The sequence below is a fragment of the Rana temporaria genome, chromosome 5 (genome assembly GCF_905171775.1).
Source record: "Rana temporaria chromosome 5, aRanTem1.1, whole genome shotgun sequence".
NCBI classification, from domain to species: domain Eukaryota; kingdom Metazoa; phylum Chordata; class Amphibia; order Anura; family Ranidae; genus Rana; species Rana temporaria.
Window position 1 is genome coordinate 263,628,635 of NC_053493.1, and position 72,089 is coordinate 263,700,723.

Sequence of the window (72,089 nt, forward strand, 5' to 3'; positions counted from 1 at the left end):
GAGGAAGTGGTCAAGCTGGGTCATGCACTATCGGATATGTCTAGAACACAGGCGGAAACCGTAAGCGAGGTCACGGTGCAGGCTGGGTCGGTATTGGGCTGGCAGCAGAGTAGCAGAATCAGTAGGCGAAAGCAGGCTCCAAAACAAGCCGGGTCGGTGCAGGCGGAAAGCAGGGGTATCAAAGGCAAGCCGGGTCGGTTCAACGGTACAGGAAACAGGATACAGGTTACTAGGTAGGTTCGCCAAATGCTATAGAACGGACAGCACCTGAGTCCAAGAAGAGGCCAGCCTAAATAGCCTGTCTGGCGCCAAAAACACTCAGAGAGTGCACGCCGCGGCGCCCGCTCGTGCACGCGCGCGCACGGGAGCGCACACGCGCGCTAACGGCGCTCCCGTGGAAGCTGAAGACCCAGCTCGACCTCCATGGTCGCCATTTTGGGTGCTGGCATGCCCTTCCTGACAGCATAGCTTCATAATAGGGTCTAACATATTTACAATTTGAACACAAGTCCAGAGGGGATGACCTGTCATGAGCTCTGATAGGATGACCCTGCTACACACTCCCCCCACTTGAATTCTTTGGTCCCCAAAGAGAGCAAGAAGTATGGACCCTGATTAGGGATAAGCTTTGAGTTCGAGTCGAACTCATGTTCGAGTCGAACATTGCCTGTTCGCCTGTTCGGCGAACAACGAACAATTAGGGGTGTTCGCGGCAAATTCGAAAAGCCACGGAACACCCTGTTAAAGTCTATGGGAGAAATCTAAAGTGCTAATTTTAAAGGCTAATATTCAATTTATTGTCCTAAAAAGGGTTTGGGGACCTGGGTCCTGTCCCAGGGAACATGTATCAATGCAAAAAAAGTTTTTAAAAACAGCTGTTTTTTCGGGAGTAGTGAATTTAATCATGCTAAAAGTGAAACAATAAAAGTGAAATATTACTTTATATTTCGTACCTAGGGGGGTGTAAAGTTAGCATGTGAAAGTGTCATTTCTGAAAGGAAAAAAGTCTTTTAAAACCGGACTTGCGGCAATAATGAATTGTCGGTTTTGGCAATTTAGAGAGAATTCACTCATAAAAAAATATAGCGTGGGGGTCCCCCCAAATTCCATTACCAGGCCCTTCAGGTCTGGAATGGATATTAAGGGAAACCCTGCCGTCAATTTAAAAAAAATGACGTGGGGTTCCCCCCAAATATCCATTTTAGACCCTTCAGGTCTGGTGTGGATTTTAAGGGGAACTCCATCCCAAATAAAAAAAATGGCGTGGAGTTCCCCCAAAAATTCACACCAGACCCCTTATCCGAGCACGTTAACCAGGCCGGCCGCAGAAAAGAGGGGGGACAGAGTGTAGCCCCCTCTCCTGAACGTACCAGGCCACATGCCCTCAACATGGGGAGGATGTCCCCATGTTGATGGGGACAAGGGCCTCATCCCCACAACCCTTGCCTGGTGGGGACCCCCAGATCCTGGCCCCCCTATGTGAATTGGTAATCGGGTACATTGTACCCCTACCATTTCACGAAGGAAGTGTAAATCGTTGGAAAAAAACACACACACCGTAAAAAAAAATAAAAAAAATCCAGCAGTGGTAATCTACTCGGTCCCAGCTCCCTGCTCCAACGTTGTCTGTATCCAGCGACGGTTGAGCTCCGGTCCAGCGATGAGAAGATCCATCCATCCAGAGCGCAGCCACGCCAACCTCCTCTCTCCGCTGGACACAGCCCAGTGAATGACGCGGCTGAAGCTGTGACATTTCTTATATAGGGGAGGCGGGGCCACCCGTCACCTGACCCCGCCCCCTCTGACGCACCCTCTGCTACGTCACTGGGGAAGCCCAGTCTTCCCCCTTGCTGGGCTTCCCCAGTGACGTAGCCGAGGGTGCGCCAGAGGGGGCGGGGTCACGTGACGGGGCCCTGGTATAGACTCCCTCTACTTGAATAGGCACTTTTGTTTATTTGGGGGATATAACTTGGTTGGGCAAAGGGGATATGGGATGCCCATAGATCAGATCACTTCACTGCCATCATATTTGATGAATTGGTTTAAAGAATTGAGCTTTTGAAGAACTGATACACTCTGATAGATTCTAATAATCACAGTCATTTCTCCTGCAGACAGTTGCTCCTCCTCTACATTAACTCCTGCAGACTGTTGCTCCTCTCCTCCTGCACAAAACTTCACTGTGAACTATTTGTCTTTCTGCCTCATCATCTTCACTTTACATAAAGGATTACTCTAAATATGGTCGTATATGCTTGCTGACTAAGGATGAGCCGAACACCCCCCTGTTCGGATTGCATCAGAACTTGCGAACACACCAAATGTTCGTGTGAACTTTAGAACCCCGTTAAATTCTATGGGACTCGAACATTTGAAATCTAAAGTGTTAATTTTAAAGGCTAATATGCAAGTTATTGTCCTAAAAAGTGTTTGGGGACCTGGGTCCTGTCCCAGGAAACATGTATCAATGCAAAAAAAGTTTTAAAAACGTACATTTTTTCAGGAGCAGTGAATTTAATAATGCTAAAAGTGAAACAATAAAAGTGTAATATTACTTTAAATTTCGTACCAAGGGGGGGTGTAAAGTCAGCGTGTGAAAAAGCGCATGTTTCCCGTACATAGAACTGTCCCTGCACAAAGTGTCATTTCTGAAAGAAAAAAAGGCATTTAAAACCGGCTTTGCGGCTCTAATGAATTGTCGGCTCTGGCAATTCAGAGATGATTCATTTATATAAAAAAAAAGCGTGGGGTCCCCTCAAATTCCATTACCAGGCCCTTCAGGTCTGATATGGATATTAAGGGGAACCCCGCCGTCAATTTAAAAAAAAAAATGACGTGGGGTTCCCCCCAAATATCCATACCAGACCCTTCAGGTCTGGTGTGGATTTTAAGGGGAACTCCACCCCAAATTTAAAAAAAAATGGCGTGGAGTTCCCCCAAAAATCCACACCAGACCCTTATCCGAGCACGTTAACCTGGCCGGCCGCAGAAAAGAGGGGGGGACAGAGTGCGGCCCCCCCTCTCCTGAACCGCACCAGGCCACATGCCCTCAACATGGGGAGGATGTCCCCGTGTTGATGGGGACAAGGGCCTCATCCCCACAACCCTTGCCCGGTGGTTGTGGGGGTCTGCGGGTGGGGGGCTTATCAGAATCTGGAAGACCCCTTTAACAAAGGGGACCCCCAGATCCTGCCCCCCCCATGTGAATTGGTAATGGGGTACACTGTACCTCTACCATTTCACGAAGGAAGTGTAAATAGTTAAAAAAAAACACACAGACACCGTAGAAAAAATCCTTTATTAATAAAAAAAGAAAAAGAAAAAATCCAGCGGTGATAATTCACTCTCGATGCGGCTCCCTGCTCCAACGTTGTCTTCTATCCAGCGACGGATGATCTCTCCAGCGACGGGTGATCAGCGGTCCGGTCCACACAGCCCAGCGGAATGACGCGCTGGAGCTTTGACATTTCTTATATGGGGAAGCGGCCACCCGTCACGTGACCCCCTCCCCTCTGATGCACCCTCGTACGTCACTGGGAAAGACCAGGTAAGACCGGGCTTTCCCAGTGACGTACGAGGGTGCGTCAGAGGGGGCGGGGTCACAGTCTGTAACCCTAACCCTATCTGCAACCCTAACCCTATCTGTAACCCTAACCCTATCTGTAACCCTAACCCTACCCTAACCCTATCTGTAACCCTAACCCTAACCCTATCTGTAACCCTAACCCTATCTGTAACCCTAACCCTGTCTGTAATAGGGTTAGGGTTCACAGTGACAGACCAAACTCTGACAGATCAAACTCCCCGTTTAACGCACCGCAAACACCTGCAAACAGTCCATTTGCACAACCGCAAACTCCCCATTTACACAAGGTTGGATACCAAGCTAGCCATGTCCCGTTCCTTGTCCTCACTGACGTCAATGAAGGTTTTGGAGATTGCAGGTGATGGGGGTTTTTCAAAGCCTATGGTCGTACTGAGGTAGTTCAGTGACCGTTAAGTGACCCAGAAAACAATGATTCTGCAGTGTGGGCCCATTGTTGGCCTAGTAGGCTTTAATGATCACCTTAGATGATCACAAAGAAAATTAATGTTTTTTCTATGCAAAATTATCCAGCTGATCGCTTTTGGTCTGTTCACAATGAAGCAACGACCTTATCATCTGGGGTGTGCCAACATTGCCATTGCCAACACACTCATAGAGGTGGTCGCTTCATTGTGATACGCAAGCCCCTTCACCACAACAAGGTAACGATCATGAAGGGGAATTGACACATGCACGTGCCTTTTTTTTTGGTTTTGTTTTTGCAGCCACAGTGCAGCACCAGTGGCCAGAAAAATTAGGCATGTACACATGCCTGAAAAAGTAGGTATTGTTGCAGCTGCTGCTGTAGCAGCGGCCAGAAAAATGTATGTTTTCCAGGCAGAAAGTGCACTAAAACATTGAGGCTTGAACCCTAGTTGGTGGCGGATAAGTCATGCAAGTCATCCGGCATGCAGAGATAAAATACAGCAGCGTGTGGACCATTTGTAGCCCAAGGAAGCTCATCTCATCAGGCCTTTAGTCAAATGTATCACCCACTGTCAGTCCCTTCGGGATCCATGCCTCATTCATCTTAATAAAGGTAATCTAGACTTTTTTGACCTAGGCGACTTCTCTTCTCAGTGACAATACCTCCTACTGCACTGAAGGTCCTTTCTGAAAGGACACTTGAACCGGGGCAGGCCAGAAGTTCTATCGCAAATTGGGATAGCTCAGGCCACAGGTCAAGCCTGCACACCCAGTAGTCAAGGGGTTCATCGCTCCTCAGTGTCGATATCTGCAGTTAAGGCGAGGTAGTCTGCTACCTGTCGGTTGAGTCGTTCTCTGAGGGTGGACCCCAAAGGACTGTGGCGACGCTTAGGGCTGAAAAAGCTCTGCATGTCCTCCATCAACAACACGTCTGTAAAGCGTCCTGTCCTTGCCGGCATGGTCATGGTAGGAGGAGGATTACTTTCACCTCTTCCACTGTTAGATTCCCTTTGTGCTGTGACATCACCCTTATACGCTGTGTAAAGCATACTTTTTAATTTATTTTGGAACTGCTGCATCCTTTCCGACTTCCGGTAATTTGGTAACATTTCAGGCACTTTCTGCTTATACCGGGGGTCTAGTAGCGTGGCCACCCAGTACAGGTCATTCTCCTTCAGCCTTTTTATACGAGGGTCCCTCAACAGGCACGGCAGCATGAAAGACCCCATTTGCACAAGGTTGGATGCCGAGCTACTCATATCCCGTTCCTCGTCCTCATTGATCTCACTGAAGGTCTGTTCTTCCTCCCAGCCATGTACAACACCACGGGTACCAGATAGGTGACAATGAGCACCCTGGGATTCCTGCTGTGGTTGGTCTTCCTCCTCCTCAAAGCCACATTCCTCCTCTGACTCCTCTTCCTCACACTCCTCTTCCAGCGTTTCTGCAGGTCCAGCAAGTGATGCTGATAAGGCTGTTTCTGGTGATGGTGACCACAACTCTTCCTCTTCCTCTTCACGCTCATCTACGGCCTGATCCAGCAATCTTCGCAGGGCACGTTCCAGGAAGAAAACAAATAGGATGATGTCGCTGATGGTGCCTTCAGTGCGACTGACTAGGTTTGTCTCCTCCTCAAAAGGACGCATGAGCCTACAGGCATTGCGCATGAGCGTACAGTAACGTGGCAAACAAATTCCCAGCTGCGCAGAGGCTGTCCTAGCACCCCGGTCATACAAATACTCGTTGACGGCTTTTTCTTGTTGGAGCAGGCGGTCGAACATTATGAGTGTTGAATTCCAACGTTTCGGGCTGTCGCAAATCAGTCGCCTCACTGGCATGTTGTTTCGCCACTGGATATCTGAAAAGTGCGCCATGGCCGTGTAGGAATGCCTGAAATGGCCACACACCTTCCCGGCCTGCTTGAGGACGTCCTGTAAGTCTGGGTACTTATGCACAAAGCGTTGTACAATCAGATTCATCACATGTGCCATGCACAGGACATGTGTCAACTTGCCCAAATTCAATGCCGCCAACAAATTGCTTCCGTTGTCACACACCACTTTGCCGATCTCCAGTTGAATGAATGAATGAATGAAAAACTTATATAGCGCGGCACATGCGAACTGAATCGCCTCTGGGCGCTTGTTGTTTGTGTCTCATGCCTTTCAGAAAAGCAGGGTTTTGATCTGCCTTCTGAAAGACAGGTGGTCTTGCTCCAACCGAATGCTGGTTGGTAAAGCATTCCAAAGCCTGGGGCCCTGGAAAGCAAACCTTCTTTCTCCTTTGGACTTGCATTTGGTTTTAGGAACCTTGACCAGATTTTGGTCGGTGGATCGCAGCATGCGATTGCAATTGTGCGGTTTGATCTTGTCGCATAGATATCTAGGAGCCTTCCCTTGGATGCACTTATGTGTCAGGCAGAGTGCTTTGAATGCAATTCTGTCTTTCACTGGCAGCCAGTGAAGGGATCTCAGTGAAGGTGAGATTGATTCCCAAGATTTTTTCCCAGTCACCAGTCTAGCGGCCGTATTCTGTACGACTTGAAGACGAGCGATTTGGTACTTGGGTAGCCCGAGGTAAAGGGCATTTGCATAGTCCAGTCTGGAATTCACGATAGTTCCCACCACGACTGCTACGTCTTCTTTGGGGATAAATGGAATTAGTCTGCGTAGAAGGCGCATCAAATGGTGCGCCCCGCTGACTACTGACCCTATTTGTGCGTCCATTGTCATGAAGGTGTCAAACGTGACTCCCAGACTTTTGACTTTGGAGCTAGGGGCGATGATTTGTCCCAGGATGGGAGATGGTGTCCAGTTTGTTGTCGGTGGTTTCTTCCGACTGGCATCGAAGATAAAGAGTTTCTGTTTTAGCACTATTGAGTTTGAGATAACTCTTAGTCATCCAGTTTTCTATTGAAGAGAGACATTTCTCTAATCTGAGATGATGATCCTTTTTATGGCAGATGCGAAAATACAACTGCGTGTCGTCTGCATAAGAGTGATAAAGTAGTTCATGGCTACTGATAATATCAAAGAGAGGACGAAGATAGATATTAAACAGCACTGGTGATAGGGGGGATCCTTGGGGGACCCCACATGGCACCGTGCGTTTTTCTGACGTGAAGGATCCCAGTTTCACTGTTTGTGATCGGTTTCCAAGAAAAGAGGAGAACCATGGTAAGGTATCTTCTGAGACTCCGGCGACTTCTGTTAGTCGTCTCAGTAGCAATTTATGGTCTACTGTGTCAAAAGCTGCGCTTAGGTCCAGCAGAACCAGGAGACAGGATTCTCCTTCGTCTGCGGCCTCGAGTGCATCGTCCCATATTTTCAGTAAGGCCGTTTCTGTCCCGTGTCCGGGACGGAACCCGGATTGAAATGGATCGAGTAGGTTGTGGGTGTCCAGATGCTGTTGCAGCTGATTTACCACCACTTTCTCCATTATCTTGGACAGAGCATTTAGACCTGTTATGGGACGGCGGTGAGTTGGGTCCATAGGATCCAAATTAGGTTTTTTCAAGATCGGCAAGATTGTGCCCTCTTTCAACAGGGAAGGCACTATGCCTTCCTTAAATGACTGATTTATAAGCTGCGTGATCGGAGGCGCCAGGATGTCGGCACATTCCTTCGGTAGCTTAGTGGGAATGATGTCATTTGGTGCTGTGCTGTTGCGCAGCACACCAATGAATTTTTTTGTTGTATCAATGGAGATGGGTTCCAAAGTGAACTTAGTTGATTGTAGAGGCGTTCTGTCGTTGTTTTGATTGAAGACGGGGCTGAGTGGAGTATTGTTTTGCCGAATACTTACCCGAATTTTTTCAATTTTGTTGATGAAGAAATCCGATAGTTCGTTGCAGAACTCTTGGGTGTCTGAAGTGGGGACTTCTAGACATCCAGGGTTCATGGTCTGGGTGACCATCCTGAAGAGTTCGCGTGGGCGATTCATTGCGCTGTTAATCACCCTGGAGAAGTGAAGTTTTTTGGTTTTGAAAATTTCCTTGTGGTAACACGTTGTTACTGCTTTGTAGAAGTTGAGGTGCTCTTCTGACGGACTTCTTTTCCAGGCGGCTTCCACCCTCCTGCGCTCTTGCTTCAATAGCGACAGCTCGTTATTGAACCAGCTGGACTTTTTTTCCCGGCTGCGGAGTTTGCGCTTTGGTGCTGCTAAGTCGGCTGACTGTAGCAGAGCTGCATTAATGGCATCCAAAGTATCTGAGGCTGCTAGCTGGGGAGGAATAGCCCCAATTCGGTTTCCCAGGGTAGATCTGAAGAGTTCCGAGTGGAGCTTCTTGTGAGATCTAGCCCAGTGTATTGTCACCGGCTTGGGTACTTTCATGACTAAAGGAGTTCTGGGGATTATGAAGCTAATTGCATGGTGGTCTGTCCATGGCAAAGGTTCATTTCCCAAAATGTTTATTTTCAGATTTTGTCTGAAAATTAGGTCGAGTGTGTGACCTGAAGCATGAGTTGGTCCGCGTATAAGTTGTTGAAGTCCTAATCCTTCCAGGTGGTCGATGCAGGCATCCGCGATGGGATCCTGTGAGGAGTTAGCCCACAAATTGAAATCCCCGAGCAGCAAAAGATGATTGCTGCTAAGGGAGTAAGTGGAAATGAACTCCGTTAATGCTGAAATCAACTGCGATTTGGGCCCAGGGGGCCTATAGCAGAGGAGAATGTGAACGGTCTCCTGAGAATGAGCTTGAAGTTGAAGCGTAAGGGTTTCCATAAAAGGTAGAGGATTTTGAAGGACCGGTTTAGTGATTGCAATATGCGACTTATGAATCACCGCCAGGCCTCCTCCCCTTTGCCCTATTCTATTTTCCGTTAAGATACGATAGTTTGCTGGCACCAATTCTCCAGTTGGTGTGGAGTCAGCCACTGATCCACCTGTGCGTTCAGGGCGGACAGGAGTGCTGGTCCGGTGTGACTCTCTGCTTTCAGGCAAGTCAACCCCAAGACGGCGTGACACTGTCGTATCCGTGATGTGGAATAGCCCCTGGGGAGCTGGGGGGGTGCAGTTGATGTGGAGCAAGACGCAGCAGCAGAAGAGGACTCAGCCGAGGAGGTTATCGAAGAGGATGGAGTAGGAGGAGTAGAGGAGGTGGCAGCAGATCTGCCTGCAAGTCGTGGCGGTGTCACCAACTCCTCTGCAGAGCCACGCATTACATGCTTGGCAGCCGTCAGCAGGTTTACCCAATGCGCAGTGTAGGTGATATACCTGCCCTGACCGTGCTTTGCAGACCAGGTATCAGTGGTCAGATGGACCCTTGCCCCAACACTGTGTGCCAGGGATGCCATGACTTCCTTTTGCACAATAGAGTACAGGTTGGGGATTGCCTTTTGTGAAAAGAAATTTCGGACGGGTACCTTCCACTGCGGTGTCCCAATAGCTACAAATTTTTTGAAGGCCTCAGACTCCACCAGCTTGTATGGTAAAAGCTGGCGGGCTAAGAGTTCCAACAAGCCAGCTGTCAGACGCCGGGCAAGGGGGTGACTCTGTGACATTGGCTTCTTATGCTCAAACATGTCCTTGACAGACACCTGACTGTGGGCAGATGAGCAGGAACTGCTCAAGGTGAGAGACGAAGTGGCGGATGATTGAGAGGGGGCAAGGAGGACAGCAGTGGTTGACGTGACTGAAGATGCTGCACCAGGAGGAGGATGGTGGCTTTGAGCTTGTGTGCTGCTTGTACTCTTCATCATGTGTTGATCCCATAGGCGTTTGTGATGTGCGATCATGTGCCTTCGCAAAGCAGTTGTACCTAGGTGGGTGTTGGATTTCCCACGACTCAGTTTCTTTTGGCACAGGTTGCAAATGACATCACTGTTATCAGAGGCAGACACACAAAAAAAAATGCCACACTGCTGAGCTTTGCAATGCCGGCATTCTGGTGGTGGCAACAGCATGCGTTGATTGGCGTGCTGTCTGGCTGACCCGGGTGCCGATACATGCTGTCTGACTGTGCCACTAGCTCCTTGCGATGACCTCCCCCTGCTTCCAACTCGTCTCCTCCTCCTCTCTGTCTCCCCATCTGAACTTTCCCCCTCTTCTTCTTCTCTTCGAGCGGGCACCCACATGACATCCCCGGACACATCGTCATCATCAACCACTTCACTTGTATCTGACAACTCAGCAAAGGAAGAAGCAGCGGGTACATCATCATCACACCATACGTCCATGGCAGACTTGGACACCTTTCCCACCGAAAATCCTCTGGCTTACTGGGTCTTGAGGATGGATCACTGGACAGAGCTGGCACAGTACGCAATTGAGCTACTGGCTTGTCCTGCATCCAGCTTTCTTTCAGAACGCACATTCAGTGCTGCTGGAGGCTTTGTAACCGATCACAGGGTGCGCCTCTCCACCGACTCGGTCGATTGACTGACCTTCATAAAAAAAATCAGGCTTGGATCACCACCAGCTACCAAGCACCTGATGCTGATGTAACTGAATATTTTTTTTTTAAATGTCAGATCCCTTCAAGACTGCCTATGCTGATGCTGAGTGACTATCCTGTTATGCTGAGTGACTATCCTTTTCCTCCTCAATGATCATGCTGATAGCTTGTAAGAACATTTTTGGTTCTGGGCACCGCCACCAGTGGCTAAGGCCCAATTTTTCAAATTACAATTTTTGATGCAATACTTTGCAGCGGGCTCATTCCTGCGCTCCAACTAGAGTATCTGTGAGGGGTTGCAGTGTTGTGGCACCAGCACCAGTGCCTAAGGCCCAATTTTCCTGCCCCTGTTTAACAGGGGCATGTAATTACAATTTTTGATGCAATACTTTGCAGCAGGCTCATTCCTGCGCTCCAATTAGAGTATCTGTGAGGGGCTGCAGTGTTGTGGCACCAGCACCACCAACAACAAAGGCCCAATTTTTCTGCCCCTGATCAACAGGGGCATGTAATTACAATTCTTGATCTAATATTTCAAAGCAGGGCCCATTCCTGTGCCCACCAAGATTAACTGTGAGGGCTTACAGAGTTGTGGCACCAGCACCACCACCACCAACAAAGGCCCAATTTTTCTGCCCCTTTTCAACAGGGGCATGTTATTACAATTCTTGATATCATTTTTTACAGCAGGGCCCATTCCTGCACCTACCAAGAGTAACTGTGAGAACTTACAGTGTTGTGGCACCAGCGCCAGCACCAAAGGCCCAATTTTTCTACCACTGTTCAACAATGGCATGTAATTACAATTCTTGATACAATAGTTCACACAGCAGGGCGTTCCAGCGCCCACCAAAACTAACTGTGAGGGCTTACAGTGTTGTGGCAACACCAACACCTAGGGCCCAAATTTATGCAGAGTATATACGGCAGGCCCCTACTTTCAAACATCCAACTTACAAAAGACTCCTTCTTGCAAACGGAAGGAGACAACAGGAAGTGAGAGAAAATCTACCCCTAGGAAGAGAAATTCTCTTCTGTAAGAGGTGTCTCCTGTCCACTGATGCTTTATTACCAATCCTTGTCTCACTAAAAAAAACTAATTTAAAAAAAATCATTTGTCATTGGGACAGAAAGTGAATTGAAATCTTCTGAACAGATGCACACAGACAGCAAAACAAATGTTACAGAGGTAATAACCCTTCTCTATGTTTTCAGAAAAGCTTAAAAATAGATTTCATGGCTGGAGCTACACTTTAAAAAAGTTCAAAATTACAAACAGATTCTACTTAAAAACAAATCTACAGTCCATGTCTTGTTTGCACCACCTGTATACTGCTGTTCAAAGTATATAGGGCCAAAGGGGCTTGTAATGACCTGGGGGGAGGGGGGGAACCCATGCTATTTTTCTCAATGATTTTCATCCATATTGCAGGGACCAGACATTACATTAAAGCCGCAAGCAGTTTTAAATTACCTTTTTCTTATAGTAATCTCATTTTGTGCAGGGACAGTTCTAAACACGTGCCACTTCACAGGCATACTATAGACACCCAGCAGGTATGATATTTAAAGTAATTTTTCATTTTTTTTTTCACTTTAAGTATCATTAAAATCACTGCTCCAGAAAAAACGACCGTTTTTAAAACTTTTTTTTACATTGATACATGTTCCCTGGGGCAAGACCCGGGTTCTCAAACCCGTTTTACGACAATAACTTGCATAGTAGGCTTTAAAATGAGCACTTTTGAATTTGAACGTTCGAGTCCCATAGACTTCAATGGGGTTCTAAATGTTTGTGCGAACGTTCGGTCCGTTCGAAGGTTCTGGTGCGAACCGAACAGGGGGGGTGTTCGGCTCATCCCTATTGCTGACTTGCTGAACTGTTGATAGGCCAGTGGCCTGCAGTACCCCTTCTTGCGGTCTAGTAGTTTAGCAGCTTGTATTAGTTGGTGGACTACTGATCCCAGCTAGCACGACTTGCAAGACCACAAATCCTTGCAAGGCCAAATTGATTTGACACAAAACCCCGCAGTCTCTCCCCTGACATTCCAGATATCTACTGTGCCTCACTCACCGATCTTCTCCGGCCCTCCTCTCCTGAGTCTATGGTGAAGAACTTAAGGACATGCGTTTCAATTACTTCTCCAGCTCCTATGTTTCAGGACACCTGTTCCATGACCGTGTAAGGACAAGGCTCCCTCCCAGCTCCCGTGTTCCTCTGCTGAGGTGCGAACCCCCCAGATGGGGATAGGCCTCCTGCTGTGATCTAGCACTCCATTCTTCACGTCTCCCAGCTGACAACTCAGTGGGCTAAATCTGAGCTTAAGTAGGAGGCCTACCCCCTGCCAATTCCAGTTGGGGATTGGTCAGGGCTCCTTACATGAGCTCCCTGTCACTCCAGTCCTCAGCCCTGCCCCTCTTCCAGAAAATTCTCCCATGGAAGCAGGGGAGGCGCCCAAGAACTGAAGCACAGGTTGTCACAGCCAGTGCTACACTAACCACTCACCTACACTGCCCCCAGATCAAAACAAGCAGGCTTTGCATGCAGCATAGGCCTGCCTAAATTTACCTGCCTGGCAGCTACCACACCAAAATCCTCACCTCTAGCACCTACCTATGGTAGAGGGTGCTACACAGTATTTTCTGTAGGGACTGATGTGGCAGGATTGTGCCTGTAGGTACACAACCTTTCAAGCCCAGAGCAACACCCCTATACACAAGATCACCTCTTTTATATATAAATATTTAAACTGGTTTAACATATTATCATAACGCATAATTAATTCTTCTAGGGGATGACTGCTTTTCTCTTAATAGGATTATGATGGGAAAAATGTGTAGCCAAAATATTTGGCCTATATACAAGCGTATTAAGAAACTGGCAAATGGTTGCTCACTTTGTATGACACATTAACAATACGAAGAAATACATTTTTAGCGGCAATATAAAATGTGTTTCTGATTAAATAGTACATTCAAGATAACGATTTATAGAGGGAGGTAAATGGAGGGGTTACTTTTTCTGCATGTCATATCCCACATCTGAAAGTACTGTATTAAAAGAGAACAAAAATAACATTTTAGTGCTGCATAAAATGTTCAAAGCGGCCATAAATGTTTATCTTTACCTATACTGAGACATATATATGTAAACTGTCTTTCTTCAACATAATAAAACCTCAAAATGCTACCATAATTGATACAGCTATCCCATAATATTTGAAACAAACCTCCCCCGTTAACTTGCCTTGTAATAAGACCCAAATCATCTAAGGATACAGATGACAAATCTTATCCAACAGTATTTTACAGCTGTGGTGCATAAAACTCTGGCAAAGTTTCAGGTATTTGCCACAGTGGTCTGCAATTATAAATTCCCCTTTAGGCCTTTTCTATACTCAGGCTTTTGTGAACAAATGTTCAAAGTTATATTTTATAAAGAGTTCTGGCATGCATGTACCAACATTTTATATGGATATGATTCCTCAGATAATTTGAGAATGTGTCAAATTCAGAAAATTATTGATAGACAAATAAAAGGAAAATGTAGGAAGGCAGACCGTAAAACAACTGCAAAGAACTGTGTGGAAATGTGAATGCTGTGTTTACTTTATATATTTTCAGCCAGTGTAGGAAAGTATTCTAGCAAAGTGCATTCTTTTTTTATTTTTTTACTTACCTATGCCTAAAACTATACTGAAAGCTATTGCTTAAAATGCTGACCTTTTATCATGGACCGGATAAGCTGCTCAGGTTTGGTAATTGTGCTTTTTCATGCATTGAGATGGCACATCTTACATCTTATACCTTTTGACTTAGGTTTCCAGTAAATAAACACAGATGTGTGTATTTCCTCTATTGGGTCAGCTCCAAGTTGCCCCTTTTCTGTGTTGTGCAGTCCAAAACCTGCATGAAAGATAAAGGAAAAATGAAAATACTTTAAAGCTGACCTTCCATTAAATTGGAAGGTCTGTTTAGGTCATAGCGTTCAAATATAAAGCTTGTAATCAAAAAAACGTAAACATATTTATTTAGGCCCAGTTTCTGATGCCTTCTGGTAGGTTTAGGCGACATCACCGTGCCTTTATGGAAAAATTAACATTCAAAATGAAATAAAAACGGTGCTACTGAATAGAGTGAAGTGCATTCTTGTAGGATTTCAAGCACCCAGTGATTCCAAAAGACAGCAGTAAAGCATGGTGTCATCGCCTCACGCCCAGGAGATACATCCAGCCCATCTAGATGGAGGAAACAAATATTTTTCCAGCCTCCTAGCTATCAGTCACACAGGCTTGTCTTCTTACAGAGCCAGACGAAGCTTTGCCAACCCCAGCCAAACTGCTGGGTCAGATCCCTCATCTGTTTAAACAGGACACAGACAGGCCTGGACACACTCTCAGCGTGTCCCTCTCTTTTCCTTAACTCCCTAACAGTAGAAACATTTTATAGTTGCTATGAAAGAGTTAAGCCTTATACTCAATGAGAATATCGGATGCGTGATCATCAGTTTTTTATTAAAAAAAATTGCATGCTAGTCTCATATCAAAATTGAAGAGGTTACTAATGTTTTGAAAATTCTCGTACATCAACTTCCGAAGTGTTGTAATATGTTGTATTGTAATGTATTCTTTCGTTTTTGAGCACTTGTGGTCTTGGTTTTCTGATTTTTTTCCGGACAAATACGGTACTGATTCAACGAAAAATGTTTGTTCTGGTATCGTACAAGAATTTTTTTTGTGTTTGTCCCTTCAGATAATTTCGCATGAACTGTTATTATCAGCTCTTGAAAGATATGTACAAACGATCAGATTATCATACAAAGGCCTTGATTTTCTGATCGTGTGTACTAGGCATTAATAGACTCATATTTATATGTTTATTTTTACCTAGAAAACCATATAACCATATGCAAAAAATCTTGTTATATTATAACCGTTATAACTGCTTAAAACCTCTTCCCACCCAGTCCATTGTAAAATGATGACTGGGCGGGAGCACTGTTGTTCTGGGAGGACATCATATGATGTCCTCCCAGGATTGCACCTTGCCCCACAAGTCGCGCTCCAGTGCAATCTGTCACCCGTCTTGTCCACTGGACATGGTCGATGACAGATCAATGTATCGGCCCGCTGCCGGTATCATGTGAATGCTGTAATGCCCTGTACACACGATCGGTTCATCTGATGAAAACAGTCTGATGGATTTTTTCATCAGATATCCGATGAAGCTGACTTTCATCAGCTTTGCCTACACACCATCAGTTAAAAAAACGATCGTGTCAGAACGCGGTGACGTAAAATGCAACGACGTGCTGAGAAAAATGAAGTTCAATGCTTCCAAGCATGCGTTGACTTGATTCTGAGCATGCATGGATTTTTTACCGATGGACGTGCCCACAGACGATAGTTTTTTTCTATCGTTTTTTTAACCATCAGATCATTTTAAAACAAGTTCCTAGTTTTTTCACCGATGGATAAAAAAACGATGGGGCCCACACACGATCGGTTCGTCTGATGAAAACGGTCCATCAGACCTTTTTCATCAGACGAACCGATCGTGTGTATGCGGCATAACCAATCACAGCAGATCACATGACAGTTGTACATAATGGTACATGCCTTTCATTGTGTACTATTGTGATGAACTCTGCGATTGGTCACAGTGATCACATGATACAGATGGGCCAATCACATGCCAGCTTTACAATGTAATTAGACAGGGCCACTCACATATAATCAAAATAGTAAACACTGAATGAGTATTTTTTTTCCAGAAAACATGGTTGCTTATAACTGTAAAATGCATAGTTATAAGCATTCATAGTGTGTAAAAAAAAAAAATCCCGATCACCTCTCCAGAGTAGTACAGTGTTACTGTGGTAACACTGTATTGCTCTGGTCACTGTATGTAAAAAAAAAAAAAAAACAAGTTAAAATATGTAAGAAGTTGACAAAATATTATTATTATTATTTATTACATACCTTTACCAGTCAGTGTCCCTGATCACTGCCACACCAGTTGCATGATGACACTGTACTGCACTGGTGATAGTATTAAAATTTTTTGGAAAAAAAATAAAACAAAAATCCAAACATTGCGACAAAAAAATTACAACTTCAAAAAACTGACCATGCCTCTTACTAAATACCTTGTACTATCTACTTTCCAAAAAGGGGTCATTTGGAGGATATCTGTACTGTTCTGGCTTTTTTGGGCCTAAACAAATGAGAGGCTGTAGGTACATCAGGATTGATAGATTTTCAGATAAATTCCATAGTTTGTGGACTCTAAAAAAAAAAACAGAGGTGATTAAATACCACTGAATGAAAGCTTTATTTGTGTGAAAAAAAACATAAAAATGTCATATGGGTACAGTGTTGCATGACCGCGCAATTGTCATTCAAAATTGGCCTGGGCAGGAGGAGGGTAAAAGTGTCTGGTATTGAAGTGGTTAAGGATGAGGATGACAGCCCTTGAGCTTGCATCTCTAAAACCAAGTAAGCTGTTATTGCTCTTCTACTTTTATACTCACAGGTTCTCTTTAAAATAAATGATCAGACATATGTGTTGGAATGTGTTTGCGTATCTTCTTCTGCTTGGAAAGTGTCAGGTTCCAGTCATGTAAAATAGAGTCGCTCAATTTTTTTTTCTTATGAAATATGCACTTTTCTTCTTTCACAGGTTCTAATTATTCATGCCAGTCAACATCTTTTATCATCCTTCTCTAGTCCACGACAGCTGCACTGTGGATTGTCCATTTCTTTCTCAAAGGTCACATTCATCAATTACTATGTTTTTCAGTATTTCTCTTGGTGTCTGTACAATCACCAAAACTTGGCTCCTTATGTATCGCTAAAAAACTCCCGCTGCTCTTACTCACAGCAGTCTACATTTCTACTATACTACCTGCTGATCTTGTTTTATTTTCCATTTTCATCTTCTGCTATCTATTTGCAAACTAATGATATTTCATAACTATTAACTGTTTTCTTGCTCCTAATTACTGTTATTTTTTATCAGTTCATATCCAAGTTATAGAAAATCTTTCTGGAGGTAATGTATACATTACAGCAACTAAAGAGGAAACACAATATCTAGGTTTAGATTGTTTACTTAAAATAAGAATGTTAAATAGAGCAGAAATGAAGAGAAATATGTAATTTTCCAATAGCGACCATCAGGTTTTTTCTTTACTGTGTCAGCTTTATCTTTACTGAGATCATTGAATAAAGATTGCTATTTGGTTGCTTTGAATTATGTACTTTATATGAAATAGAGCTCCTAAAGTAGTAAAAAAAAAATCTCCCAGTATAACGAGGGTAATTAGAAAGACCTAAAAGTTGAGGTTTGTTCTCCCTGAGGCCACGTACACACGGTCGGACCGTTTTCATCGGTTCACCTCTGAAGTGGCCATACGGCCTGATGTGTGTACACACCATCAGTTCAAAATCCGATCGGGTCAGAACGCGGTGACGTAAAACACACAACGTGCTGAATAAAACAAAGTTCAATGCTTCCAAGCATGCATCGACTTGATTCTGAGCATGCGCGGGTTTTGAACCGATGCTTTTCTGTACTAACCATCGGTTTGGTCCGATGGGGCAGCGGTCCATCGGTTCGGTTTTGAAGCATGTTTTAAAATTTTGGACCGAAGGAAACCAGACCGATAGCCTATACACACGGTCGGTTTGGTCCGATGAAAACGAACTTCTGTTCATTCTCATCGGACCAAACCCACCGTGTGTACGGGGCCTGAGACACATTTCATAATCTGCATATTGCATTATCACAACTCCTTTGGCCCCGTACACACGGTTGGACAAAACCGATGAGAATGGTCCGACGGACCGTTTTCATCAGTTCACCTCTGAAGTGGCCGTACGGCCTGATGTGTGTACACACTGTCAGTCCAAAAATCCGATCGGGCCAGAACGCGGTGACATCAAACACACGACGTGCTGAATAAAACAAAGTTCAATGCTTCCAAGCATGCGTCGACTTGATTCTGAGCATGCGCGGGTTTTGAACCGATGCTTTTCTGTACTAACCATCAGTTTGGTCCGATGGGGCAGCGGTCCATCGGTTCGGTTTTGAACCATGTTTTAAAATTTTGGACCGAAGGAAAACAGACCGATAGCCTATACACACGGTCGGTTTGGTCCGATGAAAATGAACTTCGGTTCATTCTCATCAGACCAAACCGACCGTGTGTACGAGGCCTGAGTATCTCTCCTAAGAGGATAACTAATGCCCCGTACAAACGGTCGGAATTTCTGATGAAAAAAGTCAGATGAACTTTTTCCAGCGGAAATTCTGACCGTGTGTGAGCCCATCGGAATTTTTCCATCGGATATCCCGAGGAATTCCATCGGCGTTTACAAATAGAACATGTTCTCTTTTCCTCAGAATTTCCGATGTGAGTTTGGTCGGGCAAAAGCCTGATCGTGTGTACGAGGCATTAGAGCACTGTATGAAATCAAATTATTATTTAAATAAAATGTTATATATCTATCCAGAAATGTCTTATTGCATATAGATATTGACCAATGTCCATGGTACATGACACTATTACCAAGTCAATTTGTTTCTTAATCTTTGTCTGTCTGACTATATATCTATCTCTGCAAGTCTTTATTTATAGGATCCTCCAAGCTAGTTATCTCTGTATTCCACTCAGGGCCGGTGCTATTGCTAGGCAAACTAGGCACCCGCTTAGGGCGCACTGCTGCCTAGGGGTGCCCGGGCGCTGGTTTCCCTCTGCGTCTGTATGCTCTGCAGGCTGCAGCATGTAACTAACTCTCATGCCGCGTACAGACGGTCGTTTTAAGCAATGTAAAAAAACGTTGCCTACACACCATCGTTTTTTTCACAATGCTCTAGCAAAGCAAGGTTACGTTCACCACGTTTTTTCCATTGAAGCTCGCTTCATAACTAGCTTCTGGGCATGCGCGGGTTCAAAAACGTTGTTTTAAACGTCGTTTTTTGCTACACACGGTCAATTTCTGTGATACAAAAAACGACACATTTTTTTTTGTCCTTTTTTACAAGACATAAAGCAACGTTTTCCCCCACACACGGTCAATGAAATTGACGTTTTTAAAAACGTAGTTTTTTTACATCGCATAAAACAACCGTCTGTACGCGGCATCAGGCAGCTGCTCCATCCGAACGGTAGTGTAATTAGAGGCACATCGCAGCATTGGAGCCAGAGCTAGGAAATAGAGCCAATGCTTCCTGTATAGTGCCGCCTCCTGACGAATGGGCAGGGCAAAGGGGTGGAGTCAAGGATGGAGCCATTGGGGTGGCAAAATGAGATTTCCACCTAGGGTGTCAAGAATCCTTGCACCAGCCCTGATTCCACTCCATGTTTGTGTTCACGCAATTTTGATCTACAATTGTGCATTGCAACACTAACTCGCTGTGTACAACATTCTTTGTCACTGCCAGCAAGGATATAATGCTTGATGACATCACCTAATCAGAAAGCAGAATTATTTAAAAGAATTCCCTCCTTTGCAGATATAAAAAAAGGAATTATTGAATACCTGAAATTGCCTTGTTTTTTGCCTCCAGTAATCCCCTGTAAAGAAGCACGACAGCCAATCGGGCTGTGCTGTATGAGTGTAAACTGACAAGGAACATTCTGACAGATAGGAAAGCAGAGAGAGATTGCATAATGAGTCTTTTGATGCTGCTTCACTATTTAAAATGTGGTTTACTGCTGTGATCCAACTTTCTGACTATTATCATTCTCCATTGCCCCATTGCACGTAAGAACATAGGGCCAGATTCACAGAAGAGATACGACGGCATTTCTCTGAAACGCCGTTGTATCTCTCAGAGTATCTATGCGACTGATTCATAGAATCAGTTACGCATAGATAGCCCTTAGATCCAACAGGTGTAATTGTCTTACACCGTCGGATCTTAGGATGCAGTACCTCGGCCGCCGCTGGGTGGAGTTTGCGTCGTATTCCAGCGTCGGGTATGCAAATGAGGTTTTACGGTGATCCACAACGGTTTTTCGCATTCGTTACGTCGTTGCTAGTCTAGTTTCCCGTCGCAAAGTTAGTCGTCGTTTTACCTGCCCTAACTTTACACAGCCCATGTTAAAGTATGGCCGTCGTTCCCGCGTCGAATTTCAAATTTTTTTTCTTGCGTAAGACATCCGGGAATACGAAAGTACGCTACGCACATCGCCGTTCGAAAAAATTATGTCACTTCGCGCAAAGCACGGCGGGAATTTCAAAACGGAGCATGCGCAGTAGGTCCGGCGCGGGAGCGCACCTAATTTAAATGGCACACGCCCCTTTGAATCACGCGGGCTTACGCCGGAGGTCGCCGGCGTAAGTTTTCACGCAAGTGCTTGGTGAATCAGGCACTTGCGATGAAAACTTGCGGCGGTGTAACATATATACGATACATTACGCCGCCGTGATTCTACGTGAATCAGGCCCATAGCCACCTCACTTACTCACTCCTGAGATGGACTAGATGCTATGAACTATGGAATTTGTAGTGTGCATAAAGCAGTGCACATGACTGAAACTAATATGCACTAGGGGTTGACCATTTAGTCTTTTTTTTAAGCATCGGTATCAGTCACAAAACTTGTCGATATTACCCATATTTTTTCAAGGGGTTGTACCGGGGTGATGCCTGCAGCTGCAGCTGGACCCTAGTACTGTTCTTTAGAGCAGACAGTCAGCTTTCTTGTAATAACAACCGATGCAGCTCAGCAGCCACTCAGCTGTTATTACAAGAAGCGAGAGGGGGCGCCCCCCTCCCACCCCCCGCCTTCTGCCGCTCGCCTGGGCTCTCCCGTCCCACCAGGAGACCTTAGCCACCAGCCGGCACGTCCGCAAGCTGGCCGAGGACCCGAACAAAGCAGATGATTTGTTCATCTCTAAACTAGTAACCCGAAAGCGATGTCATGACACCACTTCCAGATTACTGGCATCTTAAAGACGCCACCGCCATTGTTGTCGGAAATTCCGATCGCGTGTAAGCGGCATTACACTTAGCAAATGTTCTGATTCTCTTATTTATCTACAGGTTTAGCACAATATCCTGTTTGGGAAGGACCATTTCTCAGAACTTCACCCAAAAGAGAACTACAACAACTTTAGGAAAAGTCAGGTCATAGGCTGGTTCAGCTGTCTAGCAGGGCTGTGTAAATCTGTGGAACAGGTTTTTAAAGAAACATAAGTCATTTGGCAAGTAAAATAGCTCCCATGTATGTTGTTCAATAGTTTATTTAGCTGTTTCAGTGTTAAGGAGGAAACATGACTTATCTTTTTAAAAGTCACGAAAGAGGGTATTTGTTTGTGTTTTTGTGGAGGTAAGACTTGTATTATAGATGTAAAACTGCATAATGAATTAGTAGATGGCAAGAAGAATAGTAATCCATTATATGTTGAAAACTAACTAGTATTGGATTAGTGCATTATTAGATATTACTGCCTTTGGCAATAACACCAGGGTATCCTAATTAAAACAGCATACAGTAAATAATTTAAATGTGATAAGGCCTAGAAATAAATGCAAGCAATTGATCATTTCAAGAGGCCTTAAAATATACCTATTACTGTATGAGAGAAAAAATATGGCTACTATTTCTGACCTTTACATTGGACATTTGTGTTGCCTGTCATGCTGATGTTTTGGATTCAGTGTTCTGGTTCACTGACAACTATCAACATAAGAATTCTGACTTTTCTATTTTTCTGTGTCTTAAGAGTCTTGAAGCCAGACACAATCAGGCAACTAGCATTTTAAAGAGGATAAGCAATGGCATCCTCCACATCTCATGACACCTATTATTCTGCCAATTGTAGCAATTATCTAGCTATCTGTAAGGTACTGCAGATGGCAACATGACTGTTTGGGATAAAACTGCAAAGTTAGAAGCAGAATCAGCCATGATAGAATGTTTGGGCTCATCTAGGTTTGTTCCACTCTGCTAAAGATGAGAAAATGTGTAGTGTAGGTGAGTGTACGCACATACTTCACATATGAAATATCACAATACGGTTGGCGTGAAGGGGTTAGAGGTGATAGAAAAAGGATGGGAAATTGGATATTCTTTTGAGCAAAGAGGCTATAAATAAATAGCGTTTTTAACTGCTTGCCGACTGTCTAACGTACATGTACTGCCTAGTGACAGGACACTGATCTACTGCTCCCTGTCATCGGGAGCAGTGATCCCTGTCGTGCCAGCGGTAGTCCAGCCCCCTCACAGTTAGAATCACTCCCTAGGACACACTTAACCCCTTCCTCCCCCCTTACTGTCTAACCCCTTCACTGCCAGTGTCATTTACACAGTAAGCAGTGCATTTTTATAGCACTGATCTCTGTGTAAATGACAATGGTCCCAAAATAGCATCAAAAGTGTCCGATGTGTCAGTTAATTTGTGCATTTGGGTTTAGATATAAGCATGCCAGTCCTTGTTTAGACAATCATCTAGCTAACTGTAAAGTACTAAAAATCACTACACTACGACTATTTGGGGTACAGCTGCAGAGGTAGAAGCTGAATAGACCATGATAAAAAGTTTAGTCTAATCTAATTCCACTGTGTTAATTGTGAGAAAAAGAAAGGTCAGTGTATGCACATACACAGAGGGGCAGATTCACAGAGCAAGTACGTCGGCGTATCTACAGATACCCCGGCGTACTTTCAAATTTCCTGCGTCGTATCTTTAGTTTGAATCCTCAAACCAAGATACAACGGCATCTGGGTAAGATCCGACAGGCGTACGGCTTCGTACGCCTTCGGATCGCAGATGCAATACTTCGGCGTCCGCTGGGTGGAGTTTGCGTCATTTTCCGCGTCGGGTATGCAAATTAGCTTTTTCCGACGATCCACAAACGTACGCGCGGTCATCGCATTCTCTTAGGTCGTCTGTAGTCGGCTTTTTCCGGCATATAGTTAAAGCTGCTATGTTGTGGCGTATAGATAGACTTGCCATGTTAAAGTATGGCCGTCGTTCCCGAGTCGAAATTTGAATTTTTTTTTTTTTTGCGTAAGTGGTCTGTGAATAGGAAAGGACGTAACTCACGTCTAAGTTCCAAAAATTACGTCGGTGCGACATCATTTAGCGCAATGCACGACGCATGCGTATTTCATTCGGCGCGGGGACGCGCTTCATTTAAATGAAACCCGCTCCCAACCCGTCCAATTTCAAATAAGCCGCCAGAAAAACACTACACCGCCGTAACTTACGGCGCAAATTCTTCCTGGATTCGAATTTACGCCAGGTAAGATACGGCGGCGTAGCGTATCTCTGATAAGCTGCGCCTGTCCAATTGTATGTGAATCTGCCCCATAGTTATTTGTATGACATTTGAAAAAAGCTTGCTTATCATATTCATTATTTGCTAGATTTTTTTTTGAGATACAATCTGATCAATCCACATTTCTTTTTTTGTGTAAGCGTTTTTATTTTTGAACATTCTTTTTTTTAAAGCATAGCACCTTTTTTCATTTACATTCTTGCTTAACATCCTTCACATATGAAATATAACTTGTTCCCTATTCATAGAGTTCAAAGAAAAAAGGATGGGAAATTGGATATTCTTTTGATCAAAGAAGCTATGAATAAATAGTATATTTAATCCATTTTAGTAAATTAGTGCCTTCGGGTTGAGATATAAGCACGCCAGTGCTTTTGTTCTGTTCCATAAGGCATGCTCTTTATGTTGGCCTGAGAATCGTGCATTTCCGTGTGAAGTGGAATAAAAAGCAAACCTAGCAGCTGAAATGATATACGCCACTTAATAACATATTAATCCTTTGGAACCTAGCAATTTCTCATTAAAGATACTGATTGTCCAATTTTATTTGGAATACTAATTTCACTTATTTAGTTCCATGACAGTGGTGAGGCAGTGCACAGCATGCACATTTTCTTTGAAAGGTTTTAATACATCCAACTAGGAAAATTCCACACTTGGCATATTTTGAATTAATGCATTAAAAAAATCTAATATCAGTCTCTGTCTGTCAGCTGGAAAAGGACATATATGATGAATGGTCAGAGTAGGATGTGAATGTTAATTAAACAATAACCTTTATTGAATTTACAAGGAAAAGCCATACATGCCATTCACAAATGTGTAAAAAATATTTGTTTATGGTAATCACATTTACAGAAGTTTTAAAACTGAAGTTTAGAAAAAAATTGTAGTGCCAGTTTTAGTGCCATTATTTACCAGCAATAAAGTATGTTGCACATTATGTAGGCAGCAGGATTCTGTTTAAATATTCTGTGCAGGGATGCCAGTCCTCTTCCTGTCTCTGAACTTCTTGTGCCAGTTAAAGCGGGGGTTCACCCCAAAAAAAATGTTTTAACATTACATTCAGCCGAGTTTTCAGAATGACAATCGGCTGTTTTTTTTTATTTTATCCCCGTACATACCGTATTTTCACCGCCGCTTCCGGGTATGTCTTATGCGGGACTGGGCGTTCCTAATTGATTGACAGGCTTCCGACCGCCGCATACTGCGCGTCACGAGTTGCCGAAAGAAGCCGAACGTCGGTGTGCAGGCGCCGTATAGAGCCGACTCGCAGTCCGGCTTCTTTCGGCAACTCGTGACGCGCTGTATGCGACAGTCGGAAGCCTGTCAATCAATTAGGAATGCCCAGTCATGCAGAAGACATACCCGGAAGCGGCGGTGAAAATACGGTATGTACGGGGATAATATAAAAAAAAACAGCCGATTGTCATTCTGACAACTCGGCTGAATGTAGTGTTAATTTTTTTTTTTGGGTGAACCCCCGCTTTATTAGCTTTGGGTCCTTGGGCAGAACAGTAGTGAAAATTGTCTGATGTGGATCAGCCCCCTCTTTCTCCATAGAGGAAAATTATGAGATTGTAGGCCACACCCACTCAACTACATACCTTCCCTAGATACAACCAATTAAAGTGGTTGTAAAGGATCGTTTTCTTTTTTTTAAATAACAAACATATCATACTTACCTTCACTGTGCAGCTTGTTATTCACAGAGTGGCCCCGATCGTCCATTTCTGGGGTCCCACGGCAGCTCTTGCAGCTTCTCTCCGCATTAGATAACCCCCTTTTAAAAGTGTTCTCCCGAGGGGCTTATCTTGTGGGCGTGCTCCCGAGTCCAGCATTTGCATCCAAAGACACGAATGCCGGACTCGGCCCCGCCCCTTGGCGCCCTCATCATTGGATTTGATTGACAGCAGCATGAGCCAATGGCTGCGCTGCAATCAATCTATCCAATCAAGAGTAGGGAGGGATGGCAGGAATGCACTGACGGAAATTCGGGGCTCAGATAAGTAAAACGGGGGGCTGGGGGACCATTGAATGCAAGGTGTTTTCTTTCATAGGATGCATTAAGGTGAAAAACACGAGGGCTTACAACCCTTTTAAGTAAGACACAAAACATTATTATTGACAAAATTGTCCGTGGCACTTTTATTATTTTTTTTATTTTTTTTATTCTTTATTTTTCATAGAATTCACATTACAATTCATTACAGTCTTACAATATCCTAATATTTCCATCGAACCGTGTACATTACTTTACCTCTTGAACAGCTTATAAGTTCAATGTGAGTTCTCTTTTTCCTTCTTTACCTCGGCCGCTGCCTTCATTCATAGCTGTGTGTGTACTTGCCTGTATGCACTGTTTTACCCTGCAAAGCTTTTAAAATAAAAACGGTATTACACTATCCCCGTTTTTGTGGCTCATTGCGGTGGAGCCTTCTTGAATTTTTCCAGATTGAATGATTGGAACACACAGTTTTTTCACCAAGGAGCCATCTGTGTTGGATTTATTGGGAATTGATCCTATTTGGGAGAGATTGTATTAAGAAGGATCCTGAAAGAATCTTTATATGCCTGAAGGTCAATTATGGCCGCTTAAATCTGGTAAACGTATTTTGATTGTCACTTCGGGTGAAGCACTTTAATATGCACGTTGCACTTTCTGAGAGAATGGTGGTTGGAGCTTAAATCTGGAACACAGCAATCTCGCTACCAGTTCTACATTTGCAATTATTCAAACTTTTTCTTTTTTGATTCATTCATTAATTTATTGGTGTTTATATGGACATTATTTACACTTGTTGCGCCCTTTGTACCTTTCTTTCACAGCTGTATTAGTCACTCACTATTTTTTGGCGCTGCACTTGTAATTTTTTATTGATAGTTTTTAATCATTCATTATTATTGGCGCCGTTTTCCAAATGTTTCTATATTCACTGGAATTTAAAAGACCTTTCCTTTAATTTACTAAGCTAAGGGGACATTGCAAAGTGAAAATTTATGTTAAAAAAAACGATTTGCCTTCAATAAAGCATTCAAGCACTCATCTTCAGGATACTACATTATCTGGGACAAAAAGTCTTATTTAATTTAGGTATGTGCCCCTGGTATGACAAATAGTTTTTCTGAAATGTCTTGCGATGGGTTTAGGCTGGGTTCATACAATTGGGAATTGGATGGGGTCCCCCCCCCATCCAATTCGCAATAGCATTAGATTTTCACAGACTCTCTATGGAGCTGGTTTACATATCTCTGCTGCGGCTCCGGTGCGGATTTGTACAGGTGCCATGTGCATCTTTTTGTCAATTTCAGGTCCGAATTCAGCCAAAAATTTGGTCTGAAATCGGACCTGAAACGGTGAATGGGGATGCACCGAACCCCTGCTGTGAGCCGCATGCAAAGATAGTTTGAACCCAGTTTCATGCTTTTTTAAGACCTACTGCATCCTCTAGAATATTTTCTAATTAAACTATATATGATCATATTAAAAATCAAATAGTGTCCAGAAGTGTTCCACTCAGTGCATACAACATATTGTACATACAAATCCTTGAAATATCCATAGATTACCCAAAGGGGAATGTTTTTTTTAAAAGTTACGCTTTAAATGCTGATGTTTTCAGGGGTTCCGCAGCTGTCACTAACAGTAAGGCAGTATAGAACAATGGCATAGACACAAACACAAAGCAAGTGCATGTCAAACTTTCTTACCTATAGCTTGAGGTTTCAAACTTTGCACTTTGAGAATCCTGTGAAGTAGGGAAGGGGTGGAAAGTGAGGAACAAGGAGGAAGAATGTGGATCTTTTGCTGTTTTTGGGTTCCACTGCCACCAAGCTGGGTGGTGCCCAAAGGCTTGAAGGTTTTGTAACCAAAACCACACCCTCCTCCACATGCTTTGGCTGTATAATATTGCCATTGCCAGAAAGAAAAGGTAAATATGACAAACTTTTTGTCCTATGGATGCAAAACCTGTTAGCCCGCTACTAGTTAAACACGCAGAACCTTTGCCTCTGACTTTAGGCCTCTCAGCCATCCCAGGCCTAACTTTATTGTCAGTTAGGCAATGGGGGATTAAGGATGTGGTGCTTAGGTGCACTTAAGAATGTTGTGATTTGGTGCATTAAACTGTACTGCACAAATATGTGGTGATGTTCTGCAAACAAAGCACACCTTTGCCTGTGTCAGTCACAAGTTCATTTTTCTGACCCTAGAATAAAAAAGTACCCTAGTAAAATTATTTAGAAAAGTATTACTCCCCAAAAATCAAAACCTAAAACTCTAAAAATGTATTTCTCAATTTAGGCCGATATGTATTCTTTTACATATTTTTGGTAAAAAAAATCATCAATTTATGACATTTTTATTATTATTATTTTGTAATTAGTAATAGCGGCGATCTGCGATTTTTTATCGTGACTGTGACATTGCGGCGGATACATCAGACACTTTTGACATTATTTTGGGAACAGTGACAGTTATACAACAAATAAATGACATTTACAGGGAAGGGGTTAAACACTAGCTAGTTCCCTCAAGAAGATAACTGTGTTCCCTTGCTGTGTCTAACTGTGGGGGGATGGGCTCACTACAACATGACAGAGATCACTGCTCTCGATGACAGGGAGCAGTAGATCCCTGTCATGTTGCTAAGTAGAACAGGGAAATGCCTTGTTTACATAGGCATCTCCCCATTCTGCCGCTCCGTGTCACGATTGGAGGCCCCTGGCAAACATCGAGTCCGTGGGACCCATGGGAATGCTCACGGAGTTTGCGGCGCACAGGCGCGCCCACTAAGACGTGATTTAAAAGGGACGTATAGGTACACCCATTTGTCCAGCCGTGCCATTGTGCCGACGTATATCCTCGTGCACTGGTATGCAAGGGGTTAAATACTGGTAGAACCTCTTTAGATTCAGTCAACAATTATCTAAATGTTTGAAAGATTAGGTCAACAATAATTTCAAAAGATCCATTGATATAAAAATTGTTTGTCTTTTCTATTTCATTTTTAGTTGTGGAGGTGGAAATACGTGAATCAGCCAATTGTTGCTGGAACCTTTTGGGACATATTTAATTGCAGCAAAAGTAATACATTTGATAAATAGTTAATGCTAAGGCTAATGGCAGAAAACGATTTATATTTTAATAGGTGGATTCAGAGACGTCGTAACTCTGAATCTACGCCGTCGTAAATTTAAGCGTATTCTGGAAACCAGATACGCTTAAATTAGGCTAAGATACGAGCGGCGTAAGTCTCCTACGCCGTCGTATCTTAGGGTGCATATTTACGCTGGCCGCTAGGTGGCGCTTCCGTTGAGTTTGGCGTAGAATATGCAAATGACTAGATACGCCGATTCAGAAACGTATGTGCGCCCGTCGCAATTAGTTATGCCGTTTACGTTAGAGATACACCGGTGTAAAGATAAAGCTGCTCCCTAGGTGGCGCAGCCCATGCAAGGTACGTCGTTTGCGTAAGTCATACGCGAATCGGGCTGGACGTAATTTACATTCACGTCGGAACGGCGTACTTTGGAGCAATGCACACTGGGATATGTCCACGGACGGCATGCGCCGTTCGTAAAAAACGTCAATCACGTCGGGTCACGAGTAATTTACATAAAACACGCCCCCCTCATCCTCATTTGAATTAGGCGCGCTTACGCCGGACCATTTACGCTACGCCGCCGTAACATAGGAGGCAAGTCTCTGACTTACGGCGGCGTAGCGTATATGCTACGCCGCCTCAAAAGTGAGCCACCCTACCTAAATCCAGATATAAGTCTTTTTATTTGTTTAAATATGTTTCATTTACAGGTATAATATATTGTTTAAATAAACTCTACACAGATAAATGGCATCACACATTCCACACCTGCAATTTAAAAGGAATTCCTTCCAACTACATGTTTTGTCATCTTTCAGTTTGTCTCATACACAGTAAATGTGAATGAAGGTTTCACACAGTATTTTTAGATAAAGTAGCTTGATCAAAATTGACATTTTTCTGATATGCAAATCCTACAATTAAAGTACAAAATAAAGGTAGCGCTACACCCTAAAGTTTAACAATAAACAAATAAATAAATGTGATAATAAACAAACTCATACATAAACAGTTATCACAAAGAATGGATACAAATAAATAAAAGTGTGTCACTATTCTCTCATGCACTAATATAATTAGTAAAAAGTTCCAATACATTCCAATATGAAAAATGCTTGTTAAAAGCTTACCAAAGCACCATGACCCTCTAAATATGAATGGTAATTGTAAGCATGCATAAATATCTCTCAATGGTTCCACTCCTCCACGAAACCCAGGGTGTCCACAGACTCCACTCCCAGGTGTAATAGGGTAGAATATGTACAAAAACAAATAAGCCCACAATAGTGTAAAAACCTTTAAAAATGTAGAAATAAACTTGCATAAGTTCAGTAGTAACAATGTCCAACCAGCATTGAGACAGCCTTAATGGCATGCATGCATTATGACATCATTATGCATGCACGCCAATCTGACTTTTCTCTGGGTGCTGGCCGGACTTTCTCTATGCTGGATGCTGGCCAGACATTGTTTGCTAATAATAATTTGCAGTTGTTTTTAAAGTTACAGAATCCTCTATGGCAGGGGTCAAGTCCTGGGGAAAAAAGTGTGGGAACTCCCACCCAAGATCCACTCCCCCACCAAAAAAAAAAAAAAAAATTATACGCTCATATGCATAATTACTAAACCGCATGTTTGTTTGTTTTTTGATCCACTGTACCTTAGTATTCCTTTATGTTACTGCCCGCTTCCTGTATATGGATTCATCGGGTAGTGTGCGGGTATACTTGCGAAAGCAAGTTCTTTTTAAATCCTGCGATAACTCGCGGCAGACCTCCGCAATGTCTCCTGGGAACAATGACAAAAGCTCCTAGGAGACATTTCGGCATCGAGGAAGTGACGGAATACCTGCACACTATCCGATGAATCCATATGCAGGAAGCGGCCAGTAACATAACGTATTACTAAGGTTCGCCTGCCCCTGACAGTGACTTGAGCTGGGCATCGCCGCTTAGTGAAAGAAGGGGTCTGGCGGCTCGGCTGATCTCGGCTGCTCTAGTCCTGCAAAGGGAACTGCGTTCCTGCTGTGAAAAAAGTGCAGGAACTCCGTTCCCACGCATTCCCGCAGGACTTGAGCCCTGCTCTATGGTCACCAAAAAAATTGATCAGGCAAAAGAATCTTTGATTCAGGTGGAAGAGTGTTGTCAGTGGTGGTATTCGGAGGAGATTGCATCTAAGTGAACTAGGTTGCCAGTTCTTGAACTTGAAGAGATAAATGGCAAAGTTCTTGGGCACACATCTGAGCTTGCATGGGATCCATTAGGTTGCCTTCCCCTTTAATTGCATGGCTCGTTATAATGTGCAAGACAAGAGTATAGGTAACAGAAAAACAGTTCAGATGTGCTAAATATGCTGATTGTTCAGCAGTAAATGGTCTTGTCTGTACTTTTGGTCTGCCACTGCAGATATAGGTAGAGCAGCACTAAGAGTGGTATGTAGCACGAGCAAGTGAGAGTAGGCCAAGTAGTAACAGAGATCATTGAGTATTCACAAGCCTATATCTTGTCATTCAGTGGCTGGCCCCATGTAGCCCTGCATTCTAGATTAATATAAGTTACTCTGCTGGTGAAACCCTCTCATTTTTGGCTGCAGTGTCTGGGAGATGAAATATGTAAAACATGAAAGAAGGAGGATTTGGCTGACTCAAGGTAGGGGACAGATACAGCAATTAATGTCAGATAGAAATTCCAACACTTTTCTACTCTATCGAAAACTGAGAAAAAAAGTTTTTGTTGGTGTTCTACTTTAGCATACCCCATCACTAAAACTCTATCTTTCTTTAAATGATAGCAAGCATACTAGTCCCCTTATTCTAGAAAAACGTACACTGTATAACACTTACTATACCCCATGACCCCTGACAAGCCACATATTTATTTGTCTCTGTCCTGCTCAGATCTTTGCTGTCCAGCCTGGTTAGTGCCACATGACCTCTTTTTGAAAATCCTGTCTGGTCCTGCTCCTCCCATTAATTCCTACCACAATCTACTATCATAGCTAAGTTTGTGGATTGCCAGGGAGGACATTAGGGCCAACTAAGCTTAGGAGCACAAAAAGTGCACTTCAGGTCAGGAAGTCAGAGAAAAGACAGAGATCATTATTTGCTATTTTTTTCAGGATCTGATTTACAAAAATGGTACAACTTGACCAGCATTACAGGCAGAAAATGAACATATTTGCAAGGAGAGGTAAGCAATCATTTTTTCTGTTATAGCACCTTGTGAAGGTCTCATTTAGTAGCTTTATTTACAAATCAATACTGTATACTAAAAAATTATGTTTTTTGGCTCTGTATCATATTTTGAAAAAAGGAGAATAATCATGTGATAATCAGAGACAAATAAGCAGCTATCAAAAAATAATATTTTCTTTCCTCTTTGTAATAGTTTTTGCAGAGTATGAGAGCAAGCAAGCTTGTGCTTAGTGATCGTGTTTCCTGTGGAATCTTTGGCAGCTCTGGTGCTTATTTGCTCACCCTGGCAATCATTCTGTTTTTATCAGATCTTCCTGTTAGCCGCTTCCAATTTGTGAGATCATAAAGGCTTCTAAGGTCAAGAGCAAGCTTTGAACTGCCCACTTGCCCAGGCATTTACAAAACAGCTTGTGCATGATAAGGTAGGTTTTCAGAAGAAGAATTTCAGAAAAAAAGCTCACTGCCTACATAAAGACTATACATACTGTATAGGGTAGAATCATTTGCTAATGCTTACCCTACATATAAAACTGGCCATTATATGTGTGTACGTTTGAAGTACATTGTTATAAATCATTTGATTTATTATCAAATAATATTAACAGAACAAAAATTCCCAGTAATAAAGCTTGTCTGAACAAGAAAATAATTCTGTGTTTTTTTTTTATAGCAAATGAATATATAGTTATTAAAGCAAAGAGTATTAAAATGCAATCTCAGCTTCTGTTTGTTTAATAAAATAATGAATTTTTTCCTGCAGTATTAAATGGAAGTTTAAAAAGGACTACCTACCTTCTCCATTTGTCAACCTGTTCTCTTGCACCGGCATCATCTAAACCAAATTCTGTGGTCCCCATTCATGCCATTCTTTTTTTCATTCTTCATTCAGGCTGGGGAGGGCGTTCTGTGTCATTGTTGCCTCTTTCTGATTGAAAGGATGAGCCTTGGCTTCTATACATCGATACCCAGTGGCATACTATCTCTTTATCTGTTGGCTTCCCCCGTGGTCGGACTCTGAGATCCAGTGCTGCAAAACTTGTCACTTCTGACTGTCTCCTACTTGTTCTTGTGAGTGCAATTTACAATTTATTAACAAAATGTTTGTTTTTAATACTACACTGTGGTTACCCTTGCACCTGTTTGCTCTCTCCCCTTCTGTCAAGGAACACAGCCTATGGGCTACCATACATATTGGCCAACACTGTATAAGGAGAACAGGAAAACCTCTATTTCAGGACCACCTAGAGAACACATTGAATTCAGGTAAGTATGCTTTAATGCAGGGGTCTCCAAACTTTTTAAACAAAGGGACAGTTTATTGTTGTTAAGACTTTAGGAGGGTCGAATTGTGGCCAGTGGAGGCAGAAAATGTCCCAGGCCCAGCATCAGTGAGAATAAATATGGCCTCAAGGTTGGTGGTCAGTAGGAGGAGAAGCAGTGCCCCTATTAGTAGGAGGAATAGTATCCCATCATTGGTATCAGTGGAAGAAATAGTGCCCCCTTGTTGGTGTCAGTGGGAGCAATAGTGCCTCATATCAGTTGGAGGAATAGTGCCCCAAAGGCCGGATAAAGTCTAGTAAAGGGCCACATTTTGGAGACCCCTGCTTTGATGAATAAAAATGTAGGTGAAGGGGGATATTTGGGGAAGGGGGTGCTTAAGGGATGCTCAATTTGGGCTTGGCAATAGCGATCCCTGCAGATTTCAGTGTAGTAACTATTGGCCCATAAGGCTGGATGGAGAAAAAAGAGGTCCAGGGGTAAAAGGATACATTTACCCAATATTATATGAGTGATCAGTGTAATGTTTTGGCAGATCACAAGATGTGGGACTGAGTAGGGTTAGAATGATTATTTTTTACACTGACTGGTCTCAGGATGAGAGGTAGCTGCAAAAGAACTAGGCAGTATAAGACCTCCTCTATACACAAAGCCAAGAATATGAAGAAACCTACATTGGGATTCCTATTACTGCATCTTTAATTGACCAACATCTCATGCTGGAATAAAATGTTAACTCTAGTTGATTCCTAAACAGAGATGGAGCTGGTCATTGTGGAGAAAGGATTAAGGCATTGTTTAGGGAGAGTTAAATAGTAATCAATAGTGTTACACTTATATGTTACTTAGCATGCATAATATTAAGATAAGAAAAAATATTTAATGCTGTAACAACTCTACGTCACTTCACCAAAATGAATTGTATGTACATTTTGGCCAGATAGAGCTTTCTTTTAGTGATATTAAGTAGTCAGCGACCCTCCTCCATACCTTTAACTTCAATCCCTGTGCTTCTCACTGTTGTTTTAAAAAACATTATGTCCATTCACATTGGAGGAAGGGGAGTTTGTTTACAGCAATCACAAGGCACAGAAGCCCATTTGGCAAAGTGTGACCAAGCTGGGTTTGGGTTAAATTTCATGTCTGACTAGAACCCAATGCTCACTCTTAGTCCTGATCCAATAGAAAAATAACTGTAGAATGTCTCCTAATTCATAGCATGAGAAAATACAGATCCATGAGGTAGAAGCAGTAACCAGTGCTGACAGTGTAAAGTAATGCGATGACATAGTTTAGTCCCTATTACACATTCTATCACTGGACTTCATAAAGGGCTTATGAGTAACCCTTGTCATCACATTTTTCATGAGTTTTATTCATAGAAAACTCTGAAAGTGGAGAAATTGCTTGCATAAAAAATCTTGCTATCATAAGCAGTACATCAAGGCCTTAAAGTATATAAAAAAAGAATGCTTACAATACTTATATACATAATGAAGGCCTACAGTACTTATTTAGTTAACATTCATATAAACTAAAATTACATACATATAAAATAAATAAAAGAGGAGATAATACACATAAAGTGTAGAGCTCAGCCCTAGGACCTGCTGGCTAAGGGTAATGTATATAGCATATAAATAATTCTGATTATTTTTATTAAATTAGTCCAGGTGATAAGTCTAGAATAATCCCAATGAGAATTTTAGAGGTCCGATACACATGAAAAGTCTCTTATGTGTGACTGCTAGTGGTGTTGAGGCTGCTTCCAGGATGGCCTGGGAACCCGATGACTGTGAAGACAAAAGAAGGGGCAGGGGGGAATAGAAGCGCCAAGTTTTGGACAGATTTGTTTTAGTTTTGTTGATTAATTTCAGAATATTGTTTAATTTAGTTTATTAATTTTTAAATTAATTCAAAATTTTCAAAATTATTTGAATCCGGATCGGTAGAAAAATGATTGACCGGTTCAAATTCTGTGTGAAGAATAGCTGGCTGTTAAGGAGTGGACTGGGAAGTCGGCCGCCGCGTCCTTAACAACTGATCACTCATCAGCTGTCAGCGGGCTTCCCCACAAGGCCTCCGGGTTTGGTATGGATTTCAGGGGAACCCCATGCCAAAATTAAAAGACAAACCAGTGTAGGGTCTCCTTGTGTGTGTAGCAACCTCCCCAGCACCCCCTAATTACTTAACTGAGCCCCATCTCTCTCCAGCGATGTCCATGAGTGTCTTAGTTGCCTGGAACTCTCCTCCTGATTATCTGAGACACAGCAGCTATTGGCTCCTATGGCTGTCAATCAAAGTCAATTAGCCAATCAAGGGATAGTGTGGGCCGGGCCGGGTTGGGTCGGGGCTCTGTGTCTGAATGAACACACGGAACTGTGACTGGACTCGGGTGCCCCCATAGAAAGCTTCTGGCTGTGGGGGCATACGACAGGAGGGAGGGACCAGGAGCAGTGAAGGGGACCCAAGAAGAGGATCCAGGCTGCTCTGTGCAAGACTAACTGCACAGAGGAGGTAAGTATAACATGTTTGTTATTTATTTTTATTTTTTTAAACAAGACTTTACAATCAATTTAAATAATGATCGGCTGACACCGCCCCCTTGTGATGACATCGACTGGGGCATGCTGGACCGATTAAGTCACAAAGGCCTACAGTCTAATTCGATGTTGGTTGGAACATTTTCCAAACATACTGATATCCACAGGGGTATTGGAATACTTTTAACACATGTAATAGTATATGAAATAAATGTGTTAATTTTGAAATTAAGACCACTGAAAATTTAAAGGGAGGTTGCCACGCAAGAAAGAAAAACAATAAAAGCTGCACTTTTTTCCTGACATGCAGCTTGTCTTTCCAAGAAAAAGAGGCACCTCCCACTGAACCATACTATATGACTTCAGCATGTGAATGGTACCTTGCCAAGTGAGGAAAAGCACCTTGTCCCATTGATGATGAGGGCAAGGGGCCTCTTCCAACTTCCTTGGCTTAGTGGTTGCAGGGGTCTGTGGGTGGCTTATTGGAATCTGAAAGTCCCTTTTAAAAATAAGCAGACCCCCAGATACCAGCTCCTCAAGCTATTGTCTAGTGGGAAAACAAAGGGATGAGGACAGTGGATGACATTGTTGATGAAATATGGCCATATTTGGGCAACGATATCAGCTGCTATTGCTGTCCCTTTGCTTACATGGTTTGAGATTCCCAGCCAATAAATGGGGGAGGGTGACGCTACTGGTTGTTATGGACGTGCTGGCACCCACTGCTTCCTTAACAACTATTAATAGAGGGAAGCTTTTATATATAGTAATAGTAGAAATAACACTGCATTATATGTTGTTTGGCTCCCTCCAAACAGACTAAAATTTCGGCATTTTAAAGAATGCCCTAACAAGCAAAGTTGCTGGTAGAATCAAGCATCCTGGGTCCCAAGTGGGTTTGATCTGAGAGAATTTTAAGTTTGCTATTTGTAGGTATAGATATGGGGAGCTGTCACATGGCTGCATCTATGGATCTGTATCCACATCGTGCCCTTTCTGATAGCTTCTTTTAGATGTAAAAAAGTGCCCAAATAAAGAGAGAAAAATTCAGCATAACATTGAAAGGGCTCATTTCAGTTGATTCACCACTAACAATTCTCTTACTATCTATACAAACTGTAGCTCAGGGTCTCAAACACTACTGTCATAAAAATGGTTAGTATAGGTTTTCCCAGCGCATTTCTACAAAATCATTCCCGGAGGTGTGGAATTTTCCAGCGGAAGGTATGGGAGCAGGAATGGCAACTAGTATGTCCTGCTTGTGAATTTTCATTATAGAAACAGGGTGATTTAAATTTTACAATGTAGCCATTTTTTTATTGTTAATTTGGCTTTGTTTTTAGGTCATTATTATAAATAACCGTTGATGATGCATTAGTATGACTGCAGCTGTTTCAGAGTGATTCTTAAACATCATTGCTACAGTGTCCATTAAAAGGACCATTACAGATATGTCAATGTAGTGTAGGTACAAACCCAAGGCTTGTACAATGACGAAGAGAAAAGTGCTGCATTTTCCCCATTTCAGCTGTGAGACCTTTCTCTGTTGACTCCGCTATTGAAAGCAGACTGCAGTTATTGGCATCTCCTAAAGCAAGGATGATTGCATTATCAGCCATTATTATGTGGGTGCCAGATATTTATAGAGGTTTTTAAGATTAAGTGAACTTCATTTATCAAAACATTGGCACACATATTTGTGCTATTAGAATATGTATGAGACATTTGTGAGTATGAAATCAAGCTTCCTTGGATAATGTAGGAATAAGGTGCCGAATGTCACTTTTATTATTGACTCGGTTGATAGGAAAGAAAATGTTGTTGCTTCATAAGTTTTCTGTAGTGTTTGTTATTTTTCAGTCACAATGTAAGGTACATTTTACCTATATCCCCCTTCTTTGAAGAGACAGAGGCCTTAGGGCCTACTCAGAGATTTTCTGACTCAAATCAATGCCTACAACTCTCCTGCTGTGAATAAAGCTGGATGAGCAGCAGATCTGGCAGGAATTCATGGACATTCAAAGTAATATACCTTAAGGACTGGGCTTAACTCAGTATTGGAGGAATTTTACTGAAAACATGTTCATGTCATTTGCAAACCTGTCATTTCACGCTCTGGTAGACATTGATGTTTGCTTCTCAAATATGTATTTAAATCTACAGCTAAATAACTCCTTGAAAGCAATGTTTACACATTAATTATGCATACACCATGGGATTTATTCATAATGATTGTGAGCTGGAGAACTCATATTATGAGTTGATGCATGAATGACCCATCTCTCTGTCTCTCTCCTTTGAATGCATATTCAAAACACTTTTTCTGCCTAACTTGGCGCAATGAAATAATAATAAAAACAAGATTTATGTATTTTATTAACCATATTTTATATTATTTTTGTGTAAATTCATTAGGCATTATCTAGTCTCATGTTTGTAGCTTACCAATTGATTGAATTATACGCACACGCCTCTTTTCTCTCTCTCTCTCTCTCTCTCTCTCTCTCTCTCTCTCTCTCTCTCTCTCTCTCTCTGCAAACTTGGCCTATATGACTCATCTTTAGACTGAATGGTTTAGAATTTAATTAAAAAATGCAAAGCCTTAATGTGTCAATGGCTCATTCATCACTGATTACCAAAAATCTGTATCTTCCTATTTGAGCTTGCAAACTGTTATTTTGTCTGAGGGACAATTGCATTTTTTTTTTATTAAACCCATAGCAAAGGAATAATCACAACTATTTCAACATTCTAAAACTATAATCTTATATACAAAGACGAAATAAAAAGTATCACATGTAAAAATAAGTTAACCTTAAGAAAAAAAAAATCATAACTTTATACAGCGTTGGAAGTGTGAAAAACATTAGGTTGATTGTCAAATCAATTGTCAATTTAATGTCATCAGCTATTAAAAAAAGGTAGCATCATCTGAGTTTCAAGCAACTAAAAAGAGCTCCAGAGCAAATATTGTGTAGCCCATCTGCAGGTGCATATACCCCTAAAAATACAAGATGGTGTAATATATCAGGGAGAATATTGCAATTGTGTTACTTGTAGTTCTATAGAAAGATCGTCTGCATACTTTTCCACCTAAAAAAATTGCTGTCATTTATTATGGCTTGTGGCTATTAACATACTACTTGGGATAGACTGTTGTGCCTATAACTGTCTGCTAAGGAATATCTTAAAGGGACATCTACTCTCAAATTACCTGAGCTATATTGCCTCTCATATGCAACTATTTTTACCTGAGCTATATTGCCTCTCATATGCAACTATTATTACCTGAGCTATATTGCCTCTCATATGCAACTATTAGTTGTCTCTACAACTCCTATTTACTACATGCTTGACATAAGTGTAAAGTACCTATGGGCCTTGCCCTGACTTGCTGAACATGTTTGCTCTAACTTTTCTATGCTAGGGGTTGATGGTATTTTATACCATCTCTCTTAGTGGCCTAATACATCTCTATATGTTTAAGTGATATGATGTAGAGAACCCCCAAACTCCTGTTTACTGGGAGTGATGCCTGGGGTCCCGTACTGATAATCACTTGCATATAGAGGTGCATTGGAATCTTTAAAGTGTATACTATAATATTAAACGCTAAGCTCTGGTCGCATGTTGTAATGCGTCCATCCTTAGTAGCTCAATGCATTTCTTTACGTGAGAGAGAGATGATGTAGAGAACCCCCAAACTCCTGTTTGTGTGGAGTGACGCCTGGGGCCCAATACTGAATTCTCACATAAATAAGAACATTGAAATACTTGCTAACCGCAGTTGTGGTTCACTCCGTTCACCAGAGCAGTTACACATCATAAATGGCTATTAAATATGTTAGGACATCTAGTAGTAAAATCAGCAATCTCATCGTAATCATTAGTAACAATTACTGTGTTGCATGTTACAACAATGAGTAAGAATGTGACATAATTTTACATGAATAAGGGTATTCTGTGCTGCAAATATTGTTTCCCTGTGATGTTTTACTATTGTAGGGTAATAATGCTTTATTATACACTGATAAACAGATACAACTTGAAGAATTAAAGGAGAAGTCCAGCCTGAGCTCGTTTGGCTGGGCTTCTTCCATGGGTCACAGAAGTGCAATTCATTTTGCACTACTGTGACCCATTTTCAGCAGAGATTGGTCTGAAGTCCACTCTCTGCTGACGTCACACAGATCAGTCCAGGCACTGCATCATCCTGACTCTGGGAGCCTGGATCCTCTAGGTGCCTGGACTGATGGCCGTCTCAGCCTCTCAGCGAGTGAACCAGTGGCTGCGACAGTGAAAGGTTCCTAAATTGGCAGTAGAAAAAATATCCCACACATGTCAGTAATGTTACTAGTATTGCCGTAAATGCTTGCCTGAATTAGATGCACATAGTTCTTGAGGCCCAAGATGGTGCTGGAGAGCTCCTAAAAAAGTGTTATCCCAGTGGCAATAGGGGGCAAAAATACCCAAACCGAATCCCAAATAGGAGATGCTGTCTCTTTGAAGTAACACAATGGAGGCCAGCGAAAACCTTCTACCTCTCATGAGTGTCTGTAACCCTGGACACACTATATTTTCCTTTCTGTGAGATCCGATGGTGATGGTAGCAACTCTGGTCACTGTAGCAATTACCTCAGGCAAAGTTAGTGGTGTTCCAGGCTTTGATATGCTTTCCCACAGCTCCCTGAGTCCCTCTGCTCCAGGATACTGTCCATCCAGCAACAGAAGTAGTCTCTGGTGGGTGAAATGGGTCGGCCCCAATTCAGCAAGCAAAAGGTAGCACTAGCACTCCACTGCATCACCACCCTGAGAGTCTAAAGCAGGGGTAGACAACCTTGGCCCTCCAGTTGTCTTGAAACTACAAGTCCCATGAGACATTGCAAGACCCTGACAATCACAGGCATGACTCATAGAGGCAGAGGCATGATGGGATTTGTAGTTTCACCACAGCTGGAATGCTGAGGTTGCCTACCCCTGCTCTAGGGGGCTAGGGGGGCGGTCACTAGGAGAAGTTTTTTCACCTTAATGCATAGGATGCATTAAAGGGGTTGTAAAGGATTTTTTTTGTTTTCATAATAAGCATCCTTTACCTGCAGACATTCCTCTTTTCACTTCCTCATTGTTCGTTTTTGCTCAGAAGTTGCTCTATTTCTTCTCTGTTTTGTTCACTTCCTGCTTGTCTGATTTTACTGACCACCGTGAAGGGAGGCTTTACTGCGGTGGTCAGTAACGTGCTCACCCCCTCCTGGGAACTACATCTATGCGGCAGGACGCTCTCTACATGTTAGAGACCTCAAGGAGGTGTGAATTACTGGGCGTGCCACAATTCATACTGGGAAATGTAGTTCTTACATGAACGAGCGATGAAAACCAGGAAGTGAATGAGAGAACAGAAACTAGAATGCCGGAGGTGATATAGATGAAGGAATTTAATAGGTATTTACTCGTTTTTTAACAGAATCATTACACTATTCTGTCTGTCTACCTTGCAGACATTAATTTTAGGCAACAAAAAAATTTCCTTTAGTTACCCTTTAAGGTAAAAAGACTAGGGTTCACAACCCCTTTAAATCTTCTATCCAGATGACCTACAAGCTGTGTAGATTAATATAAAGTATCGCTCAAAAGGGTAAAAAAAAGTGAAAACAGGATTACAAAAGTCAGAAATGAAGAATGTTAAAAGAAGGAAAATGAATGCATTGGTATAAAATATTGTAGATTTATGCTGCACTGATCAGTAAAAACTTGCCGGAGCTGTACTTTACTGAGGCAACCACCCAGATATAAAGAATAGAAAAATAAGCTGTGAAACACTGCATGGGTAGCGGTATTTGGAAGTGAGCAAACTCTGTGAGCAAGTGGTACTATGGTTTGTAAAAAACACTATGGTAAATAGAAGTAAAATGGAATCTTCCCTTTATTATCTGTCAAGAATGTGGTTGGTGCTATATGACTAAATGCATGCAGAGAAAATAATATGTTTTGGTGGTATTGTGTGCTAGTGAATAAATGTTGAAAATAAGTAGTAAGGTATGTAGTTGAGGCACATTTTTTATGACTAATAGGTATCTTCTTCCCTGTTATAATGGTTATGGTAACAGTGCATTTATTGAAGTTCCATTTTATTTTATTACAACACGCTGACCCAATTTCCTTTTATGTCATTATATTTTCTAACCCCAGCTCAATATGTCAGGTCACACGGGGGCTATACTTGCGTCTTTAGAGTGCATGAACAGGAAAACATTGCTTTTAGCAGTGCAATATGCACAACCCTTTGGACCATTCATGTACCATATACAGTAAGTGAGACAAACAGAAATGTGCCATAAGTAGGGTGATTATGCTGAACATACTCCAATGTAAATTCAAACAACAAGCAACACATTCCATTATGCATAAAGATTTCATTAAAAAGACAATACTATAGGATACACTTGTGTGTTCGCTCGGTATTTGCAGTAAGATGCACAAACTGTACCTAGTATCTTCAATTACTAATCCAGTACAAGCAATATTGTATAATTTACATTTACTATATGAATGTATGTAAATATAGAGTATCCAAACCAAATATATTTCCATTAACTGGAAACTCCACAAAACACATTTTATAACTACAATGGCCATCTATTGTATCCCTATTTTTTGTCTAGTACACGTGCACAGATTTAGCATTTTATTCTTGTTTGCAGCCACTCCAGATTTTTAGAATTCCTTGGGTATAAACCAATAAAAAAAAAAACAGCTTTATATTTCACCAGCACATTTTTTTCTGCTTGTAACATTCATATCTAAGTTTTTATTTTACAAACAAAGGGACTTAATTATTAAAAATATAGAGGCACATTGGGCCAAATTCTCAAAAGAGATACGCAGACTTAACTCAATTTTTCTAATTTTACACGGCGCGTATATTTGCGCGCGATCGTCAAAACGACTTAAGCAAAGATTTCCGTATTTTCAGCCGTACTTAAATTAGTTACACCTGCGCATTCCCGGGCACAAATTACGCTAGGCTCGCCGCTGTTTTTGATAGGCAAAGATGCAAATGAGGGAGTTAGGGCGATTCTCAGAATTAAGTGTGTGTGCCGTATTTTCCGCCCTGTGCGCACCTGTTAGTTTTTCTGACTAAATTTCCACATTATAAAACCAGCCCTAATTTTACACATGCTGTGGAAGGGTTTGCAGAAGGAAGTGACTAGAGGTTACAGCTCTAGTTGTGAAGGTTGTTGTTTAAAAATGCCAGGACCAGCAATGATTTTGACGGCACTTGCTGCCTTACAGGCACAAAGGAGGAGGAGGGCACAGAGGAGGAGGATGAGGGCACAGGCGCGTGTTTATCGGCCACGCCGTGATATTTGGCAAATGCCAGCTTATGAGGTCATCGGCAACTACCGATTTGATAGGGAGGCCATCCTGGAGATCACCCAACTCCTTCATGAGGATCTAATCGCCCCAACCCTACGTTCCCATGCCCTGACACCTCTTGAAAAAGTTATGGCAACCCTCCATTTTTTATCGAGTGGCTCATTCCAGCGAGCATCTGGAGGTGTGGCTGGGATGGTGCAGTCAACCATGAGTAAATGTCTACATCAGGTGGTCCCTGCCATACTGCGGCGCATGAGCCACCAGTTTGTCATGCCCACCCAGGAGGACCAGCGTGTGCAAGCAATGACAGACTTTTACAATATTGCTGGCTTTCCTAAGATCATCGGGGCGATTGACTGCACCCATGTGGCACTCCAGCCCCCCCATGATACTGAACACCTGTTCAGAAACAGGAAAGGCTGGCATTCGATCAATGTCCAGATGATCGTAGATGCACATGGCCTCATCTGGCACGTTTGTGCCAAGTTTCCCGGCTCGTGCCATGATAGTTTCATCCTAAGGCAGACCAAGATCTACAGAGACTTTGAGATGAACGTGTATGGAGACAGCTGGCTGATTGGTGAGTGACATTGGTGTCAGGTATGCCCCCCCCATGATGGAGACATCACAAGGGGCACATGCATGACTAATATCCTCCTGTCTTTTCCCTTACAGGTGACTCAGGATATGCATTGGGACCCCACCTGATGACCCCCTTTAGGAACCCCCAAACACCCGGAGAACGAAAATTCAATGAGGTGCACAGCCAGACCCGGGCTATAGTAGAGCGGACTTTTGGCATGCTAAAGTCAAGATTCAGATGCCTGGACAAGACTGGGGGTACACTATTGTATTCCCCAGACTTTGTATGCAAAATTATTGGTGCATGTTGCATACTGCACAATTTTGCATTAAGAAGGGGCATGCATGTGGAGATATCTCCTGACCTAACCCCCCACCCAGGCAATCCCCCCCCCCCAAACCCCTCTACCCGGTCTGCTGAGGGCCAGGCAATCAGGAGACAACTGTCTGAAGGCATCTTTGCCCAGTAAATGCATCCTAATTATATTTTTGTTTTTGATTTGCCAAGACCAAATCACAGAGATTATGTGACCTTTAAATCTTTATTTTGCTAAGTAAATGCACATTATTTATATGCCAAAGAGAATGTTTATTTTTATTTACAAAACGCACATTAATTATCTCACAATGAGAATGCATGAATGCACGTCACTGTGGTCCCTAGCACAGACACATCACATGCACATCGAATTGGATTAGATCCAAGTACCCCCCCCCCCCCCTTTGGTACTTGGGAGCAGTAACGCCCCGCCACGGCTCCAATTATGTCACTGTGCATTCATACACCATTCAGGAACCTAGGATGACTTCTCCCTGGTCCTGGGGATCCCTACTCCACCAAAACTGAGGGTGACACCCTTATGTTTTCAGGAATGCCATCCCCCCACATTCACACATCATTCACACACATATACCAAATCATAAGTACAGTGTAAAAAAAAAAAAAAAAGTACCCCTGGAAATTAGGGATGTTGCCGAGTGCTCCTTCTGGGCTGCCCACGGGCACGGGCACGGTCACGGGGACGGCCACGGGGACGGCCACGGCCGACTGGGGGATCTTCACGGGGGGGGTCTGTGCAGGGGAGGGAGTATTTTCAGGGGGGGGGGACTGTGCAGGGGAGGGAGTATTTTCAGGGGGGGGGGGACTGTGCAGGGGAGGGAGTATTTTCAGGGCGGGGGGACTGTACAGGGGAGGAAGCAGCCTCCCCTGGTGTCTGTCCTCCTGCTGGCCTTCCCTCCAAGGCAACGGCTATCCTTGTCAGACAGGAAGTTATGTCAGCCGTATTGGCCTGCACAGCCCGGGTATTGGCCTGCACAGCCTGGGTGAGGGCAGTCACCTCCTGGGCCACACCTGTTGTGGCGTTCCTCAGGTCCCACAAACAGGTGATGACCCCCACGGAGTTGGTGGCCACGTCACCCAGTGACTCCCTCATTGCACCCAGGCTGCGCTCCACCTTGCTCATAGTTTTTTGTATTGCAGACAGACTGCGGGTCTGCCGGACATTGTCCCTCAACAGACTGACCGGCAGACGCACCAACCCCCCCCTGTTTTCAGGGGTCGGCATCCTACTTGCCCCTGAGGCTTGTGGCCTTGGAGGAGGAGTTGGAGTGAGCCATGGGTGCTGCTGCATGTTGGAGGAGGGTTGGAAGGGGCGACCCATGATGGTGGCCTGACTTCTGGGCGCCTATGGGGTTCCCTCAGGGGATGATTCAAAGGTCATATCTTGGCCCATCATTATTTCCTGCCCAATCAGAATATTGTCATCTTCCTCCCCCTCATCCTCCTCCCACTCAACATCCAAATTAGGGGAGTTGTGGGCACTCCCCTCCCATGGCGAATCCTGCCCTTCTTGGGACTCTGCATGAGCCTGTCTTGGGGGTGGTGCAGCAGCCTGCCCTGATGGGCCTGCAACCTCCTGACCTGATGGGCCAGCAACCTCGTGACCTGATGGGCCAGCAACCTCCTGACCTGATGGGGCTGCCACCTCCTGGGCTGATGGGGCTGCCACCTCCTGGGCTGATGGGGCTGCCACCTCCTGGGCTGATGGGGCTGCAACCTCCTGGCCATCTGGGGAGGACACAAAACAATCACAGGTTGTTGGATCCATACACTTGGCACATCTTCCCTTCCCCCACCCACACATGCTAATCACCAGATAGAAATTCCAAAAAATTACCTGTCCTCATAAGAGGATCATTGTCAAAGCCAGGCAGGCCCACCACCTGCTGTGGGTGGAAACACTGGGCCACTGCCCATTCCTCCTCACTCATCCTGACTGGGCAGGGTCCCCCTCCTCCAGTGCCCCTGGTATGGGCATGCAGCGTTGCCAGCTTGTTCCGGGACACACTCCTCAAGTCATTTATATTTTTTTGAACTCCAGCGATGGTCCTGGTCTCCCCCCCCCCCCGCCGCATTGATCCGATCGGTGATCTTTTGAAGGATCTCCTTCCTCCTGGCCGGGGTGGTGGTGTGGCTCTCAGGGCCATGGAGAAATCGCCCAAATTTAATGACGCCCTGAGCAAGTATATGCTTCTCTGCCGGTGTAAAATTTAGCTTCCTGCGCTTGGGAGCCATGACAGACAACACCCAGCAACAGGGAACTCACCCAAAAAACAAACAACAATACACACACACACCAAAGAAAATACAAACAAGCCAAAATAAAAAATAGACAGACAGCTACTATTAATTCTAAAACAAACAGGCAAAAAAGGAAAACAAAAAATATAAACAAAACCCAAAAAAAACTATTATGAAAAACAAACAGGCAAACAATCAAAACAAAAAACAAATTAGCAAAAACAAACACCAACTATACCCTCCAACTCCACAAACACTTTTCTCACAAAACAATGTTACCAACAAACACTGACAAACGTTCAAAGCAGAAGCAACTTGCTTTAGGAAGGGAACACAGGGAAATACTTTTGCAATTGAAGTGTGTTTGACTGGGGCTATTTAGACACAGGGCGATCTTCAAACTAAGTACGCTTGGCCTTTTACCTATCTCACTGATTGCGCTGACCAAAGTTCTGCACATGCGCATTGAGGTCCAGATTCGTGCGCGCATGCGCAGTACGGCCGGCACTTCATTTGCATGGGGTCACGGCTCATTACAATGAAGCACGCCCACTTCATTCCCACTTGCCATAACCACGCCTTACGCATTGAAACTTAAGTTAAGGATGGCGCAGTTTTGTGCGCAAATGCACTGAGAATACGGTAGTTACGACACCAACTTACATAAGTTAGATAATCCTAAATTTACACATGGTTTTGAGAATTTGGCCCCTTGTGTATATTGTTGTTTGAAATATTTTCAGCAGTTTTCAATGGGGTGGGGGCATTCAGACACAACCATTCCCCATTAAATGTTTAGGGCCAGATTCACATAGAATTGCCAAGACGCAGCGTATCAGAGATACGCTACGCCGCCGTATCTTACCTGGCTCTAAGTCGAATCCAGGAAGATTTTGCGCCGTAAGTTACAGCGGCGTAGTGTATTTCTCGGGGCGTATTTCAAATTGGGCGGGTAGGGAGCGTGATTCATTTAAATGAAGCGCGTCCCCGCGCCGATTTAAATGCGCATGCTCCGTTTCGAAATTTCCCGCCGTCACCGACGTAATTTTTTGAACTTAGACGTGAGTTACGTCCTTTCCTATTCACGGACGACTTACGCAAAAAAAAAAATTCAAAATTCGACGCGGGAATGACGGCCATACTTTAACATGGCAAGTCTATCTATACGCCACGAAATAGCAGCTTTAACTATACGCCGGGAAAAGCAGACTAGCGACGACGTAAGAGAATACGACGGCCGCGCGTACCTTCGTGGATCGACGGAAAAAGCTAATTAGCATACCCGACGCGGAAAACGACGCGAACTCCACCCAGTGGGCGCCGAAGTATTGCACCTACGATCCGAAGGCGTACGAAGCCGTACGCCTGTCGGATCGAAGCCAGAAGCCGTCGTATCTTGGTTTGAGGATTCAAACTAAAGATACGACGCAGCAAATTTGAAAGTACGCTGGTGTATCAGTAGATACGCCGGCGTACTTGCTCTGAGAATCTGGCCCTTAGTTTTTATTGAAAACTTGATGTTTTTTTTTTTTTTTTTTCACAATCAAAGGTTTTATTGAAAGGTAATGAAAACATACAGTTGACAAAATTGTAGAAATGGAAATCAAACCTGAACAGAGATACATATTGAGATACAGTTATAAATGCCTATGAATGTTTGTATTGATGAGAATTATATTTACTTATTAGGTTAGGCCTAATTCACCTGGACATATTATTAAAGGCACTTAGCGCACCCCCTAAGGAGCCACAGTGTAAAGGGATTTCCCACCCTGCACAGCCAAGCACACCACATCTTCACAGCACACTTGAGTCAGAAGAACAGGTCAATGCTTTGTTTTATGTTTTATTGAGGGGAATAAACTTGGATAGGGGTATTATGGGATCAAAGCAGTAGAACTCTCCAGGGACACAACTATATACAGTCCATCTATACACTTCTCCACTGCCTCCTGCACACAGCTTGATTGCAGAACTACAACTCCCAGGACCAGCTAGCACTGTTAAGTGATCCGACGAAAGTCGTATTAATAGCAAATACAGGCAGGGACAGTGGGCCCCTTGTTTGTGTAGCAAAGTCCTAGTGCCCAGCTGTCCTGTGGCTACTGATCCCAGCACCACCTCTTCAGGCACTGCCAGCCCACATGGCTGCAGCTGCCTCTTTATCCAGCCCTGTTGGCTGAACTTTCACAGTTTTCCCAGACTGCTCTCTCCCAATCCTCTCAGGCATGCCTCTCAGTCCTCTCTGACTGTAACACTCACCAGCCCATCTGGCTTTCTTCCTCCCTGGAGATTTGCCCAGCAATGTTATTCTGTTGTCCTTCTCTTGTTCCTGTGCCTACAATTCAGGACACCCCTGTATGTTGTGAAGAAAGTCCCTTCCACACCCAAGACCCAGACTAGGGGGCTACTCTCAAGGGCCACCAGCAGCCTAACACTTCATCTCTATCTTCCTGAACTCCACTGTCCCAGCTGGGATGACCCTGAGTATTTGAGGGGGACTGGCCCCTACCAACCCATCTGTTGGGGATTGGTCAGGGCCCTCAGAATGCTCTAGGCAGCTCCTCCTCACCAGAAGTAGGGGGATGTCTCAGAGAATTTTCCTGTGAGTCATCCAGCCCTCCCTGAGTCACTCATACCCTGACTCAGAAAAGGTTACCTACTCTAAAGAAAAGTCCTACGCCAGCACACTAGAGGGTGCTTCTTATGTGTACAGTATTTAAAGTGATTCTAAAGCTAAAATTTTTTTTTTTTTTTAACTTAATGCATTCCTGCATTAAAATAAAAAACATTTTGCCACTTGCTGTGACCCCCCTCAACACTTCTTAACACTTATTTTCTAACAGAAGGATTGGCAGCAGTGGGAGCACTTGCCTCCTGCTGCTGTCAATCAAATTATCTGAGCATAGAGTGGGAGCAGGCCTACGAATTGTTTGTAGACACGCAAGCCCACATGTCTGCCTCTATAGCAAGCCACTTGTTATGTGACCAGACACAGAAGAGGAGGGGCCAAGTTCCCCTGCAGGGGATCCCAGAAAAGGAGGTTTGGGACCACTCTGTGCAATACCTGGGAAGTGTAAAGTTTGTTTATTCTTCCCAGATCATTTTCTCTAGCTTTTAAATACAACACGCACAGAGGGCAGTGTGAATGAGAGCTAAGAGTAAAGTCTTGTGTTGATTTTTAATTGGTATTTGCGATCCTATTGGAAGAATTCACCTTCTTCTAGGTGCCCTAGTAGGGAAAAGTGGAACTGCACTTACTAATGTCCGAACTCCAGGCTGAGAGCTGCAGTCATGTGACAGTCAACATTAAAGAAGGTCTCCTGAACTTAGAATTGAGCTGCTTTGACACTGTTAACTAGCTGTACTCTCTCTCCTTCTCCAACCACTTTGCTTGCCCTTATTATCCTGAGGTACCTCATACATCTCTTTCTCTCACGACTCTGTGCCCTGGGACCAGTCCCAAAGAGTGGGGAACTGGCCACTAGTGGAGGTGCCAAGCACCTAACCCCCTCCACTACCAGAGTTACTGCCATTTTGCCATGTCATTCATCTCTTCGCTACCTGTTTGCATGTGACACAAACCCTGTAGTCCTTAGCAACAGCACATTAGCTTCTTCTGGCTAGCACTGTGTGTGTTTGATTCGAATGTTTTTTTTTTTTCATATATTTTTTGGGGATATTTATTATAGCAAAATGTAAAAAATATTGTTTTTTTTTTTTCAAAATTGTCACTCTATTTTTGTTTATAGCGCAAAAAATAAAAACCGCAGAGGTGATCAAATACCACCAAAAGAAAGCTCTATTTGTAGGAAAAAAATAAGTCAATTTTGTTTGGGAGCCACGTCGCACGACCACGCAATTTTCAGTTAAAGCGACGCAGTGCCGATTCGCAAAAAGTGGCCCGGTCATTTAGCAACAAAATGTTAAGTGGTTAAATAGTTTTCAAATCAATTTTGAATAGTTTTCAAATTTCGAAAAGTTTTCGAATTCAAATGGTTTTTAATTTGTTTTCCATTTTTCAAAGAGGATAACATAAAATAGAAAATAAAGGAATAGAATAGAATAAAAATAAATAGAATAGAAAAGAATAGAATAAAAATATATTTTTTAAATAAAATAGAACCATCTTCTGAAATTTGAATACATTTTTTTTTAATTTGAATACATAAGAAAAGAATAGAACAGAACAAATGAATAGAATTGAATAGAATATAATAGAAAATAAAAGAATTAAGAAAACAATAGAATAGAAAGAATATAACCATTTTTCAAAATTCAAATATAATTAATTTGAATTTAATAGAAAATAATAGATTAGAATAGAATAGAAAATAACAGAATAGTATAGTAATAGAAAAAAGCAAGAGAATAGAATAAAACGAATAGAACCATCTTCCGAAATTTGAATTTTGAATAGAAAATATTAGAATAGAAAATAGCAAAGAATGAACAAATAAAAAAGGATAATTCAAAAAACAATAGAATAGAAAGAATTTAACCATTTCCCAAAATTCAAATAAAATCAATTCAAATTTGAATAGAATAGAAAAGAATATATTTGAATAGGAAGATGAAAAGGAATATGGTTATCTTATTTCTATTCTATTTAATTTTTTCCAATACTATTCTGTTATTTTCTCTTCTATTCTAATCTATTCTTTTCTATTCTATTCAAATTCGAATTGATTCTTTTAGAATTTTAGGAAATGGTTATATTCTTTCTATTCTATTGTTTTTTTAATTATATTCTTTTGTATTCTATTATTTTCTATTTGAATCTCAGGAGAGGGTTATATTCTTTCTATTTTATTCTAAGCTATTCTTTTTTTATTTAATTCTATCTGTTTCAATTCTATTCTATTTTGTTCTTTTATTTTCCATTCTATTTTGTTCTATTTTACTCTATTCTATTATTTTATTTTCTGTTATATTCTTTTCAATTCTATATTTTTTCTATTCTATTCCTTTATCGTTCTATTTTATTATCTTTGGAAGATGGAAAACAAATCGAAAACTATTCCAATTTGCAAACTTTTCGAATTCGAAAACATTTAGAATTTGGAAATTCTGAAAATTAGTATGGATTTCAATATGAATAAACAAAACAAAACAAACAAATAGTCATGGATGTCGGAAAACAGAGAACTTAAATACCCAATGTGGGGGCGGAGAGTGGGCAGTACTAAGAAGCAATTTGAACAGAACTATTAACTCCTCAGTGCCCCAATGTAGTAGGACCATACAAAAATGTATACTGCTATAAGTGAATTCAATTCTACAAATAACTTATTAGAAAGAAAATTTGAAAAATTTTGAAAAAAATTGAAAACAAATGATGAAAATAAGTAATAAGAAATTAATGATGTGCCAGCAATCATTGAGATAGATCAGTTTTCATCTTCACCCAACATGACACCTTTGGACCCGGAGGCCTTACCGCCACCCCCTAATATTCAATAACAACTATTCATTTTTACTATACCGACACATACAGTCCCCTATCTAAATATCTAGAATTACATCAAACTAGGTGCACGGCCGAAATCCCAAGATACTCCAGATAACTCTATCATTTTAGTGGTCATAGACCAAGACACATTTCCAACAAATCTACATTTTCCGTTATTACCTCCAAAGGGAGTTCAAAAAGAGAAAATAAGGTTAGGCGAGGATGAAGGCTTAGGTCATAAGAACCAACGAAAAAAAAAAAAAAGATTTAACATAGAAGGGAGCACAATAAAAATCTATAACTTGTCTATGTGTCTATGCATACCTTAACTCCTTTTGAACTTTGTTTACTCAAAAAGGGTCTTAGATAGTGATGGACGAACATCTGACGGGGCGGTTCGCGAATGCTAACCGCAAACTTTCTCAAATGTTCGCGAACCGCAAGTTCGCAGCGGGCCCCATTGACTTTAATGGCAGGCGAACATTAAAAACCTGCAGGTCATATTTGCAGACACAAAATACTTACTAGCTGTGCACAAATAGTCCCACAACATGGACACTGACCTACCAGGAGTATTAAGCGAAAAAACGGATACAGAAGTAAGTGTCGGCCATTACAGGCCCCAAAAATTAGCCAACAGGCGTTCACCTGACAGCAAACAACTTTGTATTCTGTGGCTGGAGGTACATTAAGCTATTCATCGGATACAGAAGTAAGTGTCGGCCAGTACAGGCTCCAAAAATTGGCCCACAGGCGTTCACCTGACAGCAAACAACTTTGTATTGTGTGGCTGGAGGTACATTAGGCATTCACCGGATACAGAAGTAAGTACAGCCCATTACAGGCCCCAAAAATTAGCCCACAAGCGTTCACCTGACAGCAAACAACTTTGTATTCTGTGGCTGGAGGTACATTAGATATTCACAGGATAAAAAAAGTGCAGGCCCCAAAAATTCGACATTCAACGGACATAAAAGGACCTTTTTACTTTCAAAGAGTTTTATTTTCAAGAAAAATAAGAATACACAAAGCAATCATTCGTATAGTCACCGAAAACGGAGTCAGAACAGGGGAAACATGGACTCATGGAAGACCATAGGGTCAGCCACAATGTACAAACAATAGTAAACAGATGGCAAGAATGACAGGGTTACTTAAACAAAAAAACAGTAAAATTATGAGAAACCCAAAAACAACCCTGAAGATTCAAAAAGGAATAGAACAACCAGCCACCCCTATGACCAAGATAGCTTCCTAAGAGACCCCAACCCAGTCACCAAAGGTCCGGTACAGCAGGGCGTCCAGAGGACCCCCAACCATCAGCACCCCGGAAGGGAACTCACTGTGCATAAAAGGTCTTTTATGCCGCTGTATTTACCTAAGACTGGGACCATGAATTGTTATGGGTGGTAGTGGATATTTGTGGCCTGTCATGAGGAATTTGAATCAAACATGGTCTACTGGTCACATGTGTTGAATTCATCCGAGATCCATGCCTCGTTAATTTTTAGAAATGTGAGGTAGTCAACACTGTCGTTTGCTAGGCGAGTGCGCTTATCGGTCACGACCCCCCCTGCTGCGCTGAACGTCCTTTCGGACAGGACACTGGACGAGGGGCAAGCCAACAGTTCCATTGCAAATTGTGCAACCTCTGGCCAGAGGTCAAGCCTGCCGACCCAGTAGTCCAGAGGTTCATCACTGGCCATTAACCCGATGTAGTCGGAAACCTGTCGGTCTAGGCGTTCCCTGATGCTGGATCCAGAGGACAGCTGTCGATGGGTCGGCTGAAAGAATGATCTCATATCATTAGTGACTAAGACATCTTCAAATCGCCTTCTTCTTGCAGGCGCTGTTGGATTGGTACCCGCAACTGTCTCTCTGTGAATGTAAATTCCTATGCCAGCGCACGCAAAAGCAGAATGCAGCATTTCTTGAAGCAAGGCCTGGAAGTGCTGCATTCTGATAGCCCTCTGTGATGGTGGTAACATTTCTGCCATTTTTTGTTTATACCAGAGGTCTGCTTTAGTACTTTCTTGCAACCCTGGGTACGTACTTAGGAAGCGCTGCACCACCAAATTGAGAACATGTGCCAGGCATGGCACATGTGTCAACTTTCTCTGTCTATGGGCGGACAGGAGGTTTGAGCCATTATCGGACACCACCATTCCTGGCTCTAGCTGGCTTGGTGTGAACCACCTCTGTGCCTGTCCTTGCAGAGTTGCAAGAATCTCTGCTCTGGTGTGGTTCCTGTCCTCTAAACCCGAAGTTCAATGCTTCCAAGCATGCGTCGACTTGATTCTGAGGATTTTTAACCGATGGTTGTGCCTACTAACGATCGGTTTTTAACCGATCGTTAAAATATTTTAACTTGAGGAATGGCTCCGTTAGGAAATAAAAGGGAGAGGGGAATGCCGCTCCTCTATTCGTCCAGAAGAAGCCACGTGACATAGTTGTTACAAAACATGTCGACGTTTTATGGACCGTATCGCCGTCTTTGTTATCCCCCAGCTTGGGGTAAAGTGGAGAGCTAAGGAGATTCTATGAATGGATGCGGCAGGTGTTTGGAATCAGCAGAATCAGTCCTGAGAAGCCAGTCTGCATTATACGGGAACTCGGCTAGCCTGTTCCTTTTTTGTCTCCCTGTCCTGCTTACAAGTTAATGAAGAGATACAAAAGTATCGGAAGTGATTCGGCAAGCCTCAGCCACACTGTGAGAATTTTTTTTTGGTACAGAAATATGGTACTGTAGAAATCTTTATTTTTCACCTACATAATTGTTGACAACAAATCATTGGAGTAAATCATGGGATCACCCAGTAGCAAATCCAGAATAGGCTGATCATATGCATTGGGACTAATAAGGGAGACGATACACATGACCAGCAGAAATCCCCTGTATGAGAGTAGTCATTATACATTTCCGTCAAGAGGAAATCTTACATCAAGACCCCGCAAGGACTAATATTGGCCATCACAGGTGGAGGCTATTTGAATCTATTGGGGATAGAAAAAGGACATAGAACTCAAGCTTCAATTTATTTCAGCATTAAAATGCTGAATGGGATACAATCGTGTACAACTGAATCTGCAAGATTTCCTATTCCATATTGCCACATATAGATACTAAATATACATACATCAGCATATATCAATCTACATTGGTTAGCACACTCACCCTATTAATTATTTGCTGCTCTCATCACATACCCCTGGGGGGGCCACGTGTATTTTGTTAAGACCATTATACTATATTGATAGCACATTTTTTTGTACATAGCGGGATGTTTCCGCTGGACTTTCTAATACATGTGGCTGAATAGGCGTCCGGACCATTTTTGTTATATGTGTATCAATGTTTGTTATTGTCCATATGTTTTTTCATTATTAGCACCAACTGTTTAACACACTAGGGGCCAGATCATCAGAGCAAGTACGCCGGCGTATCTACTGACACGCCGGCGTACTTTCAAATTTCCTGCGTCGTATCTTTGGTTGAATCCTCAAACCAAGATACGACGGCTTTTGGGTAAGATCCGGCAGGTGTACGTCTTTGTACGCCTTCGGATCTTAGATGCAATACTTCGGCGCCCGCTGGGTGTAGGTTGCGTCGTTTTCCGCGTCGGGTATGCAAATTACCGATTTACGAAGATCCACGAACGTACGTGCGGCCGTCGCATTTTCTAACGTTGTCTGTAGTCGCCTTTTTCCGGCGTATAGTTAAAGCTGGTATTTTGCGGCGTATAGATAGACTTGCCATGTTAAGTATGGCCGTCGTTCCCGCGTCAAAATTTGAAAAAAAAAAATTGCGTAAGTCGTCCGTGAATAGGGATGGACGTAACTCATGTCTAAGTTCAAAAAATTACGTTGTTGCGACGTCATTTCGCACAAAGCACGGCGGGAAATTTCTGGACGACGCATGCGCAGTTCAATCAGGGTGGGGACGCGCTTTATTTTAATGAAACCCGCCCCCTGATCGCCGATTTGAATTGCGCCGCCAGAAATACACTACGTCGCCATAACTTTCGGCGCAAAATCGTTGAGGATTCGAAATTCCGCCAGGTAAGGTACGGCGGCGTAGCATATCTCTGATACGCTGCACGGATCCAATTCTCTCTGGATCTGGCCCTAGGTGCTTTGGTGGATTGTTATTTCATCACATTGGTCATTTATAGCTCAAACGTGAGCAATACAATTTGTTTTAATATTTTGTATTTGGTAAAAAAACAGTTTTTGATACTATAATAAACAATTTATAATTTTAAAATATTTGATCCATTATTGCCCAATAATACCGGTAGAAGCTGTCTTTAATTCCCTAGGGAAACCACGTCTTGGTCTCCTATGGGAAATATTCATGTTATATGCAGCTGTATTGGCTATGGTATTAGCCCTATGGGGAGAGGATCGTCTGTTATTTACCATATGAATAACAGAAGGTGCATATCAGGGGTGTTCTATATTGATAGTATTATAAAAGTAAATACATAAAAAAAAAAAAAACTTTAAAAGTATGAACGCTGAACTTTTGTTTTGCTTCGGCTAATATAAAAAATTGTGCAATTCTTGTGAGATGGTAAAAAGCAATTTATCTTACATTCTAGCATGGTACAGGCGGCACATTTATTGATTACAAATAACATTACGTAAATATGCTTTATTTTAAGGGTAAGAAGTTAATTGATTTTTCTGTGGATAATGAGAGAGTGATATGTATGCTAATGAATATCATGTCATACACATCATAATTATTTGTATAACAGTAATATAAAAGCAACAGCATATGTTCAGCTTGAGAATCTAGTAATATCACTGAATGTATAAAATAAACAGTTCTCAAATTTAGCAGAATAATTTGTGCTTTATAGCTGAGTATATTCAATTGCCTCCAGCTATATTTCACATGGATTATTTGTAAGAGAACACAACATCAATATACAGAATAGAAGCACATTTTTACTAACAGGAAAGGTTAGCAATATGTGACACTATGCTGTCAGTGAAATAGAAAAGTTTCACTCTGACAACAATAATGACGCTATGCTGTTAGTGTGAACTATTGTGATCATTCACTACCACTGCAAACATTACCAGTTATGCGCTTTCTAGCCTCTAAATTATGGACTATTATCTTGGAAGGGCCTATCATTGATATTTTCCAATGTGCCAGCCCTATCCCCATAAGAGTCAGTGTTCCTGAGAGCATGTGTTCACAGTGTGTTGTAACAGAAGTTGAGTAGTTAGGGAAACCTCACAGAAGGCAGACAAAGTGGTGATCAGTGTCCATTGCTAAAGAATGTCTTTCTATGTTTTCATAAACTCCAAGACACAAGATGGGTGAGATTTGTGAGTTTTAACAGGGAAAGTTGGAAGCTGGTAAAAGGTAACAAACGTATACAGTGCTCAACAAAAATGAGTACAGCCCTTTTGAAAAGTAAGATTTTAATCAACATCTCAATAAACACAAGAACAATTTCCCACATTTTTACAACATTTTGTTTTATAGAACATGAAATTAGGGTTAATAATATTACTTAGATTACAAAATTGTCAGTTTTACTCAAATAAGTTGATACAAACATAAATACACCCCACAACAAAAACTACTACACATATTTTCTATGACCTCTATGATTTGTAAGGACAGCACCAAGTCTTCTAGACATGGAATGAACAAGTTAGCGACATATTGTAACAGTGAGTGATGCTCAATTTGTCTCTTCAGAATTCCCCATAGGTGTTGGATTGGGTTCAGATCGGGATACATACTTGCCCACTGAATCACTTTCACCCCGTTCTTCTTCGGAAATGCAACAGTGGCCTTAGATGTGTGTTTTGGATCATTGTCATGCTGGAAAGTGCACGACGACCAAGGATATAGAGTGATGGTAGCTCCGTCTCTTCAATATAGAGCAGTACATCTGTGAATTCATAATACCATCAATGAATTCCTTGATAACGCGATATACCCCTGCACGAGGACTCAGATCACTAACAGCTGGTCTTGTCACTTGCCCATCTGCCCGTTTGCTTACCTTTGGGGGCAGACGCTTTTCTGTGAGAGCAACGGCTCTATGGAATAGTCTCCCTGTTTCCATTCGGTCTCTCCCCTCTCTTATGGCCTTTCGTAAAAGGCTAAAAACTTGTTTTTTTGAGGGAAAAGCAGGCTGAGTCATGTTAGTTCTCTCTGTTGTTCCTTGGTGATCTGTTTTTTAGTTTGTTTTTTTTTGCTCTCCTTTTTTCTTTTCCTTCTATTCCTTTCCCTCCCTGACTTGATTTATCTATTTACAGTTATGTTTTCTGCGCTTAGACACTGCCCTGACGGGTCAGTATTTGGCGCATTATAAATCCATTAAATCAATCAATCAATCAATGAAATGCAGCACCTCGACACCAGCAGCACTCATGTAGCCCCACAAAAGGACACTGCCACCACCGTGCATGTTTCACTGTAGGCACCATGCATTTATCTTTGTACGCTAAGGGATGGACCTCATGGACTATTGGGTGTCCAGTCTGGACCATTGTTTATAGCTTGCACTTTGCACTTTCATGTTTAGTTCACATTAAAATCTACCTGGTATCTACCTTGATTTCTAGATTTAAAATGGCTGTGGAGAGGACTTTCTTCTGCAAATGAAAGTCCCTGTTAATTTCTGGGTTCTAAAATTACTGTTGGGGGTCCTTTCCAAAATTGGAGGTATTGGAACGGATTCAATACTAAATCACTGTTATGTACATGTGTACATCCAGTGCACAAGGTAAGGCACACACAACTAGAAAAGGTCAAGTTAGTTCTTCAACTGCAAACGATGATGAGCAATGGGACGCCCACCCCCATCCTCATGTCGCAACAAGAAGAGGAAAAGGGGAGGACTCACAGAGCGCATCATATTATGTTGTTACTGTGGAGATATGCAACAATGAGTCTGGTGTTTTCCCTATTTTACCATTGTGATTACCGTATATACTCGAGTATAAGCCTAGTTTTTGTGCTGAAAATGTCCCCCTCGGCTTATACTCAAGTCTGTCTGCATACCTGATGAGCCTGTTATGCATTGCAGTCAGACGGTGGCCATCCATTCCAGTCACAAGTGTACAAAAGCCGTGCATCCTCCTTGTTCTCGTCCATGATGCAGGAACACTCAGTTTCCCATTAGAGACTGTGTTCAGTGTTCCACCTATCACGGATGTCCTCTCGTCCTCGTCCAGTGAAATAAACATGAGCTAATGTTGATGTTGGAGTTGCTCAATTAATTAAATGAGCTGTTGATTTTTGGATACGTAACTGTCTGGTGTCTCTCTTGATAAATATGTGGCCTAGTGCTTAACCACTTCCGGACCGCCGGCTGTTGTTATACGTCGGCTGTTTGAAGAGGGATATCATTGTTATGGCAGCAACTAGCTACCATAACCCTGGTATTCTCTTCTTCAGTGGGCAATCCGCTTTCAGATCAAAGTGGTCTCTGTGGCAGATAATTTTAATTGGTGGCGGGAGAAGGCCCCCCTCCCCAATCTCCAGTATCCCCCTCTCATTGCTCTCCGGTGCCCTCTACCGCTTACCAGAGCCGTCGGTAGTGGGGGAGGCAATCGTGTCCAGTCTCCTGTTAGGTATCAAGATAAGTGAGGGGAAGATGGCCCCCACCCGTCTCCATACCATTGCTGGGCGGAAGCGGCATCAAAACGTCACTTCCGCCAATAGCTCTTAAAGCAAAATGTATTTATTTTTTCAAACGATATTTAATTATTGTTTTTTTTATTGCATTTTAGTGTAAATATGAGATCTCAGGTTTTTTTGACCCCCGATCTAATATTTAAGAGGTCCTGTCATGCTTTTTTTCTATTACAACAGATGTTTACATTCCTTGTAATATAAATTAAATGTACACACTTTTTTTTTTTAAAAGACCAGTGTCAAATTTAAAAATAAAAGATAAAATAAATAAGAATAAAATAAATACATTTTTTATACGCACCCTATCCCGCCGAGCTTGCGTGCAGAAGCAAACGAATATGTGAATACATGAAAACGATGTTCAAACCACACATGTTAAGTATCGCAGCGATCGTTAGAGCGAGAGAAATAATTCTAGCCATAGACCTCCTCTGTAACTCAAAATATGCAACCTGCAGAATTTATAAGGATAAAAGTTTGTCGCCATTCCACGAGCGAGCGCAACTTTGAAGACATGTTGGGTATCAATTTACTCGGCTCAACATCATCGTTTACAATATAAAAAAAAATTTGGCTAACTTAACTGTTGTCTTTTTTTTAATGAAAAAAGTGAATTTTTAGCAAAAAAAGTGCGTTTGTAAGACTGCTGCACAAATACGGTGTGACAAAAGTATTGCAACAACCGCCATTTTATTCTCTAGGGTGTTAGAAAAAGATATATAATGTTTGGGGTTTCTAAGTAATTTTCTAGCAAAAAAATTAAACTTAAACTTTTAAACAACAAGTTTAAAAAATAGGCCTGGTCTTAAAGTGGTTAAATGCTGTTCATATAGTCACTACAAAATGTATGCATTTTCTGTGAAATAATACACTGTAAATTTGATTAATTGCTTACAACCTCCCTGGTCACTCTGTGTACAATATTTCTGTCTTTTTTCCATGGAATAATACATTCAAATGTAGATGTTGTTAAAGGGGAGTTCCAGGCATTTGTAATGTTTATTAAACGTCAGCAGCTACAAAAAGTGTAGCTGCTGGCTTTTAATAAACATGCACTCACCTGCTCCACGGTCCAGCGACATGGGATCTCCCACTCCTCCTGAAGCCCCCACTCCCCCCCCAAAAAAAAATTACATGCCAAATGTGGCATGTGAAGGGGCAAGGAGTGAATTAAGTGGAAGTTCCACTTTTGGGTGGAACTCCGCTTTAATAAATACCTGCTTGGTATATCCTTCTGAGGCTTCATACATACTAGGCTCTTCTGAATGACTTTCTCCTGACAAGAGAAAATCAGTTTTAAAAACACATCTAAATATATATTTTTCAAACTCGTCAAGCAAGTCAAGCGTTTGGACATTCATTCATTTCACTGGCCAGGATATTAATTTACTCTGGTGGACACTCTTTTCCAAAACATCAAACTCCCTTCTCTTTTACAAACAATTTTAGACATGATGGAGTCAGAAATCACTACCTTGGAAGTCCTTTGGGCTATCAATTCTCTGAAAATGCAAAATAACCCTGGACTAATGGCTTCTGGCGTTATATAACGGCACCCATTTGACTAACTAGTTTAACCATTTTTACACCCACTCTGTCTACAGCAGCCTAAATAATCATCTCAAAACCTGGCAAAGATTCTTCAGATCCACACAATTTATGACCAATTTCACTACTAAATATATACATTAAAGCCCCGTACACACATCAGACAGACTTTTTCCGACCGTGTGTATGCCCCTTTGGAGTAATTCCATCAGAAATTCCGATTAATTACTTCAGAGTTTAGATAGAGAACATGTTCTCTTTCACTCTGATGGAATTCCGTTGGAATTCCGATGTGATTTTGGTCGGACAAAGGTCCGATCGTGTGTACGAGGCTTAAGATCTTTGCCAGGAACATGAAGACATTAGCTTCCATATGCTGCTGGAAGGCAGGGCACACAGTATCTGTCACTGTGGTGCAGTACAGATTGTGAAGTCATGGACTGAGACAGACACAGTTAGAAAAGATATAAAGCCTGCAATTTTCAAAGCAGGCATTAAGGTTCTTGGCATTGGTAGTAGTGGATGAATAATATTTCTTCTGTTCCACCAACTGAGGAAGAGAGACCTGCATGGTCCAGAAGGCTGATGGAAATTACGGGGTGGGGTTAGGGAGGTTGGAGCCTACACTTGTCCCTACTTTGTGAGGCCCCATGCTGACCCTCTTCCCCCTTGATGTGCCATAAGGTAGGTCCCTCAAACTGTTTGCCATACTTCAATTCCTATTGCTTGAGATTGCAAATGTTTCAGTAGATGCAGATGGAGATTTTTAAGTGGGAGGGGAGATGGAAAAGGAGGAGTGAGGTGGAGAAGTGCAGGCCTTTTGCTGCCCGCCAATATCATTTATGAGATGCTCCCACCAAGCTATGGTGAACAGTCAAGTGTGTCCTTACGCATGTGGTACAAAACTAGCTGGTTGATTTAAATTAATAAAACAACATTTTAAAATTACAATAATATGTTAACACATGAGATTTCCATGATTAGATTTATATAACAAAATGTTAAAATGACCTTGAAATGGATTGGGTGTGTGAATTTAATACAAGTTCACTAGAATAGCAGAAAAATACATTTTCAGTAAATCATCCTTTGTGTGGTCTGAAATATTTTGACCAAATTAATAGGAATCATATATGGTATTATCTATTTTTAGAAGGAAATGAAAAAACTTGGCTAAAAAGATGATTCTTTAAATCGTAGCACAAAAATTGTGTTTTTTTAACATTTGCCCATTTTTTTCTTAAACTCTTACTTAGTTCGTACTTTCTTTCTAGGGGGAAAAAAAACACATATGAAAAGAAATAACTTGGAAGTGCTGTAACTATTTTCTCTGATTCTTACATATTGTTTTTAAAGATATTTCAGTGCAGTCTGAACATCAGTCTAATTTTTGCAATATGCCATGTAGGTGCCGTGCAGATAATTAAGCCAAACAATTCATGTTCATGCACATAGACACATAAATACTATACTATCTCTAGTAGTGTAAGGTATAGGAACTAATAGAAGAAAGAAACAGAAAATCACTCAGACTCCTACACAATAATTTTGACCATGACTCCAGGATGTCAGTAGAACATTACATTGTATACATCACCATTATGAAATAACCAAGAGCAAGCAACCCAGTAAGTCATTTATATTAGGCACAAACTGTCAGGCTGACCTGGTTTTCACCCTCTACATTTATGTGCAAAGAGAAATGGGAAAGAATGAGATGAAAGCTACAAATACATGTGCACATTATTATGCTGCAGGATAAGATTTCCTTATGCATGGGAGATTAATCTGGAAGCCGATAAATTTATTTGTATATCATTACATTATTTTCCAGACATTATGTGCTGAAACTTTATATTGGTTATGAGGCTTTAATGTTTCAGCAGAGTAAAATTTTCACTGTGTGAGTGATTTAATGAAGGAATAAAGATGTCAATTATAGGATTGCATTGAGCTGAATTACCCAAACAACTATTGTTTTGTAATTTTCTGTGCAGGGTATTATAATAAGCTCATGACAAATTAAAATGGTACAGTTACACTAAACAGTGTGGCAATCAAAGCGAAAAACACTGACCACTTACAATCTACCATTGACAGCTGGTTCTGCCCCAAAGACTTCTATAAATCTGTTGACTTCTGCTTGCCAAGATGGTTATAATAGGTCAGTATGAATATTCTTTTTAATAACAGCTTAAACATAAAAGAAATAATATTAGGACATACATTTGGGCACTCTAAGATTTTAATCATCTTGATAAATTAAAAGGCAAACACTGAAATCTTACCAAAACAAATATATATATATATTCAGCAAACTATGTTAAAGTATGATTTGGTTTGGGAGGGAAATTCATATAAATCTTGTAAATCACATACATGCCACATGCTTTACATTGCTGTGCAATGAAGAGTCATGAATTAGACAGACTGTGAAAAAATGTAATGTACAGAAGCAATTTTGTTGCAAATATACATATTTACTGGGACTCATTTAAAATATGTAAGAAAAAAAGTTTACAGTTCTAGATAAATGATTTTGATAATAATGAGATGCTTTCAGGTTCATGATTACCACATAGCATAAACAGAGCTTCCTTATTTAATGCATCAGAATAATTTGTACCAGGTAACGCTAATGAAATGGTAATTTAACTGGGTTATATAGGAGTTACATTGGGACAGGGTGGGACAGATTTTACAGAAATAAACTTTTGTCAATAATATTCCAAATCAAAAATCAAAAAACAGGATGTGAGAGGAAATCCCTGCCAATTACGGGAATCCATTGGGGACCTTAAGGCCATCATAACTAGTGTCCCTATTGGAAGATTTCCTTTCTTTTACTTTTCTGAGGACAACCCAAATTTAAAAAAGTTATTTTACTTTCACTTTCAATGCTGATGGTAAACAGGACACATGGAGAGGGTGAACCTCCCTAATGCAGGCAAAGACAGCAATAAAAACTGACAGGTGTTCTAATCCCTCTCCACTCTATTCAAAACTAAAGACGTTTTTCTTTAAGTTATACTTTAAACATTTAATAAATGTTGTAAATAAAATGTGGCCCAGTTCAGATGTTTTGAAATGTATTTAAGTATATGACTATGTATTAAAGAAAATGCTTAATAAGTATGAGCTGGGGCAGGACACATTAGGGTTGATTTGCTAAAACTGCAGAGTGCAAAATGGTACACCTCTCAATCAGCTTCCATTTTTTTTGTCAAAGCCTAATTAAACACTTGTCAGGTCTGCCAGTAGACTACAACCGTCCCTCCGCTTTCCTGACTGGTAGTCTTGTTATCCTGGTGTCGGGTGGAGGGACGGCTGAGATCTCCTGCAGCCAGGAAATAAGGAACCACTAGGCAGGTGCAGATAGCCTCACCACAACCCGAAGCAACAAGTCACGGTTTGAAGACTGTAGACAGAAACCCAGGAGGGAAGAGGACGATCCAAGAACACAGTCCACAAGCCAGGTAGGGTCGGCAGCAAGGTTTACCAGGTCCAAGGGAAAATCCAGGAATCGTAGTCAAGAACAAGCCAGGCGGGGTCGGCAACGAGACAAGCAAAAGTACAAGGGATAATCTGAGAATCGAAGTCAAGAACGAGCCAAGTCAGGAACCGAAACTATGAGCATCCACAAACAGCATAAATGGAAACCTATCCTTAAGCACGGACAGGAAGGGGAAGTGGGAATATATAGGGACACTAATGAGAAGACTGCTGACAGCTGGTCCCAGGGTGGAGCAAACATCCCCACTAGTGAAAAAGAACATAACTAGGATTCTAACATAAAACCAGTTCATGTAGTTAGAAGCCGATTGGCATGCACAGCTGCACCAGACTTAGTAAATAAACCCCATGTATTCATTCTCCAAGATAAATCTTTCCCAAACCATGCCTTCCATTTAAATACTGTAGGTAATGTACTGTACTTAATCATATCTATTTTAGTTATGCATTTTTTTTCTGGAAACAAAAGGTTTACAGTAAATTTACAGTAAATTTAGTTTAAAGTTGAACAAACATCTAAATACACAGACAAAATACTTGTATCTAAGCTGTTTTTCCCATTGAAGGATTTGTTTTCCTATCCATACAGTCTGCTTGCATTTAAAAACATACACTAAATAATGGATTATTAATTGCAGAGCTGCATTTATGTGTTCCTTTTAGATCATATTGGAGTTCAGTAAAGCAATGATAGCACTTGTTAGACCTAACATATAGGGTACATATATCACTAGTTTAGAACCCGTGTCTTGATGTCACTAATCCTAACATCAGATTTTGGACATTTACCAAATATAACAATATCAAATGGCATTCAATTTCATGCCACCTAATGCACATGAATTGACATTATTCAGGTGTGCTACCTGGTGAAGTACATAACAGATCTTTAGATAACTTGTGTAAGGAAATACACAGAATCCTGTAAAAATAAATTGGTAATGGAAAGACTTAACAAACTTTATTGGCATTGAAATGTGCTACAAAGAGTTGTGTTCTCTTTTAGGCCTAAAGCTACTTACAGTTTATATAACTTTATGTAATATTTATAGCATTCATGTTAGAAACATTTTGTTATTTCTACTGCAGTCTATGAGTAGGATGAATGCCTTAGTTTAGATGATGTTCAGGCTCTTTAAATACTGTATTTTCCCAGATATAAACAAGATGACATTGCAATATTTTTTTATGAAGAATATTTACCTGGTCCCTTTTTTCAGATTACAAAGTATTTAGAACTAACAGAAGAAACAGCCCTTAGGCGGAAGCGCCTCCAAGGACCACACTCACATAATAGGCTACTGAATGTAAGTAACTGCATCCCTCTAACCTTACTAACACGTACTTGAACTGTAATATGTTACATTTAAAGAACAGAAGCTGTAATATGGTATATTAAGGTGACAGACATCCTTCTCACAAGACGCCTTTAACATAATTCTAGACAAGAATATAAATACATATTTGTCACTGTTGACCTTTACTGAAGTTACAATGTTGAGAAATACTTTGTCATCTGAAAGAGAATATAGAACTGATTTACTAAAGGATTAGAGAATATTCTCTCAGAAAAATGAATGCTCATTTTAGCGAATGAAGCAAACCTACCATATTTTTCGCTCCATAAGACGCACCCCCCCCCCAAATAATGGGGAGAAATGTCCCTGCATCTTATGGAGCGAATACTGACCAGGCACCCCCGCTGCCGAGCAGTATTGCCGCATGTAGTGATCTCATAAATGTCCAATAAATGAATTGATATAGATGTATAGTATAGTGTCCAGTAGTCCGGTTAGATAATTAATATCTTAGATGTTAGTATGATGACTATAAATTACATTGTTTCGCAGCAACACAGGTTCTCCCGAGAACGCAATTTTAATTAACTTCCAATAACATACAAAGTCCAAATTCCACAGATGATACAAGAGTCCAACAAAGTAATTCAAAGTCTCATCTTAGAGAATATATATATATATATATATATATATATATATATATATATATATACTCTCTCCACTTCTAGATCTGTGCCTTCATGTTCGTATAGAGAATATACCGGGAATATATTCTGAGTGACAAAACTGAACTCCATGAATATATTCCCGAGCCAGTGAATAGCTGAGCAATTTGATTGGTCATCTTTGAATCTTTGAATCTTTGAATATATATATACTGTACTGTATATATAAATATATATATGTATATAACACCCAACATATTAATACATATACTACAACACCGCTTAGATCCAGATCCGCAAATTTCAACCATGCCCTGAAGGTTAACCCCTTTTCTCCCTCCACACATACCCAGTGAAATCTAGACCTGCATAGATTCTGGGGAGCCAGATGTATCTTCTCCACTTATGGATGTGGCAGACCTCTTTCCTTCACAGCACCCTCCTGCCACTATCCCAGACCCCTTTGGACAATTTCCAACTACAGGCCAGCCCATCTAAGATGTGTCACTATGAAAGACATGCTCATGTCGCTGAGGGCCTCTATAAAACATACAGCGGTGCAATGCACCCCATCCTGTCAGCGGGAGCCAGGTGGCTATCGTCTCCTCAGTCTACTATTTTAGTACACCAAAATTATTTTAGTACACCATTTGGTTCAGCATATTTTTTCTTGTTTTACTCCTCCAAAACCTAGGTGCGTCTTATGGTCAGGTGTATCTTAGGCCCCGTACACACCATAGAATCCATCCGCTGAAAAATCCCAGCAGATGGGTTTCAGCGGATAGATCCTATGGTGTGTACACGCCAGCGGATCTGTTTCCGCGGATATTTCTCCCCTGGGATGGATTCCAGCAGATCGAATATTTGCTGACATGCCAAGCATATCCATCTGCTGGAATCCATCCCAACGGATGGATCCGCTGGTCTGTATAGACTCACCGGATCCATCCGTCCGTAATGATTCGACGCATGCGTGGAATTCCTTATATGACAGCGTCGCGCACGTCGCCGCGTCATAATCGCGGCAACGGCGCGACACGTCATCGCCAGAGAATTTCAGCGCGGATTTCAATGCGATGGTGTGTACACTCCATCGCATGAAAATCCGCCGAAATCCTCGAGAGGATTTATCCGCGGAAACGGTCCGCTGGACCGTATTCGCGGATAAATTCTCTTGTGTGTATGGGGCCTTATAGAGCAAAAAATATGGTATTTGTCAAAAAGGTTGGACTCATGGCTGCATCTGAAACTTTGCACATGTGCATATTGCAGTTCATGATCTAATACTAATGGTGACAGCTACGCACACCTCAGTGTAAATGAGTGTGTATATCCAGCACTGGCTTTGCTTTCCCTATTTAAAGCTTAGCACAACCTAGGGAACTTGTTGAGTGGTGAACATCTGCTATGACCCATGACCTTTCCTGCATTTTTGCTTTGCTGTGTTTGACCTGGCTTGCCTCTTGACTTCGTTTTACCCATACCCCCACTGCTGATCTTGGCTTGTATCCCAACTTCATCTTCTGCCTGCTGTCTTAATGCCTGCTGCCCATCTGATCTCAGTCTTGTACTGGATGGCTTCTGCTTTCTCAGTTGATATCTCTGCTTCCCAACTTTTGCTGACTGTTTACCTTAAACTAGTTCTAATGGCTCCTGCTACTGTCAATAATAGCCAGTGAGCCAATGAGGAGAGGACATGGGGTGGGGCCAAGACACGCTATGTGTGTGAATAGACAATTTCCATTCACAAGAGGGTGGCTCGGGAGTGAGCCTGCTTGAGTGCCCCCATAGCAAGAAGCTTGCTATTGGGGGCACTCGGCAGGAGCAAGGGGCCAGGACTTTTAAGTGGGGGATCCAAAAATAAGTGGATCAGGGGTGCTCTGGGTAAAACCATTGCTCAGAGCAGGTAAGTATAACATGTATGTTATTTTTATAAAAAAAGACAACCTTTACAATCACTAACTACAATTCTTGATTGTTTGTCTCCTTGTACCCAACCTGTGAACAAACATTCTGAACAGATCAAATCCAAACTTCACCAGAATCTCAGCAGTGTCCAGACTCTCCCCAGATCATTTGCTGCATCTGGACTTACCACAGGCACCTCTGCCACTCCTAATTCTGCTATACTCTGTCACAATCTTCTGTGGGTATTGCACAGTAGGTTTAACCACTTAACCCCTGGACCATATTGCTGGTCAAAGACCAGAGCACTTTTTGCGATTCGGCACTGCGTCGCTTTAACTGACAATTGCACGGTCGTGCGACGTGGCTCCCAAACAAAATTGGCGTCCTTTTTTCCCCACAAATAGAGCTTTCTTTTGGTGGTATTTGATCACCTCTGCAGTTTTTAGTGTTTGCGCTATAAACAAAAATAGAGCGACAATTTTGAAAAAAAATAATATTTTTTACTTTTTGCTATAATAAATATCCCCCAAAAATATATCCAAAAACTTTTTTTTTCTCAGTTTAGGCCCATACGTATTCTTCTACATATTTTTCATTAAAAAAAACGCAATAAGCGTTAATTGATTGGTTTGCGCAAAAGTTATAGCGTTTACAAAATAGGGGGGATTTTTATGGCATTTTTATTAATATTTTTTTTTTACTAGTAATGGCGGCGATCAGCAATTTTTTTTCGGTAGTGCGACATTATGGCGGACACTTCGGACAATTTTGACACATTTTTGGGACCATTGGCATTTTTATAGCGATCAGTGCTATAAAAATGCATTGGATTACTATAAAAATGCCACTGGCAGTGAAAGGGGTTAACACTAGGGGGGCGGGGAAGGGGTTAAGTATGTTCCCTGGGTGTGTTCTAACTGTAGGGGGGAGACTGACATGGGGAAATGACTGATCTTCTGTTCATACATTGTATGAACAAAAGATCAGCATTTCTCTCCCTGACAGGATCGGGAGCTGTGTGTTTACACACACAGCTCCCGGTCCTCGCTCTGTAACAAACGATCGCGTGTGCCCGGCGGCGATCGCACCCACCAGGCACGCGCACGGGAGTCGGGGGCGAGTGGCCGCTTTGAGAGCTGACGTAGAGCTATGGGCTCTCGCGCAGGGGAGCCAACCTGCCGCCGTAGAACTGCGGCGGCTGGTCGGCAAGCAGTTAAGCAAAGTCCTCTTATCAATTTAGCCTCTGCCAGGTACATGATGCTTTTTTTCTTTCAACACCCAAGCATGGGCAGGGCAATTAAATATAAACATTATTTTACCTTGCATGTTTTTGGATCTTTGAATTGAGCTAAAGGAACTAATCCCATCAATCTAACAGTTTCCAAAAATAGGTACATTTAAGGCATGCCATGAATGACAACTGTCAGGTTAGCTTGTGCTCTCAAACAAACTGTCAGACCATCAAATGGCTGGTGTCAAAACTGATAAATTTGCAGCACCATGGCAACTTCGGATCAAACACAGGCTAATGACAGTTCCCTTGGCTATAAAGGATAGGAGGATTTAGTTGCATTTTAATTAACTTAGCTAAGTCAACATTACTTTGTTAGTATATCAACCACTTTGTGAAAATCAGACTTGTTTTTTTAGCACTTACTACATTTAGGTTACCGCAGTCAGATGCATTTTACATTGTTCTCAGTACACCCAGATGTACTTCAGCTAACATCAGAGAGTTTTTAAATCTTTGACTTTTTCAAGGTTTTCAATCATACAGCTGTTACAGGGTTCGATGGCTTATCTGTGTCACTGAAGTGTGACAGCCCACTAAACAGGCAAAATTAAACAAGATCAAAAGGCAAGACTAGAATAGGCAGACAGGCTGGAAGTCTTTGCATGTGGCTGAAAAGTATAGTCAGGGAACAAGATGAAATGGGGACATGTAGCAGGATAGAGCATAGTAAGAGGGAAGTCCCAGATAAAAATAAAGAGAAATCCAAAGGCATGGTGTAGCCTATAGCAAGACACACCATTGATCAGGCATTGAATACAGGTTCTGACCTCAATTTAGTCAATGCTGAGACAGGCCAGATATTCGGCTGCACCATGACCATGCTGCAGTGCTGCAGATCAACAAGCAGGTGTCAAAAGCTAAGGACTTATTCATGCAGCACTTAGGACCCCAAAAAATATCCAACTGCTTTCCTGCACCTTTTGAACCTAATTTTATGAACGTAAATTTAGATTGTATAGGTCTGGGAAGAACTGCAATAGGTACATGGATGTGACCCAGGAGCTAAACGGTATCCCTCAAAGACAATACAACAGAAATGTATGTCCTACTAAAAGCTGGAGTTATCTTATCAGAAAAAAAACATTCACAGTGTTTATTGCAGGAAATGAGCAAATGGCGGGGTACTATGCTGCTTTGACAAATAAACTGTAGGGAGCTATAGTAATAATTTGAACCTACCTGGATTTAGTTCAAGGCAGGCTCAGGTGCCAAATCCAAACCCCCATTAAGACAATAGGAGCCTAATTTAAATAACAGTGATGGCATTTTTTTGGGCTAATAAGCAGGGAATTGTCAATTAAAAGGCATGGAGAACATTGATTTTAGAAATTCTTAATATAAAACATGCAAAACTTCATTAAATAACATGTCTTGGAAATGCACTGACCTTGCCTGTGAAGTGGGGCATCTGTGGAATGTATACAAAGTACTATAGAAAAAGTGACATTTCCAAAAAAAGTGCGTTTAATTGGTCACCTATTAGCTGCTTCTATGTGTTTTACAGGGCAGGTCTTTAGGTATTGGCTATCATGATTGACATAGATCTATATTACTGGACATGATTAACAGTGGATTAAACAATATGGGACTCTTTTTTAAATTCCCCTTTCCCCTCCAAGCATACACATATATGCCACCTCACTGACGTGGGTCCTAATCCTGTGGGGCCATATATATGTACCTGTGTTCGAGCCCAGGGGCTAACTGAAAGCACTGGGTCTCACGATCGTGAACCAGACCACCCAATTAGAGGCTATCATATTGATCAATCACTGTTCAGCCTGCCCCTGTGTTTTTTCCTCCTCTTAAATGGCGAAAAAGATACACTGTATCTTTTTCTCCATTGTATAGGAGAAGATGTAAACCCAAGAACTGTGTGTGTAAAAAAATAAATAAAAAATAGCTAGGTCAGGTTTTGTTCTAAGTCAGGGTTAGGGTCAAAGTTCATGGTCAGAATCAAAGGTCAAGGTCAATGTATTTTAGGTAGAAATAAAAAAAGCATTTTTAAATTTAGTATCCAGTTTGTTTTAGGTAGGATAAAAAAAGCAAAATGTACACTATTGTTTCTGGACCCTACTATGCGTACCATCAACAAAAAACATACACATATGTGGTATTGCTACATTTGCCTGGAGCAAGGAATGTTTATTTTTGGTTGTTCTTGGTGGTAGGTGGTAGGTCATAGAAATATTATGAAATATAAAGTTAAATTTCATTTTGTGTGCCAGTTTTCATTTAACAAAACAAATTCAGGAGAAATCCCTTACTTTTTACCACCATATGAAGGCCCAATTTGTCCAGAAAACAAGGTACAATATAATTCACCTTGATACATTAAAGTGGAGGTTCACCCTATAAAAAATTTCTAACAGTACATCCAG